Raw genomic sequence first — 72,089 nt, 5'->3', positions numbered from 1 at the left:
GCTGTCAGAGTTGTCACTGGAAGCTCAGATGACTTACAGAGAGGATGTGTCCTCATCAGCCCAACCAGCAGGAATGGTTGTGTTGGGCACAAGTGGAGGTGGGAAATCACCTAGAATACTGAGATGATTGGCACAGCTGAGTAATTAGAAAAGTCCAAGAGCAGGGAAGAGAAGTGGAAATTTAGCTACCATGTTTGAAGACACACAAAGATGGTAGATCCCAAACACTTTGCAGACTGAAACAGGAAGCCTGCCCACAAATTGCTTATGATGCTACACCAACAGACCCCCCACCATGTGGTCCCTGGACCTGTCCAGTAATTCACATGCCTCAATCTCTCTCCCCATTTCCTATGCCAATTGGTGCCCCCACAAATAGTGAGTGAAGACCTTTGCAGATGGGTCATAAGCACACATGGAAAGACAGCCTGACTCTGAAGGATTGGAAGCAGGCACACAAACTTGAGCATTATAGGACACCACCATAGGGAAAATACATGAGTTTTCAGCACCTTGTCAGGCTTTGCAGGGTGGATAAGAGGTATATAATTTTTAAAATTCCACCACAAAAGGGAACAATACATGTGGAGCAGATATACCCATAGAAAAGACCTGAAAAAACCTCAGAATCACCATTTGGGTTGACTGGTGTAAAATCTTCTCTCCCAAAGCCAAAAACAAAGACAGAAGTACTAGAGCCAGTCAGCAAAGATAGAAACAAAAGACTTCAAAGAACATGAAAACTCAAAGAAGGGGATCATTAGAGTTCATTTAGTACTGTCTAAAATGACACTACTAAAGGAAAACAATAACTTTACAGTAACTAACCCTAAAGGAGGTAGATATAAAAATTGCCTTTGGGCTGGTGATGTGAATCAGTAGTAGAGTGCTTCATAGTATGCATGGGTCCCTGGCTTCAATCCATAGCAACACACACACACACACACACACACACACACACACAAATTGTCTTAGTTTTTAAAGTAGCACTGCAAGCTACAAGAAAACACAAATAGACAAATCAAAAGTACTGTATCAAGAAAATAATACATAAAGAAAAATTAAAGGTTAAATAAAGATACAACAATCATAAAGTGCCAAACAGAAATTAGGAACTAAATTCAATGAATGGAATAAAACATTCAATAAACAGCATTAACAGCAAACCTGATCAGTCAGAAGAAAGAGTATGTGAACTCAAAAACAGGTCATTTGAAATTATCTAATCAGATTGGGAAAAAGAAGACAAAGTTTAAAAAAATGAAGAAAGCTACTATGCTTTGAATATTAGTGTGTCCCCCAAAGGTTCACATGATGGATCTGATCCTCAGCATGCCTGTGTTGAGAGGTGATGTAACTTTTAAAAGTTGGGACCAACCAAAGGTTATTAGGTCAGTGGGGAGTACTATCTTTGGAAAGGATTAATGTAGTTCTCATGGGACTCTGGTTAGTTCCTATGAGACTATGCTAATATAAAAAGGTCAAGCCTGGCCACCAAATTCCTCTGGATTCCCATTTTTCTATGTGATTCCTCTCTCACAATGTTCTCATCATTAAAATGTCATCCATTCTTAGGCCCACATCAGAGGACAAATGGATGAGGCCTCCTGATCTTGGACTTTCAGCTTCCAAAACTTTGATCTAAATAAACATCTATTCTTTATAAAAGACCCACCCTCAGGTATTTTGGTATAGCAATAGAAAATAGACTAATGCATAAGCTTATTTTAAGAAATAATGATGGAAAAATTTTCAAACCTGGAGAGAGATATAGGCATCCAGGTATATTAAGCTTAAAGGCTCTCCAACATATTTAATCCAAGGAGGACTTGACTGACATGTCATAACAAAAATGTCAAAAATCAAAGATAGAAAATTTTGAAAACACATGAGAAATGAGGCTTATCACATACAAGAGAGTATTAACTAGGCTATCCATAGTTTCTCAGCAGAAATCTATAGGCCAAGAGAGTTTGGATTATATATCCAAACTGATGTAAGGAAAAAAAACTAACAGCAAAGAATATTTTACCCAGTAAAGATATCCTTCAGAAATGAAAGACAGAGGAAGAGTTTCTAGGACAAAAAAACCCCGAACGAGTTCATCTAGACTTATCTTACAAGAAATGTTAAAGAGTGTTTTTCAAGCTAAATTAAAGGACTCTAAATTAGATACACAAAGACATATAAAAGCATAACACACATTAGTAAATGTCACTACAGTTGACCTTCCTTATTTGTAGATTCAAACAATTGCAGATAGAAAGTATTTAACCTAGGGAGCCTGTTAATAGAAAAGAAGTATGAAGTTTTACCATGGGCCAGCATCTACAGAAATAAACTAACCAATATTAAACTCCAAAACATGTACAGGCCCTGTAATAAGTCTATTTTCATGAAGAAAAACAATCTTCCTAACCTATTCCATATCAAGGAGCTGACATTATGATTATTCTCATTTTATACATGCTAAAACTGAAGCCTAGTAAGATTAACTACTTTATTCAAAGTCACAGAAGTAGACGACCCAGGGAGATGCATTAAGTGGACCATAACTCATACTCCTAACCGTGTAACTATGTGTACCTGATACACAAAGTCCAGGACTGGGACAGAGACAGACTTAGACATTATAATGAGAATCTGAGATAGGAAACTTTAGCCATAGCCCTCGGTGGACCCTCCCATTGCCATACCTCTGGCTACCTTGCTCTGTGTTCTATTTCTAACCTGGCCTTGGCCATAGGACTCTTCTCAGACCCATATGGTATAATTGTATCATTAACATCAAAATGTCATCTCAGGGAACTGAACACAGAGCATTGAAAGGGTTTGAGGGTTTCAATTGTGAGGGGTGAGGGGGAGAGAACTTTTCATTAAATTATGTTTATAACTAATTGGTCCCATGAACTCAGTCATGAGTTTTAGCATTTGCCAGTTGCTGAATTATTCACAGATGAAAATTGGCTTGTGTACATGCAAGCAACAGTCTTTGAAGGAATTCTGAGCCTAGTCACTTAGTTTGAAAAGTGCATACAACAGTATTAATTTTCACACTGGCCAACAGCTGGGAACAATCCCAAGCCTAGTTTTTTAAGTGCTGAGATGAATCATCATGGCCCCAACTCTCTGGACAGCAGGTGCCAAACTGACCTAAACCTGGCTTGGAGGTGAGGCAGGGGAAACTGACCATGAAATCTTCCACTGTCCATCCCTATGAGCTTCTGTAGACACAACTGGCTTACATTTCCAACAGTTTTTATGAAGTGTGAATCCCAATGGCTCCACAGAGTCTGCTATATGATTTCAACTTATTTAATGAAAGAAAAATGGAGGCCAAGAGAAAAATCAATGAGTCCACAATGCTCACCAAGGCATAGTTCAGTGGACACACCCACATTTGGCTCCACAAGTACTGAGACTTGGGTTTATACAGCTCCTGAGAAACCCAACACCATGTAAAAGGACTCCAGGGACAATTCCAGGCCATAAACTTTGTGATAGTCATCAAACTTCCAAAAAGGGAATGAATGATGCTGGGGGTGTGATATGAGTATTTCTTTAAAAATATGCTCTGACTTTATGTCATCTTGTAAACTGGAAAATTGGGTCTTTGAGAGCTGAGCAGAGAAAACAGTTGGGGTGGTATTTTTCAAGCAAAAGAATTTCACAAAGTCACAATGATATGGTTCATGATCTGACTTGTGACTGTCCAGATGCTGAAAAATCTCATGGGAAATAAATAAGAATTTAGTAGGAAAAAAGAATTCTCAAACTTTTCATGTGATCAAATCAGTGGATGATTTGGCTTCTGCCAAATATTTGATGAATGCCTCATTAATACAAAAAAAGTCTACTCAATGTCCACCTAGATTAAAAAAACCTAACTATAAGGAACATCTGACAAGCTTTCACCCAACTTCAGAACCAGTAAAAACCAGCCCATTGTCAATATTTTTAAAATAACCTATATTTTTCTTCTTGATTGGGTGGTTTGTGATAAGAAAAAATTTAAAATTTGTGCTTATGATTCCTTATTTTTAAAAAAGTTTATGTGTGTCTCTTTAAGCAATACCATCTCAGTCCATTTTCTGCTGCTACAACAGAGTATCACAAACTTGATAATTTATAAAGAAAAAATTATTTCTCATAGTTCTTGTGGGTGAGAAGTCTAATATCAAGATGTCAACATCTGGTGAGGGCTTTCATGCTGTGTCATAACACATGATGACAACCAGGAGCCAGGTAAACATGGGTCTTCCTCTTTTTTTACAAAGTCACTAATTCCATAACTCACTTTAATTACTTCATCTAACTCTAATTACTTCCCACTTCCAAATACCATCAAGATATGAATTTGATAATTAACTTTTCAACATGTAAACTTTTGGACACATTCAAATAAAAACAAATACATTGCTTGGTTTTGAGCTTTAAAAATTGATATAATGAATGGAATCTTCTGTAACTTGTTACATGTTGCTATAATTTCTTCATATTTCTAGGTATGTAACATTCTATTGCATGTGAACAAAATATGTTTATTTTCCCATATTTTGACAGTGAATACTTGGGTTGTTTCCATTTTTTTTTTCTTTTATGAGAAACACCATTAAGAATTTACTTATGCCTCTTTTCCAGTTTATGATAACAGTTTCTTTAGGGTTCACATATATGTATCCCTGTAATTACTGGCTTGGAAATTTATCATGTTCTCAACTTTACAAAGTAATACTAACTTGTTTTTCAAAGTTATTATACCTATTTACATTCTTAAATATACACAGTATTTAAGTTTCTTCTCCAATAGTTGATATTTTCAAAGGTACTAATTTTTTTATATCACTCAGTCAAAATCTATCTCACCTGTTCTTAGTTTATATTTCCTTGATTATAAATAATGCTGACCATATTTTATAGGTGAATTAACCATTTATGTATCCTTTTCTATGAAATACTCATGCCTGACTTATGTAGTTATTGATTTATTTTTCTTTTGTCAATTTATAATTTTTAATATATGAAGAGTAATAATCTTTTGTTGCCCATGCATATTAAGAATAGATTGGAATATGGTTCATTTCTTTTTGGAATTATTTTGATGTACAGAAATCCTTTATCTCGATGTGGCTGAATATATCATTGTTTTATACTTAAGTATTTTATTTTTTAAAAACTTCCCTACTCCAAAGTCTTAAAGGTATTCTCCAATATTTTTAATAAAGTTTCAGTGTTTTGCTTCTCATACTTAAATCTTAAATCACTTGGAACTGATTTTTGTGTATGATGTAAAGTTGGGATCCAACTCCATTCTTTCTCATATAGATAATAAATGGTTCCATGAGCATTTATGGAATGTTTCCTTCTATTCTAGTAATCTGCACTGCCACCTCCAATCATATTTTAATTAAAACAAAACCCGCAAAAACATGTGAAACTCTTTTCTAGCTCTCAGTTCTATTCCATCAACCAGTTTGTCTTGCATCGAGCTAATAACATACTGCTTTACTTACCTTGACTTTAAAATGTACATACACATTAGGATAAGTTTCTCTACTTTATTTTCCTTTTCTGTTAGTGTGCTAGAATATTCTAGCTTATTTGTCTTCCATTCAAGTTGTACAAAAACATTGTCATGTTCCTTGAAAAATTACTGGAAATTTGAAGCAATTGACTTCTTTACTGAATAGTTTTGTTACCCAAAAGTACTATGCTCTCCATTTGTATAGGTCTTTGATGTCTTTTAATCATATTTAAAATGTTTCTTCATATAGGTTTGCGCATCTCAGATATATTTCTAGTACTTCATTGGGGTTGTAACAGCTATCTTCTTTTTATTATATTTTATGAAGTGTTTATTGTTGACATATATAAAGGCAATTGATTTTTACATTGATCTTAAATTTAGTAACCTTGTAAAACAACCCTTAATTTTAATGAATTTTCTGTAGATTTTTTGAAGTTTTTACTGTAGGCTGAACAATATCATTTGGAAGTAATGACGGTTTTATTTTTTTTCTTTCTTATCAAGATGTAATTTTATTATCACAGAAATGATGATCATGGTATTCTTGTTTTATTTCTGAATTTAAAATTAATGATTCTAGCATTTTAAAATTGAAATGGTCTTGGCTATTTTTTTGGTAAAGAACATTCATTACATTTTAAGGAAGTTCCATTCCTTAATGCAGATTATGTATATGTAATGTGTAAGTGTGTAAACCATCCTTGCACTACTGATATAAACCTTGGTCTGTTTTCTCTTTTATTACAGTGCTATCTTTAGTTTGCTAATACTTTATGAGATTTGCATCTATGTTCATGGGTGAGATTGTCTTAACACTCATTTATACAGACCTTGTCTGGCTTTAGTCTTAAGGTTAAAAGTGTCTCTTAAAATGCATTGGAGAGTCTTCCCTTTTGTATATTATCTGAATGTGTTTGTATAATATTGGATAAAATGTTATTTAAAAGTTTATTAAAACTCACTTGTGAAGCCATCTGGGTCTCTGTGGAAGCTTTGATTCACGATTATTTTGATTTATGCTTTTTAATTATAATAGAATTATCAAAGCTTTTTATTCCTCCTTGAGTACATTTCAATGTTATCATTACCTAGAAATTAATAATTTCATCTAGATTTTCCTGTCTATTGTATAATACGGTTTATATTATTCTTTCTTAATGTATTTGATATTTCTGTATTTGTGGCTTTTCATTCTTAGTTGTTTTTTAAGCAGTGGCAAAGCGTATTTGAAAAAGTAAAAGTGAAGAGTAAGAGAGAAACTGGCTCTGCAAAGAGATCTTGGGCCGAGTAAAAGGAAAAAGCAAGATAAAAGAACACCCTGGAGAAAGCAGGATGGGCTATTGTGAGGAAAACCACAACAGCTAGTGTTTTGTATTTTTACCTTCTCTATATTTTTCTTGACCAATCTTAGCAAAAATTTGCCTGTTTTATTTATCTCTTTAAAGAACCATCTTTGATTTTGACATTATTGTTTTTTAAAATAAATTTTATTTTATCCTATTCCTTTCCTCAAGCCCCCTCCCCTCCCTATGTACAAAAGCTTTGTTTTCATTTTTTCCTTCTGTTTTCACTTTTTTCTTGTCCCTTTCTCCCTTTCTGCCTCTCTTCTCCTTTTTCCCCTTCCCATTTGAACACTTTCTTCCCATTTCCCAACATTCATTATACATCTCTTATTTCCACATTCAGTTTCTCACACCAGAATAACAGTGCAGTATTTAAATATATGTGTCCAATTTATTTCACCTAAGAGTATGTCAAGGTCCATCCATTTAGTTATAAATGTCTGAAGCTCATTCTTCTTTATGGCAGAGTAGTACTTCATTGTATATAAGAAAACACATCTTACTTATCCACTTGTCAATTGATGGGCATTTGGGCTGTTTCCAAGATTTAGCTATTACAAACTGTGCTGCTATAAACATGGGTGTGCATATATTGCTGTGGTAGGATACTTTTAATTCTTTCAGGAAAATACCAAAAAGAGCTGGGTTAAATGGAACCTCTAGTTTTAGTTTTTTGAGAAGTAAAGATAAATAGAAAAAAAACCCTGCCATTATTTTTTAATTTATCTTTACTTCTTTTTTTATTTATTTTTGCTCATTCCTCCTTTAGGCTTTTTCCCCCTGGATTTAACTCTTTCTAACTTCTTAAATTGTGTATTCAGCTCCTCAAGTTTATGGCTTTCTTTCTTTCTAATGTAAGCTTTTAAGTTATAAATGTATACATTAATAATTCTGCTTTAGTAGTATCCTATGAATTTTGACATATATTCATTTTTATTATTATAAACTTTCATTAATTTAAACATGGCTTTTTGTGTTAAACATTATTCAAAAGTATAGTTTAAAATGTTCAAATGTTTAAATGTGTAGGTTTTTAAACTTGTACTTTTGTTATTAATTTCAATTTAATTACAGAAAGCTCAAATAACACATTATTAATGATTCCAGTTCTTTTAATGTATTAATATCTAACTTATGGCTTAGTATAAAGTATAAATTATTAAAATGTTTTACAAGTATACAATGTAGAGAGTATTGTATATTCTCTAATATCTGATTCTGTAACTGTCCACTAAATCTAATTACTTGATTTTTTCAGTTTTTCTATATTTTTATATCTATTTTCATTTACTTGACCTACCAATAACTGAGAAAAGTATGACAAATTTGTCATTTTCTCCAAATCTATGACATTTTGAGGCCATTTTATCAAATTCATAAAATTTACAAGATATATTATATATTATGTAATGACCATCCATGGCACTAATAATTTTCTGCCTTAAAATCTTTCTGTTTGATGTTAATAGTTACCAGTTTTTGTTTTCTTTTGATATTTGCCTAGCATATAACTTTTCAGTTTTTTCTTCCATCTTTCCATTTCTTTAAATTTTAATTTTATCTATAGCATATACGGAACTTGTTTTTGTGCTTATTGTTATCCTATTGCTTATCTGTTCCTTAACTCCATCTACATTTATTGTAATTACTGTTACATAGAGTTGCTCTCTTTCTCTCTCCTTTGTGCTTTCTTCTTGTCTCAACTTTGCTATACTTTTTTAAAAAATATTTTTACTGTATGAAATTGAGACTTTTTTTGGTCCTATGTTCCCTAATATATTTTCTCACTTCTAGAAGGTTTCAAGTCATACTTTATTTTTTCTTTTAAAGGCTGCATTGTGAAAATAATATTAACAATAACAATAGTAAAACATATATGTGAATAAATATATGAATATATAAATATAACCATATATGGCAAACAAATGTCATGTGACTAACTGTGGTGTGCCTTACATACTTCAGTTTACTTAATCTCAACAGGAACCCTGCAAAATAGGAGGTATTAGCAAAGTGAATGGTTCCTATTTTATCTCCCTCCAAACAATAATAGGACATAAGGATACATTAACTCCATTCTCTTCTCCAGTAATGGACTATGTTTTTTTGTACCTAATTATCGTGTGCACAGGGAGAACCCTTGTGTGGCTTCAATTCAGGTAAGGCAGATTTTAGAATTTCATTTCTACAGCTCAGAGTGAACCAAACCCTTAAAGGACTTCAGCATGGCACTTCACATGATATGAGCATGACCATCCTCTCTAAGACATTTGTTCAACAAATGGAGTTATCTTGTTGCTCCAAAAATGAAGACCAGGGAAATTATAAGCTATGATATTTGATAAAAGGACAAGCTGTTTTCTGAACGGTGGAACAAGCAGTACATGGGGAAAGAAGGCAAGAAGCCAAGGAAGATTAGGGGAAATATTTGTAATGCTCTATTTAAACCAAAGCAGACATCCCCCGATATGCTGATCATGAGGTTTTGGAAGCTGGGGTGGAAGAAATGATAGAAGCCACAAGCCATCATTGTAAGGCTCTCATTGAGGGTGGAGAAGGACAGGAACTTGGAAAGGAACTTTAGGAGAAAAAGACAACTCTGGAAATTTTATTTAATTCACACTTGCGTTGTTCACAGTATGAAGCGCTAGCAGCATTTGAGGGGCTGGGTATCCCTTCAGTCTTATCTGTAGTCTTTCAATTCTGAGTACAAGAATGGAGCCCTAGTTCCACTGTTCTCTCCCCAGCTCCAGAGTGCTTAAGATATGTGGATGCTCAGTCAATGTATGGTGACCCCAGAACCTCCTGGAAGGTAAACACTGATCAGCAGGAAAGGGAGTGTAGATTGAAACCAGTGGGGAAACCTCTGGAAATCCAGACCTGGAAGTTACCAGGAGTCTTGTGCTGATTGTTAAGCCTTCTGCTGACTCATGTGCTGGTGTCCTGATGATAAGCCTCAGGAGCAGTGAAAGACCCCTTCGGTTAAAGATATAATTTCTACTTCTTATTTAATTTTATTTCTGGATTAACATATCATAAAATGAAAATTCACCAGGAATGAGAACTTCAATGGTACACTTTGTTCTCCTAACACTGACTACATGTTCCGTTCTCTATCACCTGCAGGCAGAAATGTGCTTGGAATGAGATCTAAACATATGTCTCTGTGACTTAAAAGAAGTCAGAAAACAAAGATATAAACTACCTCTGCTGGATCTTAGGGAAATATGTCTTACACACTGATATAATAACAGTACCATTTTGATAATCAAGGTTATACATAATAAACACATTTGCTAAGGTGGTTTTTCTAAACATGGATCCTTAGCAACTGAGATTTATTGTAGAAGTTGCTACAGAGAAATTTTAATACAACTTTTAGGCTTTCAAGGCTTTTAAAATTCATTATAATTGCAATGAAATAAAATCTTTTACCATCATGAAACAATCTTACATTAAAACATTCCCGAAATGGCCATACAACCCTAAATATGAGAAGAATGCTCTTGTTCATTTAATGGTTTTGGATGGTTCCATGATGCTGAGTCCATGGAATCCTCCTTGTAAATTAAAGGAGCAGATGGCAGTGTAGAGTGGCTCACACGTGCACCTGAAGGAGCAGAGGGTATGGGGAAAGTGGTGATGCCTGAGACTGGAAAATTGGCCTTGTAAACTACATCAGGACCATGTCTTAAAATCAGTGAGGCTCGCTGTTTTAAGCAAAGGTGTAGTATGGGAGGCAGGCTGTAATATAGTCCCAATGGTCCCTACTGCCTCTGATATTGACTCCTGTGTGTAATACACTTCTTTAGAGTGTGGGCTGAATTTTATCACTTCTAATGAATAGATGGTGGCAGAAGTAATGACATATCACTTCTGATATTAGGTTACAAAAAGACTACTGCTTCTATCATGGAGTGCCCTCCCATTGTATGTCATTAACCACCCTATGGAAAGATGCATGTGGCAAGAGACTGATGTCTCCAGCCAGCAGCCAGCTGGTCCTGGGGCTGTTCAAAGCTCCATGAGTGAGTGGGAGCCCTACAGTGACCACAGCTCTGGTCAACACATTGTAGGCTCAGGAGAGATCCTGCACCAAAACCACTCAGCTAAGTCACTCAGAGATTTCTGACCCTTAGGAGCTGTGAGACAATCAATGTTTGTTGTTTTCAGCTGCTGAGTTTTAGAGTAATTTGTGATGAATCAACAGGTAACAAGCATACATAGCCTGTTATTTGCATGTTAGAAAAAGGTGGTCCTGGCACATCATGGAGAATAGAAGCTATGGGGATGGTGGCCTGGCTTAAGCTGGTGATGATTAGTATAGCAAAGAGAAGGCAATCTGGAGATAGTTAGAAGGAAGGGCAAAACTAGAGATTGTGAGGATAAGGTAGGGAGAAAAGCCAAAGGAGATGCCTTGAGCATACTAGTGGACAGATAAGCCACTCACTGAGATAGGGAAACTGTCTTCTACAAAACAGCAGGAGTCCAAGGAGAGAGGAAGAGTTCAGGTTGGGAAAGATTGAAGATGCCTTTTGAACATCCAGGTGGGGAAATGGTAGGTAGTGAGAGAGGGACGTATGAACTTCTAGAGAGAATCTAGAGCCAGAGCTCCAGACTTGGCAGTTGGGGGCACACAGGCAGGAAGAAACAGGAGGGAAATACACAGGCTCCAGCTAGGTGGAGAGTTGCCACATGTGGCTCAGTTCCCCAGTCTGAAAACAAGAGATTTTTTGAGCACATAAATTAGCCATCATGTAAAGTAACTAGAACTGGACCTTGCACATAGTAAATACTCCAGACTGGTTATTATTATTTAATATTATTATTTAGAGAAGGAAGGAATATTTCCAATAGCAGGAAGGCCCAGAAATTGAATATATATCAGTTTTCATCACATTGTTTTTGGGTTTTATCTTCTATAACACAGTGGTCCACTTGTCAAGTGTGTACGAAAGAAAAAAAAAAAACCTGAGTTCTGTTTCTGAAAGGACAATATAATGTATAGCTTTAGATTGAAGACAAATTCAGTAGGAAAAACAAAACCTCAAAATACTTTTTATACCAGAAATAAAAGCCTATTTTTCTAAGGAGTTGTGGGTAAAGAGCAGGTAGAGACTTTAACTTCCCTTGAGGCTATCACAGCCCAGAATAAGAAACCCTCACATGGTCATGTCAGGACTAGAATATCGCCAGGATGGAGCCTGCCTGCCTTCTTTTGTTCTTATTTAAAATGTGTGAAGTGAGAGCAGTAGAGGTGCCATGCCTTTCTCCACCCATTTGTAAAGATTTTAAGATGACACCAAACAAAATCCAGACTGTACTACTTGACCTTCCTGGGCTTCTTTAGCTTCAGGCTAAGCTGATGGACAATATAACAGCTTAGTTACTGAGCTTCGAGTTTCATCAGAACTGTAGGCTTTGCTAACTGTGAATGGTTGCCTTAATGCTGGGACAAAGGATAAACAAAGGATGCCAGGTAATGGTGAATACTAGGAATAATACTGCCTGAAGCCATTCAGACCATCCACAGGATGCATAATAGGATACTAGGCAATGACCACTTTAAAATCATTCTGCATCCTTGTCCAGTATTTAAATCCTCCTTTCTTCATACAATTAATAATTCTATCTCATTCATCTGTGAAGGTATTTACAGAGTACTATTTAGGTTAGGTCTTGTGTCGGGAGCAAAAGTTAAACACAACTGCTACCCTCAAGGGGCTCAGTTTAGCAGGGAAAAATGTACCTGTCCACAGATTAAATAACAGAAAAGAGCAAAACTGAAGTTAAAATAGAATAATAAAATAAATGTAACACATATATGCTGACAGAAATAGAACTAAAGTAATCAGATCAGAGGGATGTGAGAGTGTTGTGGTAGCCCAGAAAAAAGGCAATTCCCACTCAGAAGAGTCAGTGTTCCCAGAGAAACAGAGCAATAGAATGTGTATGTGCATATGTAGATTCAGAGAGAAAGAGATTCATTGTAAGACGCCTGCAATTGTGGTGCATGAATCTGCAGGGCAGACCAGCTAGCAGGAGAGTCAGGTGAGTCTTGGTTGTGAATTCTGAAGGGGAGCAGTCTGGAAGGTCAGAGAGGGTTTCATGTTACAGTCTTGAGGCAGAATGGCTTCTTCCGGAACTTCAGTCTCTGCTCTTCAGGCTTTAGTTTGTTGGATGAGGCCCACCCTCTTCCACATTGTGGAGGTCTTCTGCTTTGCTCAGAGTCTACTTGAGGCAGAAGGTAAGGAGGAAAAATTCTTGGAAGGAGGAGACCTGAAGGGCAGAGGGAAAAAGAGGAAGCTAGCTTTCCAAAAATGGCACATAGTGACTGGTTCTGATAGCTAGATCATAGCCAGTGAAAACAAGAGAGTACATGTGCTATAGGCTCTTGGAGGGCCCGAGATAAGCTCTAGAAACCAGAGTGCCCACCTCTAAGGACTAAGCCATGCCTGGGGATGCACAGGCTAGAAAATATCTTAGACAACTGAAATTGTCTCCAACTCAATTGTAATTAATTATAGTCTCATTTACATTGTGGTTTTGACGCTTCCCACACTGGGGACTTTGGGTGCCATGACAGTTCTTCAAAAGTCCATATAAGGACAAAAACTCCCCCATTCAACAGAAAGAAGGAGACTTCCTTGATGGGAGTAAATTGCTTCCCAGATGAAAGAGTTATGCCCTCCCTGTAAAAACCACACATAGGCTCTGATGCTCAGCTTCCTCAGGAGTGTGAGCTCTTTTCACTGGCTCATTCCTACTCTAAGAGTATATGTTTGCTAATAAATCTGTGTTTTCACTTCTACTTGCTCAATTCTTTGCTTGGGATGCCAAGAACCTAGGACAGTCACACACCCATCCCCCCACAACACACTGACTTGAATGTTAGTCACATGTATTTAATGCCTCACAGTGACATTTTCCCCACTCGTTGGCCAGTATATGGGCACTGTAGCCCAGCCAGGTAAACATACCACCAACCACTGAGCTCCACAGTTCAGACAGGGGAGCCTTCTTGGGGGATCATTGTATCTTAGTGTCGCTGGTTTATGTGAGAGAGGATCCACTCAGGAAGCACAAAGGAAGTAGGAGAAAAGCTAGTGAGAGAATCTAGGAAGTTGTATGCTCATGAATAAGTTGTCACTGTAGGCAACATGGACCCAGTCCTGATGGGGACAGTCTATGGCCTTGGGGCATTGGATTACAGCAAATCAGTGGGATGGAGCTTGTGCAGCAAATATGGCCAGGCAATTTGAGGCTTTGTCTTACTTGTGAAAAGACTTGTAAACTCTATCTAAAGAGCACTGTTTCTGTACTGTGCAAGTGGAGAAGACTCAGCCCCTGTGTTCCTGCCTTTGCCTGTAACTCTGGTGACATCACCAGATGGTGGCCTCTCAGTCATCCCAATCTGCTGAAGATCTTGTGTGGGGCTGAGCTGGTTCTTGATGGCTGATGGAAACCTCAGGCATAGAAGTAGAAGGCCCTAGACAGGAGCATGCCTGGGGTGCAGGACCCATTCACAGTGGGCTAAGGAGACAGGTGAAGTATGAGCATCCTCTGCCAACAACTCTCAGCTCTGCCATTTAGTGTAGAGCTTTGGGTGCACTAACTTCTGAAGTCTCATTGTCCTTATCCGTAAGTGGGTAGATTTGAAAATTAAAGTGATAAGCTCAGAATGTGCTGAGAACAAGGCTGAATTTCCAGCCAGCACCCCTCCTCACCCCCAGCTAAATGCAGCAGTGTGCATTTACTCCCATTCCTAAGGTGGCCAGGCTCTACTTTCTTTTATTGTCCACAGCCTTTGAAGTATTCTGGCAGAGGAAGGTAGAGGCCCAGGGGTCACAGTGACACAGCTGTCCTAGCACCAGACTTTCTCTTGTTCATGACTCACTTTCTTAAAAAGATAAGCAGAGAGGACACAGGAGGAGGGAGATTTCTTCTACTCTCTGGAGCTAAGCTCAGTTTTGATGGAAATGTCTCCTATCCCCATATACACATGGCCGGCACCCCTATGCAATCTTATCACCCAAGGACTCACACCATAGGTCAGAAAGTGAGCTGATATTTTTACAGTAACCTTTTCATAACCTCCATTTAAGTTCTGCCTCCTCCCTGGACAATGTAGACATGTTTATGAACAGGAGGAGGTGATTCCTCACATCTCACAGGACTGCTACATTTTTTCATGGCATAATCCTGATAGGACTAGAAGAACTGGGACTAGAAGTGCGAGAAGGAGATGCTGTATGACAGAACTGATGTGAAGACTATGTATCAGCCAGGGCTCTTTAGAGGAATAGAAAGAACCAAGAGAATGTGTACATAATTATAAAGGAGTTTATTAGATTGTTTTACACAATTGGAGTCTGGGTAGTCCCACAATTGACAATTGGGAAAACTAGTAGCTGCTCAGTTCAAGAAGATAGAAGCCTCAGAACAAGAGGAACCAATGGTGCAACCCCAGGCCAAGGCTGAAAGCCTGGAAGTTCCAGGAAAACTTGCTTGGTACAAGTCCATATTCAAAGGCTGAAGAATCTGGAGACTGATGTCTATAAGTGATGGCAGAAGCAGCAAACAAACAAACAAACAAAAAACCCAGCCACAAACAAAGTAGCTCACTAAGAATTAAGCATGTGTGAGTAGCTTCACCCTGATGTTTTTTGTTCCATCTGTGCCCCAGCCTATTGGACAGTGCCACCCACATTCAGGGCAAGTCTTCCTCCCTCCATTCAATGGCCTGTGTCAGTTTTCTCTCAAACACCCTCACAGACACCTCCAGAAATGTGCCTTACCAATTTTCTAGACATCTCCCAATCCAGTCAAGTTGACAACCAAGATTACCCATCACAAACTGAGATTGCCGTCTTTCCTCACCGCTGCTCTTTGAGGAGAAAGAAATTGGCCTCTCCTGAAGCAGTGCAGATTGCAAACATGAGGGCAAGACCCTCTGAGAGTCTATTGGAAAGTGCATTACCAGCCTCCCAGCTACTACATTGCCAGCTTAATTCTGCAGCCCATTTCCGAATCTGGGGCCATATTTTTCTCTTGAGATGTCCCAAACCAGGACAGATGGAGTCCTCCAGACTTCTGAATTACTTACTAAAAATAAAAATACTGATGACCACAAACTTAGCATAAGGAAGTCCTGCAAAGTTACAACTTGCTCCTGATCACTACTATACTTTAAAAAATTCCTTTAAAATTTTTCTTTCACTATGCCTGTTTTTCAGTACTCAAAGCATCTTAGTGCATCTAAGTTCAGATTCACTTTTCAGACATTTAACACTGCTTGTAGATTCATTATGAATTTTCCTTTTTAATGTTGGGCAGCCATCTTGGTTTTGGTTTCATATCCTGACCCTCACACAAGTTGCTCCATTGTGTCTGAATTCACACTTTTTTTGTAGTGTGGGTCTTTATGCTGAGTCCTTGCAGAGAGTAACCATTTGTGATGAATTTTAAAGGCTTTAGGTTAAGTTCTATATGTTTACTGTCAGTCTTGATGTTTTTAGTCGAATGTAAATCTTTCAAAAATGTGTTTTTCTTAAGATGTATTCAGTGAGAGTGTTTAATTATAGCTTCCTCGAAGTTGAGAAAAACCATGTAAACAGGAAAACATTCCAAATGGTAAATACTATGAATTGAGGTCTTTAAAACCTCATATGGCAATGGAGGAAGTACAATCAACATTATATTGCACACATGGGGGATTTCTCTTGTATTTAAGGGAAAGCACAGTCAAAGTCATGACCATAATTTCCTCATGAGCAAGTTTGCTGGTGCCATGAAAACTACTGTTGTATTTTCTCCAAAGCATCTATCTGAGTAACATCTGATCCTCTAGCTACAGAGCAGTGTCCCACTGCTTACTCTGCCCATAGCAGCACAACTGCCCCATTTCAAAGGGATACATTCAATTACCATGTCTGAAGGAGTTTCCCAGAACTACCAAAACAAATTAGCACAAACTAGGTGGCATAAAACAACAGAAATTTATTGTCTTACATTTCTAGAAGCCATGAGTCTGAAATCAAGGTGTAGGCAGCCCCACGCTGTCTTCAAAGGCTGTAGGGGAAGAACTGTTCAGTGACTTTCTCTTATCCTTTAGTGGCTTCTGGCAATCCTTGGCCTGTAGACACATCATGCTAACCTCCCCCAACATAACATACAGGATTCTCCTGATTTTCCTCACATTTTTTCTGCTTTGTGTGTCTGTGTTCTTATATGGATACCAGTCATAACCAGATTAGGGCACATCCTAATGACTTCATCTTAACTTGCTTTTGCCTTGCAGTAAATCTACTTTAAAATAAATTTAGAGGCTAGAATTTCAATAAATCTTTTAGGGGAACAAAATTCAACCCATGATAATTTCCAAATAAACTTCATAAACTCCCTCCCTTATCCCCCAATTCTTAGTTGGAGCAGATCTACTTGCCACTGACTCAGGTTTAGCTTTCAGAGGATCTCTCAAACCCTCTGGTTAGCTAAGGTTCAATGGCATGATTCTCAGTCTCTTACTAATGAGCTTCTTTTCCTTCCCAGTCACTACCTTCCATTCTCCAATGCCCTCCTCTGATGTCACCTTCTCTGAAGCTAATGCCAGGAGGGATTCCATAAATCTTGGAGGTCTCTGCCTCACTTCTGAGTCACACATTACTGTTTTCTATATTTAATTTTTGTTGGGAAAGGTATTCTCATATGTGCAGCCTTGGATCCTTGCACAGCCACAAGGAGTGGCCTTGGCTGGCAACATTTCTTTGCAGGGAATTAGAAGCCCTTCCAGCCTGTGTTGGGAAGATCTCTTTGGGAATATCTTTCTCTGTTTGGACCCTGTGTATATACCCTTTTTCTATGTAAGCAGGTGAGCCAATGGCCCTCAAGGTCACCCCCAGGAAAAGGATTGGCTGGCCTTTACATGCACACAGGAAGGTTATGTACAGACCATCTCTCTGGCCTCTGAAACCTTAGGTGGGAGATGCTTTGTCTTCTCACAGAAGGTGCACAAGGATGTTGAACAAATAAATCTTTTCACTGTGTGGCAGTCTAAAGAATTTGATTTGGTGATTTCATCAAATTGACCAAACTTTTTGGGCACCTTAAACTCAATCGTTCTAAACTTCAGTATATAAAATAGGTCCCTCAGAGTACCCATACACTTAACATCACTGAGTCTACTCCTAAGAGTCTGGGGCAGTATGGAGGGGTGAAACCCAGGAAATTCCCTTTCAACAAGACATTCCCCTGAGTGATATAATCATGGTCTATGGTGAGCATATTTTGAATTTGTGACTACACACACACATGCACACACACTTGTCCAGTTATTTATTTATTTATTTTGGTACTGGGGATCGAACTCAGGTCCTTGCACTTGCGTAGCAGGCGGTGAAACCACTGAGCTAAATCCCCGGCCCTTGTTCAGTTAATTTTGATCAAGTTGATTGGCCAATTTTACTTTTAAAATGTTGTATCATATATTATAATTAGTTACTTTTGTCCTATGTCCAGACTAATGTGGTGGTGTTTCATTTCTAGAACAGTATTTGGACATGCACATCCTCATCACTACTCTAATGTTGGAAGTTGCCCTTGAGCCCACAGGGAAATCAGTTGCTCCAATTAATAGCAAAAAGGGTAAAGCAGGATGTGGGGGAAATAGAGCTAGAGAAAAAGACTCATTTGAAGATCTGGCCTCAGAGGCAGATGCTAACCACTAAATCCTCAGAGGCAGGTGAGGACAGACAATTGATTTGGGTTCAACTGATATCTAAAGGTGGGCAGTGACCAGAGAATGTCTATTACGGTTTAAATTTAAAATGACTTCCAAAAGTCTCTTGTGCAGAGGTGGGGCTTTCAAAAGGTGATTGGGTTGTAGAGACATTGAATTCATCAATAAATCCACTGATGAGTTCATAGCTGAATGAGTTGTTATGAGGTAGAGCTTGGTTGGAGATGGGTCACTGGGGATATGACCTAAGGGTGTATTCTGAGCTCCTCCCTTTTCTCTCTGCTTTCTGGCTGCCACAGAGTGAGCAGCTTTCCTCTGTCAGGCTCTTCCACCATACTGTTTTTGCCTTGGAGCCAGCCAACCATAGACTGAACTCACTGGAACTACAAGACAAGTAAATTTCTCCTTTAAACTGTGGGTATTGGGTATTTTGTCCCAACAATGGGAAAGCAACTAATACAATGTCCCAGCAGCAGTACTTAGCCTGTGCTGTGTGATACATAGATTCTGGTGTCCAGCGTGCTGGGAAAGACCTAATTTACCCTTTTGATTTTTATTTCTTCTTTTTTCTTAATCCTAGAAGATGTGAGTCTATTCAGAAAAGAACAAGATGGAGAGAGATTGTGAGAAGCCCACAAACAGCACAAAATACTCAATAGCAATATATATATATATATATATATATATATATATATATATATATATATATATATGTTATTTACATATACAGAGTAAAACTGAAATCGTTTACTGGCATGAAGAGCAATCATCCTTCCATGTCTTCTCAGTCTACCAGCTACCTCTCTTTCATCTGTTTTTGAACTGCTGTGTTCATTTTTATCCCTTGACTAGGGAGGTGAGCATTGCAATTTGAATTGCTTCTTATTGTGTCTTTTTTCCCCTTCTGGGCAGATTTCCTGAATAAAGGATCTCTCTCAAAGTTCACTTCCAGGCTCTTGTTTTTCTTTAAAAAAGAAAAGCCCACAGATTTTTCTTTGCAGACTTAACGTCTGAAACACACCCAGTTCCCGCTCTCAAATAGTTTCCTCTGTATGTTTCTCCATGTGGGTTTTATTCTAAATGGAGCCAGGGTTGCCATGGGCCAGACAGGGCCTTTCTGAGCCCATCCTAGAAACTATGTTGTTTCTACAGGTTACAAACACAGATTGAAAAGGTGCTTTCCCACCTCCAAACCCTTCCAGAACTCTCTAGTTTAGACGAGTGATATTTTTAAGGTTTCCCATATACCAAAGACAAGCTTAGATTCTCTGGCCCTGCAGTGAAAATATCTGTACACACCACAGCCTACAGTCACATAAAGCTCTCAACCCAGAGAGTGTGACCACTTCATGCTGGGCAGTGTCAGACTTCTGTTACCTTAGAAAAACCATAATGCTCACTGTTAGCAATAAAATGACCCCCGAGTATGGAATCGATTAAGTTTAAGATGGGAGGTGGGAAGGAGTGAGTGCACTTTATTTGCTTAAAGCAACATAGTTGCACCTGACATTAATAAATGAAATGAAGGGTGATCATTTTTTAAAACAACCATACAAATTGGAACATGCTCATAGTCAACAGAACGTGAAGAAAAATCCAGAAGTTGCCAATAAACTGCTGAAACTCAGTCATTTCTATTGTTTAAATAAGAAATTCATGGAAATCAGATTTTTGGAGAATCTCCATAAATTTTACTTCTTCTTTTTCTTTTTTTTTTTTATACCAGGGATTGAACTCCAGTCCTTGTGCTTGTGCAGCAGGCAGTGAAACAACTGAGCTAAATCCCCAGCCCTTAAATTTTACTTCTTGCAATGAACTTATACTCCCTTTGTGTTGTCACAGAAAGTTTATGTGGAGCCTCAGGCAGCATCTGCAAACTCAGTGGAGTCTGATGCAAATTTTGGATCTTGCTAAACTTTTTGAGATGCTCAAAATTGTAGGTAAATATCACATTCATTAAAATACCAACAGTATTGTTTAGTATGTTCCAGATAGTGGGCTGAGTGCTTTACATACATTATTTCATTTAAACCTCACAAACCCCATATATATTATAATTTTTACTTTGCTTATGGCTAAACTGAGACCCAGAAAGGACGAGAAACTTACAGAAGGTTAACTTAACGAGAAGGTTACACATCCAGTTGGCGAGACATGAATTAGATACCTGTTTGGCAGCTGACCCTGCAGTCTGTTTTAATTCCTAACATTATTAAGTAAAGCTAAGTTATCCAGGAGTTGATCATTTGGTATTACCATCTATCATAGGAGTAGCTTATACCAATATTTTGCACAAGGCAGGGGCAGTGAAATCAGCCAGTGTTACATTTTGTATGAAAAACACAAAAGTAATACAGAAGGAGAAATTGATAATCAATCCACTGGTAGACACAAGACTAATAACTAAATAGAGTTACAATTCAAGTTAGCAAATATCCTTTATTGAAGTCACCATATTTTATTAAAGCTCAGATTATTCTTTCAAAAACACCCATGTGAATGGCAGCACCTCTCAGCACCCAAATGTTCCTCTTGATGAGGTCAGTGTGGCTAATGCATAGAAACTTCTATTTCAGCATCTCAGAATCTTTGGAATTCTGAGATAAAGAAGGGAGCTAATTGAAGGGAGGCAGGTATAGAAGGAAGGAAAGTCTGAGGCTAGGGAAAAGTTCCTAGCCACCCCTAACTTCCTGGTGGTCATGCTCCCAAACCTTGGACGCCTTTGTCATCTCATCTCTGCTTTCCTTGCATAAGGAGAGGTGGGAAAGAAGAGGATGAATAAAGAGAAAGAAGCGAAAAGAGTATTTTTTAAAACATGAAAGAAAATTGGAGACAGGTGAGACTGGGGGGTTCTGGAGCACGTTTTTGAATTTGTAAAGTCCATGAGGTACCTTGTGGAGTTCAACCTGTGGCTGGAGCCAGCTACTCAGAGTTTCAGGGAAATATTCTTTTAAAATGGTTTTATTCAGTCCTGCTGCTCCTGGCCCAGAGGAAGGGGCTTCCTGGCCACCATCCATCCCACAACTCCTGGCCCAGAGGAAAGAGCTTTTGGGCCACCATTCATCTCACCACTCCCGGCCTAGAGGAAGGGGCTTCTGAGCTGCTGTCTCACCTCTCCCAGCTCAGAACAGGTGAGCAGTGTGGGAGTCAACAGCACCATGCCACACTGGGTCAAAATGAGAAGACATGTAAATAAGTCTCAAAACCAGACTTCCAGATCACCTACAGCAACCCCAAAGGGAAATGAGATGGAACACTCTGATACACAAACACCTGGACCCACTGAACTGGCAACAAAAGAGGACCTGGAAAAAATGTAATCAGAAATAATTTCTCACATAACAGCAGAGATTGTGCTCATAGTGCAAGACATGATTAATAAATCTAGAGAGGAGCTCAGGAACATGATGGAATCCCAACATAAGAAACAAATGGAATCCATAAAACAGATGCAAATAGATTTCCAGGACATGAAAAACTCCATTGAAAGTCTACACAGCAGAATGAGCCAATATGAGGAAAGAATTTCAGATATAGAAGATAAGATTGCAATTAATGACCAGGAAAAGAAAAATTGCTTCAAAATTGTAAGGGAACAGGAGAAATCAATCCAGCAGATGCTAGATGATGCAAAGAAGAATAACATAAGACTGATTGGGCTCAATGAAGAAACAGGAGAGAGTACAGATGACATAAAAAAAACTCTTCACAGAAGTGATGGCAGAAAACTTCCCAAGCATGAGAAAAGAACTTGACCTACAGATAAGTGAGGAATATAGGACACAAAATAGCCTTGATCAAAAAAAATCTACACATAGGCATATAATTGTTAAGATTCCAGAAACTCAACAGAAGAACAAAGTTCTCCAAGCAGTCAGAGAAAAGAAACAAATCACATACAAAGGAAAGCCCATCAGAATCACAGCAGACTTCTCAACACAAATCATCAAGGCAAGAAGATCTTGGAGTGACATATTCCAAGCCCTAAAAGAAAACAGCCTCCAACCCAGATTGATGGACCCTGCAAAACTATCTTTCAAAATGGATGGAGAAATAAGATACTTTCATGACAAAGAGCACCTTAGGAACTTCACGAATACCTAACCAGCACTTCCAAAAATTTTACACAATATCCTAGGAATAGACATGGAGGATCAAAACCCCAGGAAGCAAAGCAGAATGACCTCATCAGGCATGACAAGAAATTAAATGTAAAGGGAGAGAACCCAACAAAAAAAAAGTCATGGCAATGACAAGTCAATACATTTCAGTTATAACCATCAATGTTAATGGTCTCAATTCACCAATCAAAAGAAATAGACTGGCAGAATGGGTCAAGAAGCAAAATCCAACAATATGCTGCATACAAGAAACACACTTAATTCAAAAGGAAACTCATAGAATGAAAGTGAAAGGGTGGAAAACAATACTCCATGCAACGGGAACCCCCAAAAAAGCAAGAGTAGCTATCCTCTTGGCAGATCAAGTAGATTTCAAACCAACACTGATTAAGAGAGACAAAGAAGGACACTAAATCCTTTTACAGGGAACAGTCCAACAAGAAGAGATGACAATCATAAATATCTATGCATCAAATACTACTGTGCCCAGATATCTAAAACAAATACTAATGGAACTGAAAAGTCATATATGCATTAATACAATTGTAGTGGGGGACATCAACACCCCACTGTCACAAATAGATAGATCAACTAGACTAAAAATAAGTAGTGAAATACTAGAACTCAATCAAATTCTTGAACAAATAAACTTAACAGATGTTTACAGAGTCTTCCACCCCACAAAATCAGAATACATATTCTTCTCAGCTGTACATGGGTCATTTTCCAAAATAGACCACATACTTACACATAGAACATGTTTAAGTAAGTGCAAAGGAATTGAAGTTATCCCCTGTATATTATCAGACCATAGTGCAATGAAATTAGAGATCCATAGCAAAAGAAATTGGAAAAATTTCATAAACACATGGAAATTGAACAACACACTTCTGAATAATCAATGGGTCACAGAGGAAATTAAAGAAGAAATCAGACAATTTCTTCAATTAAGTGACAATGACAATACAACATATCGGAATCTATGGGACACAATGAAAGCAGTCTTATGAGGGAAATTCATAGCAGTGAATATGCATATTAGGAAAACAGAATGAGCCCAATTAAACAACCTGATGCTGAACCTCAAGCTTCTAGAAAAAGAAGAGCAGAACAACCCCAGAGCTCATACAAGGGAGGAAATTATAAAGATCAGAGGAGAAATCAATGCAATGGAGACGAAGAGAACGATACAAAAAAATCAATGAAGCCAAGAGTTGGTTCTTCAAAAGAATCAACAAAATTGACAAACCCTTAGCCAACTTTATCAGAAAAAGGAAAGAAAAGGCCCAAATCCATGCAATTAGGAATGAAAAGGGTGAAATGACAACAGACCCAGCAGAAATCCAGAAGATCATCAATACCTACTTCCAGAACCTATATGTCAATAAGGTGGAAAACACAGAAGAAATGGAAAGATTCCTAGATACATATGAATTACCAAAGGTGAAAGAAGAAGACCTAAAAACTCTGAACAACACAATATCAACCAATGAAATTGAAAATGTAATTAAAAACTTATCAACTAAGAAAAGCCCAGGCCCTGATGGCTTCACTGCTGAATTCTACAAGACATTTAGAGAAGAATTACTGCCACTACTGTTTAAACTCTTCAGTGAAATTGAAAGGGAAGCAATACTCCCAAATTCATTCCTGGAAGCAAGCATCACCTTGATCCCCAAAGCAGAGAAAGATCCAACCCAAAAAGAGAACTATAGTCCAATCTCTCTAATGAACATAGATGCAAAAATCCTTAATAAGATACTGGCAAACAGAATGCAGAAGATCATCAAGAAGATCATCCACCCTGATCAAGTGGGATTCATCCCAGTGATGGAGGGATGCTTCAATATACACAAATCAATCCATGTAATACACTATATCAATAGAGCCAAGGACAAAAACCATATGATTATCTCCATGGATGCAGAAAAAGCATTTGACAAAATCCAACATGCATTGATGATAAAAATCCTACAAAAAATTGGAATAGATGGTCTCTACCTCAAACTGATAAAAGCCATCTATGAAAAACCAACAGCCAATATCATACTAAATGGTCAAAAACTGAAATCCTTCACACTAAAATCAGGAACAAGACAAGGATGTCCACTATCACCACTCTTGTTCAATACACTTTTGGAAACATTAGCCATGGCAAGTAGACAAGAGAAAAAAATAAAAGGAATAAAGATAGGAAATGAAGAAGTCAAATTGTCATTATTTGCAGATGACATGATACTCTATATAGAAGACCCCAAGAACTCCACCAAAAGACTTCTAGACTTAATAACCTAGTTCAGTCGAGTAGCTGGTGACAAGGTCAGCACACAAAAATCAATAGCTTTCTTCTACAGGAATAAGAGACTCACTGAGAGAGAAATAGGACAAATAATTCTTTTCACAATAGCATCCAAAAAACTGAAATACCTAGGAATCAACCTAATGAAAGAAATCAAAGACCTCTTCTCTGAAAACTATAGCACTCTGAAAAGAGAGATTGAAGATGATATCAGAAAATGGACAGACATCCCCTGCTCCTGGGTAGGAAGGATTAATAGAGTGACAATGGCCATACTTCCAAAACTGCTATATAGATTCAATGCAATTCCAATTAAGATCCCAGCAGCATATTTCACGAACTTTGATAAAACAATCCAAAAATTCATTTGGAACAAGAAGAGACCCAGAAAAGCAAAAGCAATTCTAGTAACAAAGACATTGCAGGGGGTATCACAGTCCACCACCTGCAACTATACTACAAAGCTACTGTGATAAAAACACCATGGTACTGGCAAGGAAACAGACCTGAGGACCAGTGGAATAGATTAGAAGATGCAGAAACAACGCCAGACCCACTCAGCCATCTTGTCTTTGATAAAGGAGCCAAATACCCTCACTGGAGGAAAGATAGCCTCTTTAATAAATGGTGCTGGAAAAATTGGGTTTCAACTTGCCAAAGATTAAAAGTAGACCTATATCTCTCACCATGCACTAAACTAAAATCAAAATGGATTAAACATCTAAATATTAAAATAGAAACGCTGAACTGGCTGGAACAGAGGTTAGAGAGAACTCTTGAAAACATTGGTGTCGGAAAGGATTTTATGAACAAAACCTCAGTTGCCTGGGAACTAGCACAAACAATCAACAAGTGGGATCTCTTCTTATTCAAAAGTTTCTGCACAGCAAGAGAAACCACCAGCAATGTGAAGAGATAACCCACAATGTGGGAAAATATCTTCACCTCCCTTTCCTCAGACAAAGGTCTACTATCTAGAATCTATAAAGAACTTAAAAAGATCAGACCTCCCAAATTTAAAGACCCAATCTGAAAATGGGCATCTGAAATGAACAGACATTTCTCAGACAAGGAAGTCGAAATAGCAAATAAATACATGAAAAAATGTTCAACATCACTGGTAATTCAAAAGATACAAATGAAAACAATGCTGAGATTCCTCCTCACACCAGAAAGAAAGGCTGCTATCATGAAATCAACCAATAACAAATGCTGGCGGGGCTGTTGGGAAAGAGGAACCCTGCTCCACTGCTGGTGGGAGTGTAGACTGGTGCAAGCACTGTGGAAATCAGTATGGAGATACCTCAAAGAACTAGGACTGGAAGTCCCATTTGACCCCGCTATTCCCCTGCTGGGGATCTTCCCAAAGAATTAAAAGAATCATACCACAGTGATATAGGTGCGCCCATGTTCATAGCAGCACAGTTTGTTATAGCTAAAACTTGGAAACAGCCCAAATGCCCATCAACTGGACACTGGATAAAGAAAATGTGTTTTTTAAATAAAATGGAATACTACTCAGCCATAAAAAATGAGAAATTAGAGACATTTATAGCTAAGTGGATGCACATTGAGGCAATACTCTTAAGTGAAATAAATAAGACACACATGTGTAAATACCAAATAGTTTCTCTGGTGTGAGAAACTGAAAGTGTAAATAAGGACTAAAACATATAATAGATAATGTGAAGTAGGAAGAAAAGGGACAAAGGGGAAGGGGAAGGGGAACTAGGAGGGGTAGGGGAAAGGAAAGAAGGGAATGGAATTAATATGAGAAAATGGAAACAAAATCTTTGTAAATAGGGAGGGATGAAGGGGTTGAAGAGAGGTCTGGGCAAGGGTGAAAAATAAGAACCAAGGGAGATTATGTAAAGGTGTAAATTTCCAATGATGAATGTCATTATATTGTATACCTAAAATGTACCAATGATTAGAATGAATAATTGATAATGCAAAATAGGAAGAAAAGGTCCAAAGAGGTAGGGTTCATGGGCGGGGCAGGGGAAAGGAAAGAAAGGAAAGCAAAAACCATGAGAAATGGAAAAAAATGGAAACAAAGTCTTTGTAAATAGGGAAGGGTGGAGTGGGTGAAGGGAGGGCTAGGAATGGGGAAAAAATAAGAACCAAGATACATCATGTAAAGGTACAAGTTCCCAATGAGAAATGTAAATGTGTTGTATACTACAATGTACCAATAATAGAATTTAAGTTAAAAAAATGAAAGAAAATTGAAAGGAAGAGGTTTTAAAGGCTTTTTATCTTACTCTGAAAGTGAGAAGATAAAAAAAAAAACAAAAAAAACCAAAGAACTCCTTGACTCTTAGCAATATCCAGCGATGGCTGTATTGTAATAGTTGTTTATTTGGAGAAGACAAAACAGGTAGAGGGAAATGAAGGAACAGTATAAGGGGGTTATGTAATGGCACAATACAATGAGGGTTCATGTGCTTTCTGATGATTCAATTGTTTGCAAGGTTAATCCATTCAGTCTCTCATTGTCCCTGATGGAGATTCACAGCATGGGATCTGTGAACCTCAGAGGGATCAGTAAATCTGAAAAATTTTCCAATTGTGAAGTTGCTGTGATTTTTATGAGAAGGTCTCTGGAGCTTCCCTCTGCATCTCAGTGGAGTTTCCCAAGCCTGCAAAGATTAAGAGCTGCAGATGAAAGCAAATCTGTTTTAGAAATTCTAGCTTTAAAGTTCTGACCCAGTAGCCAACTGTCGCTCTTTCTTTGTGGTGCTTCCCTTCCTATTAAAGGACAAGATGTGACTTTATCAAATGTTCCAGGAGCCCAGATATTGCAGAGTCCTTTCTAGGCAAACGTCCATATAGTATAGTCATTTCTGTTGAGATAAAGTTTAGTTTTCCCACCACACTCAGTTGCTTCTAAGTGAGTTCTGTCTGTCGGTCTCTTCTAAGCATATGGCATTCATAAAGGGAAAATTGTCACCCAGGAGAAGCCCAACCACCATGGAGAAAGGAGGCACTCTGAGCCCTGTTTTGGACACTATGCTTCTGTTGATTCAACCTAAGATCACAAGGATACATAACCCTTTTTGTTTCACATACAGTATTTTTGACAAGTAGGACTGCTAAATCTTTCCATTGTTAACTTTCAATTCATTCACTTTTTTGGGTCTTATATACCTATAGTTGATTTTGAGAAGGGTAGCACTTTATGTATATCCCCACCTTTTTGAGGGGTACCAGGAATCAAACTCAGGATCTTGCGCTTGCCAGGCAGGCACCATGCCACTGAGCTAAATCTCTGGCCCTTGTATATCCCTTTTAAATTTTATCTTGTTTTATTGGCAATTTTTTAGTATATTGAAATACTTGGGAATCCTGAGGTTTTATGCAACATCAGTTATCCTTCCCAAGTCGAGGCTATTTGTGGGTATATTTATCATGATTTCAATGGTCTTTCCAGGTCACTGGGTTCAATATTCATCAGGAAGAGGAGACCAAGGACTGTCACCTTTTCCTGTTGTATGCAGATTTAAGTTGATCAGTCAATGCACTTGAGATACAAAGTGTACAACTAGTTGTCAATCCAGCTGACTAGAAGAGACTTCAGTTCACATTTCTCCATTTTGGCAATTTAAATAATTAGATTCATCCTTAATGAGCTTGTTGAATAGATACCCCTCTTATATATTGTATTAGATATTTTCCATTCCATCACATGAAAATTATTGCAGAGAGGCAGATTTCAACCCAGCAATTAAAGCTGCTTAGAGATGGAATGGGGTGCTCCAGGCAGTGATTAGGTCCCAAACATTGAAGGTTTCAAGCATCTGGTTGGTCACAGATTGGAAGTAATATAGGAAGGATTTGGGGATCAAATAAAGCATGGAATTCGAGGTCTTTATGGTGACTTGCATCTCTCTCTCTCTCATATATATGTTTTGTGTGTGTGTGTGTGTGTGTGTGTGTGTGTGTAAATGACTCCTGATGATTCCTGATGATGGATAGTAGCTTCAGGTACAAATTGTTCCAGGGCTCACTGATGCCATCATGATCCCTCTCTTCTTTGTGTCCTTTTTGTGTTGCTTTCACTCCCAGGTTGCCTCCCCTTGCTGTGGACAAATGGTTCCAGCCTTGTGTCCTGAGCCTTGTGTCCACATTCCCAGAGGTGAAGAGAATATCTGTGCTCTAACTTTCTCACCAAATCTCTTGAGGCTGGCCCTGATTAGGCTGGATTAGGTCATGTGTCCATCCTGCTGTAAGAGATAAGAGATACTATTCTGGTTATCTAATGCTGGATGACAAGTCTCTCAAAACTTATGGCCTAAAACAACAATCAACTCATTATTTCTCATGGTTTCTGAGGGTTAGAAATTTGAGTGAGCTCAGCTGGTGACTCTGGTTTGGGGCTCCTCCTGGATTTGAAGTCAGATAGTGGCCAGTGCAGGAGCAGCAGTGGGGAGGAGGATGTTTGGGGCTAAGGGCTGGCTGGGCATCTTTCCACATAGTAATGGGGCTTCTCCATGTGGTTTCTCCACCTGTGCCAGTCTGGGCTTCCCCACAGCATGGAGGTGTCAGGAAACTCAGACTCCCTACAGGGAAACAACCCAATCTAAGCATTTGGAATTGTTATGATTGAGACCCAGAAATCACATAATATCACTTCCATTCCGTAAAACAGTCACAAAAGCCTATGCAGTTTTAAGGGACTGTACTTAGACTCTACCTCTTGGTGGAAGAGTGACAAAGTTCTGGAAGAACAGACATCCTTGGAAAATGTAATCTGCAAATGTATTGATGAGTTTAATCCATTCAGAACTCTGTCCAGAGCTGAGCACACATGGTAGAAGAAAATCTCCACTGAACACCTGGGGTCACTAATGGGGAAAGGTGGCTGGAGCAATAGAGGCAATCCTTATACCTGCTTGAGCTCAATGCAGAAGGAGGGAGGTCAGTGTTCTACCTATTTTAATTTTGATTGTATATTTCTATAATTTCTTTATTGTATAATTTGACTTTGAAGAAAATTTACATTTTTTGACAAAGCTAAGCACAATTTGATTTTCAAAGAAAGATAATTGCCAGGTGTGATAGATAGCTTGTGCCTATAATCCTAGCACTCTCAAAGGCTGAGGCAAGAGGATTACAATTTTGAGCTCAGACTGGACTACTTAGTGACTTAGCAAGACTCTGTCTCAAAACAAAAATAAAACAAGGGCTGATGATGTAGCTCAGCATGAAGGCCTTGGCTCTAATCCCTGGTACCCCCCACCCCAATTAATCAAATTCAACATGAAAGTTTTAAAAATAAAAATAAAAACAAGGTGTTATTGAGGTACCCCATTACCTAAGATTTATTAATCAGAAATAAATTTTGGGCTTAGGTTTATTTTATGCTGGCTATAAACAGATTAATGGCATTAACAAAGGTGAGGGCAATTAACTCTTTTTAAGGGTGTGGGCAACTGGTGTCAATTTGTTGAAAAGAAAGTTTGCTAATTATAAATACTTCTGAGTAACTTTTTATTAAGCACTTTTGAGATTATAAAAGTTCCTTTCTACCCTCATCATGATATTATTATTATTATTATTATTATTATTATTATTATTATTATTTGGTACCGGGGATCAAACTCGGGTCCTTAGCTTGCGAGGCAGGCAGTGGAACCACTGAGCTAAATCCCTGGCCCATCATGATATTATTAAATTCAAGTAAGATTTGGTAAATATAGGCAACATGCCATAAAATAAATCTTTATTTCTCTGAGTCCTCAAAAATTCAGCATTTTTATGCTTTTCACAAAGTGACATTGGGCTCCTCCTAACCAGAATCAAGCTTTCTATGGTTATATCATTGGGGATGCATCTACCAAAAGAAATATGAGATTTATTATTATACATTCACAATCAAAATATAAAAAATTACTGTTGGTCCTTATAATTGTTGTTTTAAAGATTTATTTTCATTCCTCCCATGTTGGCTGACAGCTTAATTACAACATTCCTATTGTGAACTTTTTTTCTATTTCTAAATGGATGCAATGGAAAGCTTATTGAAACCCCGCCCCTTTCCGATGGCCAGTGTCACCTAAGTACCTGTTGACCAACCTGATGGCACTGGGTGTTTCCCCTGTGAATGTGTCACTCTCCTTGGGAGTGGCTGAGAGGTGTCCCTTCTTCCTTGGCCCACTGACACTCACAACCTGGCTGTCTCTTAATCCCCTCTACTCTGGCAATTGCTCTGTGAGATTTTTGAGTAAATTTCTTCTCTTGGATGCATTCTGTGCCCACAAATCCAGTGAAGGGACCAGCTAAAAAACTGAGTGTTCAGACAATGATCAATCATGCGACCTGTCTGAAATTAAACAACAGATTTACTTAAGTTGTTAAAAAACCAGTTTGCCTAAATTGGCCTATTATTTTACCATTATGTAGTTTTTGGTCATAAAAACCTATGTCCCTTTTTACGTTGCTTAGTGCATATGCTTGAGCATGTGACTTCATTGCCAATGAGCAGTATTTTGCCAGGTTTTACCAATCCAGCTTGTAAAGGACAAAGAAATGCATGGCCTGAAGTTCTGTTCAGTATCACCAGAAAGTCTGGTTTTGTGCCCTATCTCATAAACAGAACTCCCAAGCTGCCAAAAGGATGCCCCAACCCATAAGACTTTTTTCTTTCCCATCCTCTGATTTCCCCAACTATCTCTGAGTTTCTATCTCCCCCTCCTCCCCTCAGATAATGTGTCTGTCTTCATGGTGACCACTTGGACACAACTCTCACCTTCTCACCAGAAGCAACCCTGATAACCACTTCCTGGGCTTGGAAGCCCTAATCCTTTGTACAGGCCAAACATTGTTACTTCCAAAGGGCTTTCACGTTCATGGTTAAGTTTGAACTTCACCATGATTCTGTGGGACTGGCAGGATTAGTATGACCCTTCCATCTTACAGGTGAAAAAAACCTTCAGTTCAGAGAGGTTAAGAGATTTTGTCTCAAGGTACCTAGCTAGGAAATGGCAGGGATGGACTTCAAACTCACAGGTTTGATTCATGCAATATGTTCTTCATTATGTTAGAGCTTTCTGAGGGTCCAAGTGGTACATGGTTGTTTAATCCTATTCTTCACCTTTGCTCCTCAGAAAGGTGGACAGAGATGGGATCTCACAATTGTTAACCTCAGAGCAATTTCAAAGTTAACTTTCCCTCATAACATAGAGGAGAGGACTGAAGAGAGCAAGAGAGGAAGGACATGGTGGAGCCAAGTGTGCTGGGTGGACCCATTCACAGGCTCGATGGAGACCCAACCTATACTCCTGTGGGGATTGCATTAAGAGATGGAGCAGAATACCCAGTGGAATGCATATATTTCAAAAAATTACCATACAGATATGTTTTTATAAGGAAATTTCAAATCCTACACTACACTTACATTTGAATTTTTTCAAAGTGAGCCCCTTTGTGTAAGATGTCACTATTTTTGAAACATCAGGGTTATTATTTAACAAAAGTTTAGCAAAAACAGAAAACAGCATAAATGTAATCAAAGTTCTCTCCCTGATCTACAACAGTAATATACTCCATTTTTCCAAAGATGAACTGGATTCAGAGGCCCATAATCCATTAAACTTCTCCAAATGGGGTCTTGTACTGCTGAGAAGACAGGGTTTAAACCTGGAAGTGAGATGAAGGCATGTGATTTGCCCAATTTCTGCTGTACAACTTCACTTTTCTCTCATAGAGGAGGTGGAGCAGTGGGAAGTGGGGCCCAAGATATTCATTCATTGCACTCCCAATCCATGAGCAAAACAGCTCCAAAGGGTTCATGGATCCATTAAAATATTAACTTTCTTCCAACTTCCTTTTTGCAAATACAAGTGTGAATTATTCAGGGGTATTAATTGAATCTGCCTCACATAGACCGTGTCTTAAAATCAGTGTGAAAAAATTTTGACTGATTAACATACAAAAATTAGAGTCAAGTATGTGGAAGACTAAGGCCTTTATATCTCTCATGGACAGGATACTTACATCATCATTTCCTCAATCCTGCTGATTTTCAGTAAGTCTTCTGAATGTCTCAACAGCAACACTTTCTTATTTTTTCAAAAGTTGTTAGAGATCACCAGGGTTGGACGGTATTAACAGGAAAGTATGGAGGGTGTTTAATAGACATGTAGCCTCTTCCAGCTGAATGCAGAGCCAGCCAGGTGCAAGTTACACTCAGTCTCAACTTCTACCCAGACATAAACCACTGCAGAAGTCACTGGAGAGAAGAAGAGGGATCCCCCCAGAGGGCCAGGCAGGAACGTGGTTAAGGGAATATGACAGAGACTCTTGCAGATGGGCTGAGCCACAAAAACCAAGCAGAGCATAGCCTCTAGCATCTATGTCAGTGTGGGAAGCTGCAGGGGGACCCTGAGTTAATGGAATTAACAAGGTCTGGTAAGGTCAAGTCTGCAAGTAATCCCTGAGTGAGGTTAGAATTAGCCCCCAGCATGGAGCCAGTGCATCTGTTGAGGGTCCTCCATACTCTATCCTGTTGAGACCACACATCCAGCCCCAGCAATTTCTAGCAACTTTGAAAAATAAGAGCAATTGTGATCCACCAGGCAGATACCAAGTTGAAGCCTTTGGAAAAAGGATATCAACTATGGCCCTATCCAGAAAAGAATGTCCTGAAGATAGGAATTCTTAAATTAATTTTCCTAAAATTGAGCATTACATGAGGTTAAATGAAAAATGGCTTATAGGAAAGAAAAAATGTTGGTGGGATAGAGGTCACAAGTTGCATCTCCTCTGTATTCCAGCTGGCTGAACACAGTTTTGGCTGATTATTTCTGGAACAGGCTTCCCCAGCAGTAGGGTTAATTCAAAGATATGATGGGAAATGAGGCTGTAACAGTCCCACTAGTGGTGACTGACACCATGTCATCCTCATCCCACACCTCTTTTCAATCCAACATCAGTTTGATTCTGACAGTCAAACCTCCACAGTTAGAAATCTAATCCTTTGACTTCAAGTTTTAGCCCCCATCAAAAACTAATGACCATAACATTGGTAATTGTAGTGTGTAGCTGAGTGGACATGGGCTCCTAAGAGACTTTCCAGAGAAGATATTCTAGTAGTGAGAAAGAAGCAGAGGGTAAACATGTTGGGAACCTGGTATGGCTCCAACAGGATTGCTGGGGAGATGTCTAGGATCTGGGGACAAGGCTCACTAACCCAGATGTCTCATAAGATCTTCCTCATTCCATGTCTCATTTGATTTAAAGATAAAGCTAGTGAGCTCATATGGAACACAGACAGAGATTCTTTTCCAAGATGTTTGCTTTTCCCCCCTCAACTCTGTCCAGAAGCACATTTAAAAATTGTTTTTGGCAAGAAATGAATGACTCTGTATCACCAATCATCTGATCTGGAAAGATAACTCAGAGGACAATGCCTGCTGAGGGGTTTCAACTTCAAAGTTAAAATGAGATGGGTGGGAGGGGTTTCCCAGTCCCCTGGGGAAGGTGGGAGGGGAGACAAACTTCAGGGTACTGTCTGGGGTCATGGGACCAAGCACCCAGGCTGGACTTGAAAGGAGAGGTGGCTTTAAAAAAAAAAGGCAAGGCAAAAGTTAATTTTAGCCCAAGAAATATGTGGGTCTAGAAAATGGAGGAAGCAACAAGGAGACAGAGAGATTGCCCTGGTCCAAGGAGTAATGAAAGCTGCCATTCATCAGGCGCCTACGGCAGGAGCACTGAGCCCAGAACTACCTACCAGGCAATCTTCTGGGTGCCTTAGGAGTATGCTTAATTAAATTAGCAAACCACCCCAGGAAGGGATAATTATTACCATTTTGATATTACAGATAAGAAATCCAAGGGTGAAAGGTGAAAGGATTTGCCCCAGGCCACGCTGCTAGTTAGTGAATAGTTGAGACATTGTTCCTAAACTAGAAGAGAAAGATTTTATATAAATGAGAACACACAGTTTATTGCTCTCTGAAAACTTCCTCTTGGTGCTGAGTGGATGTTAGGAAAATATTATCAAAGGATTATGATTCCTTCTTTTCCAGAGATTGAAAATTCTTGCTCTCTAGCCAACCTATAAAGCATTCCATTTGAGCCTGCAAATCTGGAAAAATCTTAACCTGGGTAATCCATTCACAGAAAACACAAAGGACCAGGGATTTTCCTATGTGGATGTTAGTTTCCCCTCATCATCAGTGGGCAGCTTGAGGAGGGACATTAGATGGCAGAAGTGTCCACAGCACTTGTCACTTGGACCATCATCCCCATAAGAGTACATCGTCTGCTCCTTCTAGAAGTTTAGAAAGGGCTTAGTTTCTGGGTCATACTGGCAAACAAAAAAGTTTCTCCAGACATTAGAATAATGTTAATCAAATAATCTAATGAAAAGGAAATATAGAAAAGTAAAAACAATGCTCCTTTCTTCCATAATTTTAAGAAAAATAGAAACTATTCTACCTTCAAGACTTGAACATTAATAACTACTATTTATTGACAATTTACCTGATGTCTGATATTGAAATAAATTTTCAAATTTCACTAGGGATGAGTTGGCAGGAAGCAACAGACTCCTATGCATAGAAGCTTGGTAAAAGAGGTCATCAGGGAGCTCCTGAACTATAGGCAGAAAATTGAGCTGCTTGCTCCCGACGGAATGTGGAAGTCATGAATAGATACTCCATTCCCAGTGTCTGATTGGGCCACTGGCCTCTACCTGGGCTTCTTTTACATACCTGCTCTTTACACCAAATTCCTGGCTGGCTCAGAGTCCCACTCCCTCTTAGCTGCGACACGTGTGACTTGCGCTCTTTGTGCCTCTGATACTGGCCTTAACTCTACATGACCTAAAGGCTGCAGGGCTCAACTTTAACATCACTTCCTGCCTTCTCAGTTCATCATATCAAGTGAGACTCAAACAGCTCTTCAGGCTTGTGGATGAGTCCCTTGTGGTCAGGTGGCTACTCTGGTTCCATCAGCTATGGAAGAGAGGAAAGATAGGGCTAACTGGTACACTCACAGCCAGCTCGGTCCACTGTAACTGGGTTGTGGACAAGTCTGAGGCAGGGAGGAGATGGCTGGCAAGGTACTCCAGAGCACACCTAGTACTGCTTTTATTAGGTGGCTATTATGATTTTCCTTTTATATATGAGGGAAGAGACTGAAAAATATTTACTGCCACACTAATAGCAGCTACAGGACTGGACTTTGAAATTAAGTCAGTTTGTACTTGTTATCTATTGTAGCAATACAGATTAACCCAAAACTTGGTGACTTAAAACAAAAATCTGTTTGCCTATGATTCTGAGTGTTAGTTGGATCAGCTGAGGTATGGTTTCTGCCCACCCATCCCAGTCCCATGTTGCTTGGTTCTGTCAGGAGGGTGTGATTTTTTTCACCTGAAATGGCCCTACCTATATGTTGGCCCTCAGCTAGAGCTGTTTGGGGCCTTCCATAGCCCAGGCCTCTCTTGTTTGTGGAGTCTCATTCTTGGGGACATCTCTTCATATGGTTTCTCCAGCAGGGTAGAGAGTACCTTCACATGACCTCTCAGGAGTTCCAGAGAGTGAAAGGAATCTCCAGGGTGACTGCAACATAGCTCTGGAAGTGAAATGGCATCTCTTCTACTTCCTCTAGTGAAAGTAAACCAAAGCCATCTGGTTCCAGGGCAAGGGCCATAGACTCCACCACTGGGTAGAAAGATAGATGAAGCCCCAATCCTAAAGAGTCAGAACTGCCAGAAGTTTGGTGGCCCTCTTTAGAAACAACCTTCCACAGAATTCAAAACCCATGCATGTGTATCATGCCAAATGCCCTAGAGCTTCTACCACTGCAGTGCCCTTTAGATGTCATCTGGACCTCTCAATGACATTCCAACCTGAAATCAAGCCAGCTGAAGGGAAAATTTAGCTCAAGGGCTGAAGAGAAATTATTTAGCAAGCTTGAGGTCCTTAGTCAGATAAATGAATTTGTGAGTCACCTGTGGCCCTTCCTGCCCAGAGATGGAAATCTCCTGAGGGAAGGACCAGTGTATGCATCAATTAAGTCATGTTTAGACTGATTTGGAGGACAATGCAAACCTTTCAAAGCAGAAGTCACAGAGTTGTCAATTAATCTGGGTCTATTAAGTATTTTTCTAAGTAGCCTATCAGAATTTGTGACTCAGAGTCCTAAGAAAATAGAACTTTAAATTGGGAGGTTATTAACTGCATCATTTTTTAAAATGCAAAGTAATTTTAAAAAGAAAAAGAGAACACCTTCTCTACCTCATAAGCTGGAGTCTTAGCTAGTAACAAAGGAAATAAGGAGCCAGCAGCACCAAATGACTCCATTTTCAATGGCAGATGCCAAAAGCCCAAATACAAGGAGACCCAACAGTGATCCATCCTGCTCTGATATGGCCGGCCCTGTTGACTCTAGTCCAATTGTGATGACCTCAATGAGGAATAGACATGCACACACCTCAGGAAGGCACAGCTCACTGCTGTGCTCCATCCCTCCCCTAGAGGCCTGGTCTAAGTGAGAATGGGTCTTCCTCCAGCCCTCCTACTCAACACTGACCATAGGGCCCCAGCATGTAAACTTTTTCTGCCACTGGAGTAATCTTTTCCATGAAAGCTCATTTGTTTTCCTCAATCTACCTGCTCCTATGTTGTGAGACCAAAGCGACTCCATTTTGCTAAAATCCACCATTCCCCTAGCCTCTCAAATTAATGGTCAAAATGTGTTTGCTCTGGGACAGAAGATACAATCTGTAACAAACCAAAGTTCCTAAGTTAATTACTCAGCCATCTGTTTGCCCAGGAAATGAACATTCTGGGCCCCCTATCCATAGAACAATCTGTAGATGTGCTGACTGTCAGTACATAATGGTCGTGACTAATAGTCAGTGTGTCTGCTGACCATCAGTACGTGACAGTCGACCACCAACCTTTGCCCCTCATTTCCCTCATAAAACCTACATGTAGCCACCCCTCAACCCCCGATGTACCTAGCCAATCAGAAATGTATACTTCATGCTCGCTAATTGTCAACCAATCATGTAACTGCTAAGTGAAAAATCTCCAAACCTTGCTGTAACCTCCATAAAAACCCTGCTAATTTGAAATTTGGGGCTCTCAATTCTGATCCACTGCTTCAGTGATGGTTGAGAGCCCCTGCTTGAGCTTGAATAAATGATCCTCATGTGCTTGCATTGGGAACAGCTTCCTGGTGGTCTTTGGGACTTCACAATCTGGGCACAACATTTGGGGGCTCTTCTGGGATCCCCAAGACCCTCAGGATCCCCGTACCAGAGGGTCGATGCCGGCTGGTGAGTGTTTTTGTGTCTGTAAGGTGTCTGTAAGGGCTGGGGCCCATTTTCTGGTAAGATCGGCAAACGGTCTAGGCAGACTTGCTGCAAGGGCCACCGACCCGGGATCCTGGAAGACGTTCCAGATCCTTCTGGAGGGGACGGAGTGCCCCATGAGTATGAGTCTGTGAGACTCCTAGGGGGATGGTGTGGGTTGCTCCAACAGTACGGCGTGAGGCTGTCCTCCCATTTTCAGTATTGCCTCCGATTGGGCGGAGGATGGTTTTGTCTTGCTTTTTGTTTTTCTGTTGTGTTTGTTTGTCTGTTTATTGTGGTAACTTGGACTGAGACAATGGGACAGACTTCGACCACCCCCCTATCCCTCATGATGGACCATTTTAGAGAGGTTAGAGAGCGCACTCATAGTCTAAGCTTAGAAATAAAAAAATCTAGATTTGTCCTTCTGTGTAGTTCAGAATGGCCTTCCTTTGGAAAGGGATGATCCCCTGAGGGAACTTTTGATTTACAGGTTATATGCAGGGTCCGTGGAGCTGTTTTCCATCCCTACACCGGACATCCTGATCAGGTTCCCTACATTGTCACTTGGGAGAGTCTAATCTGCAACCCACCCCCATAGGTCAAGCCCTTTTTGCCTCCACAGAAACAGCAGCTGGAGGAAATCCTGACAGCCTGTGAGAAGACTCCCAAAAAGCACGAAGAAAAGAGGCAAACCAAGACCAAGCCGACCACGCCGCTTTACCCAGTTCTTCAAGGAGGAACTGATGAAGATCTCCTCTTTCCCCCTCCCTACCACCCACATCCCGCTCCTCCACTCCCACCTCCACCAGCGGGGGCGGAGGAAAGAGTGCCGATGGCGGCCGAGACAGAGGCGCCTGCCCCAGCGGGCACCACTAGAGGAGACGGTCCCACCCAAAAAACCCGTAATCAATGCACGGCCTCACCAGTGGGCTGGCAGATTGCACTGTCCTCCCGTTAAGGGCTGCTGGACCCCCTGATGAACATGGCAACCAACCTCATCATTATTGGCCCTTTGCCACTAGTGACCTCTATAACTGGCGTACTCAGCACGCCAAATTCTCTGATAACCCTAGGGATTTGATTAACCTGTTAGAAACTGTCTTGTTCACCCATCAGCCCACCTGGGATGATTGTCAACAACTTCTTCAAGCCCTTTTTTTACCTCCGAGGAAAGAGAAAGGATCTGAGGGCAAGCCATAAAGTCAGTGTTAGGGGGAACAGAGGGCCCCCTTGATGAACAACAGCGGGCCCGTGTTGAGGCACAACTTCTGTCCACCCGTCCCCCATAGCAAGTTAATTCCTGGGGCGGGAGAGAAGCTCTCCAAAATTACCATCAGCATCTCCTAGCCGGCTTAAGGGGAGCCACTGGAAACCCTACCAATTTGAGCAAGGTAAGTGAGGTCCTTCAAGGACCTGAGGAATCCCCTTCTGCCTTTCTGGAGTGTCTGTTGGAAGCATACCATACGTATACTCCAATTGACCCAGATGCCCCTGCAAATCCACAGGCAATTAATTTGGCTTTTGTCACTCAGTTGGCCCCAGATATTAGAAAAAAAAAAACTGCAGCAGATAGAAGGACTCGAGGAAGAGAATAGGAAAAAGTTGATGAGTGTGGCAATGAAGGTGTTTAACGATAGGGATCCTTTTGAGGATAGAATGGCTAAAAAGATAGGAAAGGTGAACATGACAGCCTTGGCAGATGGAGGTTTTATCTAAAAGGAATACAGAAAAAATTAAAAAAAGATAAAAGTAAAGTATGGCCCTTGTTAGAGAAGGATCAATGTGCATATTGCAAAAAAAAAAGGGCCATTACAAGAGGGATTGTGAAAAGTTGAAAAGAAAGAGAGAGCAGGAGACTAAGGAAGAAAGAGACAGAGTTCTTCTAGTAGATAAAAAAAGATTGGCGAGGCCAAGGTGGGGATCTCCAAACACATCCACTGACTCCAGAAAGCCGGCATCTCGATCCCTTGCCGGACAGCCTGGAATACACCACTGCTTTCCGTGAAAAAGCTCGACAACTCAGACTTCAGACCGGTACAGGATTTATGGGAAGTAAACAGCCGGGTGGAGACCGTTCACCCAACAGTACCAAACCCCTATACTCTGTTGAGTCTCACCCCTCCCAGTCATGTGTGGTACTCAGTATTAGACCTTAAGGATGCATTTTTCAGCCTGCCTCTAGCACCTGTGAGCCAGCCCCTCTTTGTCTTCAAATGGACTGACCTAGACACCAGAACAACCAGACAGCTGACATGGACCCAGCTGCCGCAGAGATTCAAAAACTCCCCCACTCTGTTTGGGGAAGCTCTCAGCAAAGATCTGCAAGAGGTAAGAAAAGTGTTTCCCCAGGTGACTATTCTTCAGTATGTTGATGACCTCCTGGTGGCGACTTCAACCAATAAAGAATGCATTGCAGCCACCGAGGGCCTCCTGAAAGCCCTCCAGGAACTAGGATATTGGGTGTCCTGAAAGAAAGCTCAACTCTGCCGGACCAAGGTAACCTACTTGGGCTATATTCTTGAAAAGGGAAAGAGGAGGCTGGCAGAATCGAGAGTATCTGCAATTCTCCAGATTCTGAAGGCAGGCTCAAAGAAACAGGTGCGAGAGTTCCTAGGGGCAGTTGGCTATTGCAGGATTTGGATTCCTGGCTTTGCTGAGATTGCTAAACCCCTGCATGAGGCCACCGTGGGAGGAAATACACCCCTCAAATGGACTGAGGCTTGCCAGCAGGCATTTCAATTGCTTAAGACTGCACTTGCATTGGCACCAGCCCTGACATTGCCAGACTTAAACAAGCCCTTTACCTTGTATGTGACAGAGAAAAATGGGGTGACTAAGGGAGTGATTACTCAGCTTTGGGGGCCATGGAAGTGGCCTGTGGCATACCTCTCAAAGAAGCTCAACCCAGTGACCCGAGGGTGGCCTAATTGTTTGAGGACAATAGGAGCAGCAGCTGCTTTAACCCGAGAGGCTGACAAATTGACCTTTGGACAGGATTTAACTTTGATTACTCCCCATGCCATTGAACCCTTGTTGAATAGCTCACCTAGCAAATGGCTGTCTAATGCCAGACTGTTACAATATCAAAGACTCTTATTAGAACAGCCATGCATTAAGTTTGCCACCACTGCTGGTCTCAATCCAGCTACTCTACTCCCAGAATCTGACTAACAAATGCCCATCCATGATTGCCTCGAGACTCTTGAAAACTAGAGGGGAGGACATCCGGACTTGATGGACCAGGTCCTCCCCCATGCAGAGATACTGTTCTATACTGATGGGTGCAGTTTCGTTCGTGATGGTGTGTGGTATGCTGGAGCGGCGGTGGTCAACCAGGACCAACAGGTGGAATGGGAGCAGGGGCTACCTCAAGGGACATCAGCACAGAAGGCTGAGCTGATTGCTTTAACTAAGGCTCTGGAATTGGGAAAAGGAAAAAGGATAAATATATTCACCGATAGCCATTATGCTTTTGCCACCGCCCACGTACATGGGGAAATTTATCAAAATAGAGGACTGTTGACCTCTGAAGGAAAAAAAAATCAAAAATAAGACTGAGATATTGGCATTGCTACAAACAATCTGGTTGCCTCGAGAGGTCGCCATCATTCATTGCCGCGGGCACCAGAAGGGGCTTAGCCCCGAGATGATTGGTAATAATGCTGCTGACCAGGTGGCAAAACAAGCTGCCCAAAAACCAGTGGGGAAACAAATGGTTCTGCTTCCCACATGGGTACTCCCAGAAAAACCTGAATATACAGACAAGGAGATAATGGAAATGAACAGGAGATGCTGGACTCAAGGAAGATATGGGTGGTGGACGACTAAGGAGGGAAATGTGGTGCTCCCAGCTGCTGTAGCAGACACATTACTGCGAGAACTACATGAGTCTACCCACCTCGGTGAGAAAAGGATGATGGCTGCCTTACAACCCCATTTTGTCAGCCAAGGATTAGCCCAAAAGGTCCAGGACATGGTGAGACAATGCCCCACCTGCCTCAAGGTAAATGCTAATCAGGTAACCGGGCCCCCTGGGGTCTGACACAGAGGACTAACTCTAGGAGAACACTGGGAGTTGGACTTTACTAAAATAAAGCCTTGCATGTATGGGTACAAATACCTGCTAGTTTTTGTGGATACATTTTCAAGATGGGTAGAAGCATACCCCACCAAGAGGGAGACAGCAGAAGTAACAGTTAAAAGGCTCCTGACAAAAATAGTTCCCCATTTCAGTTTGCCCTTAGCTCTGGGGTCCGACAATGGTCCAGCCTTTATGGCTAAGATAACTAAGTTAATTAGTAATGTCCTTGAAATAAAGTGGAATCTACACTGTGCCTATAGGCCTCAAAGTTCAGGACAGATAGAAAGAACAAATCGAACTTTAAAAGAGATTCTGACTAAATTATGCTTGGAGACTGAGCTAGGTTGGGTAGAGTTTCTCCCTTTTGCCCTCCTCCGAATGAGGTACACTCCCAAGCCTCCCCTCAATCTGTCCCCCTTCCAGATTGTTTATGGGCGATCTCCCCCAATCATTCCATTAATAGATGTAGAATTGAAGGAAAAATTTTCCCACCTTCTACTCCTTAAATCCTTAAAAACAGTTCATCAGCTTTAGTCAGAGATACATGAGACATTACAAAAGAAAATGACGAGTCCAAATGAAAAACCTTTACAACCTTTACCCTATATGCCGGGAGATTTGGTTTTATTCACAGGTTTGATTCCAAGACCCTGGAACCTCGTTGGAAGGGACTGGTTTCTGCTGTCCTGTCAACTCCCTTGATGGTGAAGGTGGCTAGACATTCTGCCTGGATACATTGCAACCATCTGAAAGCAGGACCCCCTGTGGACGTCAAAAAGGACAAATGGAAGGTTATCAGCCAACTAGGTGACCAAAAGCTAAGATTGGAGCGGGTTGGAGGTGTTTCATCTTCATGATAATATTCTCTGGGACACTGGCATTATTGCCCCCAAAAGGACTAGATCACACAAAAAATGTATGGATTCAATTGGCAAACTCGCTTAACTTGTCTAAATTCTGCTTAAATGTTGATGTAGATTTCCATTATGTGCTGGGAAGCTGTCTCATTCCAGTATGCACCTCTTTAGAATTAATACGACCCTATACCCTATTTAAGGACATCCCAGGAAAAAATCTTACTTACCTGGATAGATATAATTGGGGGCATGACACCTGCCATAAACCTAAAAATGCTGTCAAATTATATACACCCAAGGTAATTATGTCAAACAAAACTGAATGTGCTATGTATGAAAATTGTACAACCAAATGTCTGAGGATAAAAACAGTCAGAAGGGATGTCCTGCCATATAAAACAAAGAAATTGTGTTTAACAATTGCCATATCTCCCTTCCCACAAGATGGTTTTATACCTGTGAAAGGATAACCTTTAATTATATTCCAGCAAATTTAACTAAGACCCGTTGCTGTTTGAGTCGTCTAGCTGTAGTGTTGCCAGTCTCGTTCATCAGAGAACGCATTAACACTGTACAGCTGATGGTACTCAGGTCCCAATACCAGCCAGTCTCTACAGACCTAATAAAATTAACCCCCAGAGGCCCATGATTGGTCCTCTATAGCATCATGAGAAGGGGGGAATGTGAGACCAAAGCGACTCCATTTTGCTAAAATCCACCATTCCCCTAGCCTCTCAAATTAATGGTCAAAATGTGTTTGCTCTGGGACAGAAGATACAATCTGTAACAAACCAAAGTTCCTAAGTTAATTACTCAGCCATCTGTTTGCCCAGGAAATGAACATTCTGGGCCCCCTATCCATAGAACAATCTGTAGATGTGCTGACTGTCAGTACATAATGGTCGTGACTAATAGTCAGTGTGTCTGCTGACCATCAGTACGTGACAGTCGACCACCAACCTTTGCCCCTCATTTCCGTCATAAAACCTACATGTAGCCACCCCTCAACCCCCGATGTACCTAGCCAATCAGAAATGTATACTTCATGCTCGCTAATTGTCAACCAATCATGTAACTGCTAAGTGAAAAATCTCCAAACCTTGCTGTAACCTCTATAAAAACCCCGCTAATTTGAAATTTGGGGCTCTCAATTCTGATCCACTGTGTCGGTGATGGTTGAGAGCCCCTGCTTGAGCTTGAATAAATGACCCTCGTGTGCTTGCATCGGGAACGGCTTCCTGGTGGTCTTTGGGACTTCACTATCTGGGCACAACAATGTCAGAGCACACCCCAAGATGCATCCATAGCTTGCTATTTACCCTCACCTATGACCTGGACCCACCAAATGCCAAGCACAGAGCTAGTCTAGAGACACCAAAATACAGAGCTATTTCAACCTGGAAGCTCAGTGGTCAGGAATATAAATTTCTATTTGGAAACCAAGAGCATCTATAAGTTTACCATTTATCAACCACTCTTTTCTGGTTGAAAGATTTGAGTCTTGATTTTTTTCCATTTCTGTATGTGAAGTTAGTGTGTTTTCAGAAGGTTTTGTAAGTGGTAAATCATAGCAGGAGATTCAGGAGCTGAGTTACTTACAAAAATGCCTGCAGGCCTGATCTCTGGCTACAGTCAAAAACTACAGTAAATAAATAACACTCAGATTTCCAGATGTGTGAAAACCAGCAAAGTGTAAAGATGAGAGATCTCCTAGCCCCAAGGGTTTGAAAGTTTTATCTGATGCTCATGGCTTTTACCAAAGTGCTCCATAATTTGCAATGGGAATACTTTATATTAACAAGATGGCATTGCCAAAGCTTCACATTATCCAAATCTGGATGTGCTTGGAAGAGGTGAACCTGGGAATGCAATGAGGCTTAGGAGGAGTTATTTTAAAGCTCTGAGTGAATTTCTATAAGGGCTACCTGCTATCAACATGGCTGTAATTATTGCTTTCACTTGCACAGATCAGAATGGAACCCATTACTCACCATGAGTAAGCTATTGGACAGCATTTTCTTGTGTGATTTACCAGAGGAAATGCATTTTCTCTAACGTGCTTTTCATTCTGCCCATGTTCTCCTCAGACTCTTTCTCCTTCTCCCTTTATATGCTATTTCTTCACTCACTCTCCAGATTTTATATTCTTCTTTTATCTTGGATTAGTCTCAATATATAAATGGACTCTTTAAGAGGTAACATAGAAAGGTGTTTCTTCATGCAACTTCAGACCTGTGCTTATTGAGTCTCTTACTGAAAGTTCTGCAAGGTGGTAAGGGCCCATTCAGACCTGAGAGCAGCCTGAGGCATAACCTAGACTATTCTTCCTAGGATATTTTCCAGCACAAAAATCAACACCATCTCTGGGGAGACTCAGGTTGCAATTCTGACTAATAAGGAGAGATTCCATCTAAGTCACGCTGCTCCCACTGAGGACATTCCTGGACCCAATCTACCTTCTAATGGGAAACATGCTTTTCCAGTGGCTGATGTATCTGACCAGATGGCCAAACAGAGCTGGTAAATCTTAGAGGACTAAAAAATTATTTGAATTTTAAAAAGGCAGCCCAAAATAATAGCCTCAAAGTTTTCTTCTCTAGTTCCTTAGCAGTCATTGTTGTCCATGATGCAAGGATGATAAAGTTTATCTCTAAGGCATTTATAGTAATGTTCATGGTGTGAAATCAGTTTATAATGCACTTCACAAATGCACATCACAATCTCCACAATCATTGAAATAAAAGGTCCAACAACCATAAGCTTCAAACTCCACCCTGTGTGACTTTGAAGACAAATCCCTTTTCCAGCCAACTTCAATCCATGGGCATGTTGGGTCCCCTTAAGCCCACCCCAGAGAAAAGTTCTCTGTGGCTCTTATTCCTGAGTTAGGGAGAAATCAAGGGAAGCAAAAAGAGATTTTTGTAGAAAGTTTCCAACTAAAATCCATTGCAGCACTCAGGTTCACATTTGTGTCTGGTAGATAATGTGAATGTGTGTGTCCAGCTCCAGAGCAGCTCTCAGGTGGCTCTGCTGACTGATTCATCCAGTGTTCTTGAAGCTACTCCTATGTGAAAGTGAAGGGGACAAAGAAGCTTTTAGAACTCAGGAATAGTGCTTTGGATTTAATTTTTAAAAATCTCCATCTTCCTTCTTAGTCTGTAACTTTCTTTTATTTTTTTGTAGCTAATGCTAATGGATCTGTCTCTGATCTCCAAAGAGACTCTTCATTCAGATTGGACTTGTAACTACCCTAAAGCATGCCATAAAATCTTTTGGCTCTCTTTCCATCAAAGGTGAGGGCTTCTCTCTCTCCTTGATTGGGCATAGGGGGAGGGCTGTGATTACTTTGATTTGTGAAGCATCATGGAAGTGATACTCTGTGGCCTCCATGGCTGGATATAAAAACTCACGTTTACAAAAACACTTGTTCTTGGAGCTCTGAAGTCTGCCCACCCTGGAGGAAGCCCAGGCTGTTCTCCAAGACCACATGTAGGTTCTCTAGTGGAGAATCTCAAGCTTAAACTCATGTTATTCCCCATTTAAACACACTTTTGGGGAACCCCTAAATGTAAAACTAGTGCTATCCAAGCCCAAGCACCAGACATGTGAGTGCAGATGTCCCAAATGATTCCAACCCATCAACTAGAGTCACCTTCAGACAGTCTACTCTTCCCAGATGACACCCCAGACTTTATGGAACGGAGATAAGCCATTTATGGTGTTTTATGTTTAAATTTCTGTCCCCAGAATTCATTAGCATATGACATCTTATTGTTTCAGGCCTCCAGGTCTTGGAGTCCCACAGCACCATATAGTCAGGGTACACTCTAAGCTGCTTCTCTCTTTCCAGCCCTCACAGAAAGCCCACATACTCATGAGGTTCAACCAACAGCAGGCAATAGTATGTGCCTTTCATGTGCTGAGCCCTGATGTGTGTGAAGTGAGGAGAAAGAGACTGGAGTTTCCAGTGCCAGCCTCCAAGGTTCTTGAGCTAAAGAGACACAGGTTCATAACCATGTGCTCCCTCCCACACTTAAACAAATAGAAGCCATATTAAAGGAGCAAGTCTCATGCCCCAGGTGGGTATGGAGGGGACATCTTTACACTTTGTCCAGATCACACACCAGCAAGGCGCTAGGCATTTCCCACTCTGAGGAGCTATGCTCCAAGGCAGGAAAACTCACACAGGATATAGTTGATTTGTGGCCCTGAAGTTGAAAGCTCTGTCCCTGGCAAGTGCCACAAAGAGGCTGGAGTCTTCCAAAATCTCTTTAAGAGAGTGTTCTAGTCATAATGGAAAGTACACAGTGCTTTCCCAAGTGGCCAAGACTAATCACAGGGAACAGACAAAAGAAGTTTAAAAAGACAGGAGAAAGACCCACAGCAGGCACCTTGGCCAACACATGGAACAAATGAAGGCCACGTTTGTAAATCATGATATCACTACAGAAAATCCTGGAAGATGCTTCCTCATAGCCCCAGGTCTACCCATAATCTTGTCCCCAAACCTGCCTGTTTGGAGGTGAGCCCTAGTCCACTGAGGACACAAAAAGTTCAGATAAGCACTGTTCATGCAGGAGTTAAAGTTCAAACTCCAAGGACTGAGTTTCTCTGGCCAACAATGACTTCACATTCTTGTGAATAAACTATTGACCAGATGCAGGAAGAGAAGATTCATGTGCAAAAACAAGCACAGAGACAAAGATGAGGCTCTGATGTGGAAAATTTTCACAGACAAATCTACCTTGTGGGAGTTGGTAGCTCTGAAGTCCCAGTTTCCCCAAAGCAGATTAGGGTTGCACCTGCCTAATGGGGAAGCTTTGGATTCAGCCCAAAGACAGTGTGTCCTCAGCAGATGACTGCCAGCAAGGTAGGACCCTCAGGCTGCACTGGCTTGGAAGTGTAGCTCAAATATGAGCACTGTCTGGAAAACTAGCTTTTTGGCCCTGGCAAAAATCTTCTCTATCTGTTTTGAATTTAAAAGAAGTAAATGTCATGGGATGATCAGAAAATGTAATTCCACATTCCTTTCCATGTGTCATTGTTTCACAGCAAACCTGGAACATTTGGTTCCTTAGCTTGCATTGACAGCTGATATCTACAAAGAAGGAACTGAGGCAGCAATCGTTACAATCAGTTACAAGGAAAACAAATTACAAGATTACAAATTACAGGAAGATGCTACCCAGCCAGCCCCAGACCCGCTGCCCTCCGCGGGCTCCTCCCACGCCACGTGGGCTGGTGCTATCCTTAGTCCCAGCCCAGTGAAGAGCTGCTGGGGCTGGGTAGTCAGGGGGGAGGCCGGTAGAGAGGAGTATAAAATCCAGTCTTTTGATGCAGAGACCCAGCAGCTGCTGAAAACAGCACTCAAAGATCCAGGTGCTGTGGATTTGGAGAAAGTGGCCAATGTGATTGTGGACCATTCTCTGCAGGACCATGTGTTCAGCAAGGAAGCAGGATGCATGTGCTATGCCATCATCCAGGCAGAGAGTAAGCAAGCAGACCAGAGTGTCTTCCGGTGTGGACTCCTCAACTGGCTGCAGCAAGAGTACCAGACCCGGGAACAGCTGAGAGCACGGTCCATGCAGGGCTGGGTCTGCTACGTCACCTTTATCTGCAACATCTTTGACTACCTGAGGGTGAATAACATGCCCATGATGGCCCTGGTGAACCCGGTCTATGACTGCCTCTTCTGGCTAGCCCAGCCAGGCAGTCTGAATGAGGAGGAGGAGGTAGACTGCTTGGTGCTGCAGCTGCACTGCGTTGGGGAGCAGCTGGAGAAGATGAACGGACAGTGCATGGATGAGCTGTTTGTCCTGATCCGGGATGGCTTCCTGCTCCTGACAGGCCTCAGCTCCCTGGCCCAGCTACTGCTGCTAGAGATTATTGAGTTCCGGGCTGCTGGCTGGAAGACCACCCCTGCTGCCCACAAGTATTACTATAGTGAGGTTTCTGACTAGTTCCGGCTTGGGATTTGCTCCCTGCAGCACTGGCCTCTCCTCAGCCCTCCTTCCAAGCTGGCAGGGAAGTCTCTGCCTCTCCCAAAGGCTTTGCCCTGCGAGATTTACCCACCTTCCCAGTTGCACTGTGATCCTGCCCTGTTCCCTTTCCCCAGCTAGAAGTTGGGGAAATACCAAAGACTTGCTCTCAGCCTCAAGTCTGTCCCCTTTTCCCCCGAAGTCCTATCAGCCTTCTATCACTTCCCACCAAGACCACGGAGAGGAGGGCAATGCCTACTGACCACTGCACTGTATCACCACTGCTGCAACAGGACCTTGTTGCCTCAACTTCCCATCTATAAAATGGGTACCCATAGCCATGGCTACCTTGAGATGCTTCAGGGTGTCAAGGTACAGAGGGAAAACACAAGTTATCCCAGTAACTGCCTTTTCTACATTTTTTAAAGGACCACTGTGGAAATAAGGCTATTTCCTCCAATGAGTTTTAATCAACGATACTTCTGTATCAGGGAGAGGATTTTCTAATAAAGGGCAAGTATCTTCTGATGCTACAGCTTCTTCCTTTCGCATCCAAAGGTCTGCCTGAGCTGAGGAAAGGGGAGACTAGGCCCTGAGTTTCTTAGAGGAAATTTCCAAGTCAGTGTTTCCTCTTTTTTTTTTTTTTTTTTTTTTTGGTACCAGGGATCGAACTCAGGACCTTGCACTTGGGAGGCAGATGCCAGAACCACTGAGCTAAATCCCCGGCCCAGTGTTTCATCCTTATAAGAAGATGGGGCACAGAAAGCCAGTTCCAGCCACACTGAAAAAGGGTCAATGGACAATAAACAGGCCGCTCCCTCCTCAAAAAAGAACTACAAAACAAAACAAAACAAAAAGATTACAAATTACAAGCAAATCAAATCACACAGAAAGGGAACTTTCAGCAGTGTGTTCCTTGGGGGCAGGAACTATTTCTTGTCCCTTTCATTGGTGGCATTATGATACTTTTGCTGAGCAGGGATTCCAATAAGGAGGTGTCGAATGAATGATATGTGCACACATACACAGGTGAGATCACCGTTGATATCACCTTCTTTCTTCAGGATCTGAATTTCAGACCCTTGCCATCTCTTTAACACTAAACCCAAGTCCATCAACATTTCACTTCCCGATCCAGCTCCTTGCCCCTTCAGAGTGCCTATTTCCTGTTGAAAGCTCTACCTTCATGAATAATTACTAGTCAGAAATCTGGATCCCCTCTCCGTCCCCTGAACTGCTTCCTTAGTCTCTCCAAATGTCTCCTGTCTCTGTCCTTCCCTTCTCATGCTCTCTGTCCCTGTCCTACCTTTGGCATTGGGTAGGTGTCCTACCTCCCAGGGTAGGTGTCATGGCTCTACCTCAGAGCTTTGTGGCTGGAACTCCTTTCTTCAACAAGTTCCATTTCCAAGGAATAATATCCAAGTTTTAGCCACGTAGTCAATATCCTTCAAAGCTCCATGCCTACTGAGCTTTCTGCCCCATACCCTGTCCTTATGCCCTCTTTGTGTCTTTCCTATTTCACCCATCTCACTGATAAGAGGCTCCATTCCCATTTCCTATATCTTGACATGAAATCTGTGCTTGAAAATTCAGTTCAATCCCTGCATCCCTCACAGAGTCTCTCAGGACTGCTTCATTGGAAGAGATTATTCCTGTGAGGAACGTGATCCCTCAGTATCTTCCTCTATAGGCCTGTTGTGGTGCTGTTGGCTGGCATTCACATGCTGCTCCATTTTGAGCCTCTGGCCCTTTGTGTTCATGATGTTGGTATTGGCTGGTCAGTCCTAGTGTAGGGCTTATCTCCCCTGAGATGCTGGCACCAGCCACATCATGGGTATCTGTCTCTAATCAATTATTATCTCACCATGCTAAATGTCCCAGTTGTCATATTCCTCAAGGGTGTGCCACTTATTATATCACGTAAGACCCTGCAGTAATCCCCTTCTTTGACTTCTCCAAAGGTTTAGAAGCTTATAGCACACAATGATTCTTTCTTGTTCATGCTTTATCATCAAAATCTAGCACAATGCTTTGCACATAGTAGATGCTCAATATATGTCTCCTGAACTGAGGAAATGACTTTGTAAAATAATAACCATGATGATAAAGACAGGAATCATTTATTGTGTTCTTGTTACCTTTTGTGAGCAGTGTGCCCACTAATCCTCCTAGCAGCCTTCAGGGTTGGGTGTTATTATTTCATGTTACCAGGTATGGAAATTGAGAATTTAAATATTAGGACCCAAGTGGGGGTAACATCTGAGATTCAAGCCCAACTGCATTTGTAGTCCCTGCACATTCTTCCAAATTCCCTTGTTTTTCACATGTGCATCCACAGAGACCTCAGAGGTACAACATTCTGTCTATGTGGGTAACAGAGGCATCCACTAGGGAATACAATTTGAAGGAAAGGGTGAAATAAAGGCTTAGAAACCATCATTCTGTTATTTGTGGACTTTTACTTGACAAAAAGGTGTTGTCTCATATGGAAGGATGATATTACTGGTTAACAATTGGCAGGGACTTATTTGGTGTCTTTAATGTTTATAGTCATCTAGTGATAGCAACAGAAGATAGAAAGATGGTAATCAGGATAAATGTCAGCCCCTTTAAAGTTGACATAAGGGTTAAATGTATGCCCAGATAGATGTATAAATATATCAAATTATTAATCTACAGGCATTCCCATCTTCCATTATATTAGATACTTTGTTTACAGGTGAATTTGTAGGGGAAATATTCAGCTGGCTTCAACTATGTCTGGTGTACAAAATCCGAAATCAGAGTGCCTGAAAAATAAAGTCAAGGCTAATAAATATGAAGGAAATTGATATAAATATTAGTCTGAGCTGGGCACGATGGTGCACATCTATAGTGCCAGCATTCTGTAAGGCACCGGCAGGAGGATGATAAGTTCAAGCCCAGTCTGGGCAAATAAGTGACTTAGTGAGATCCTGCCTCCAAAAACAAAACAAAACAAAATAAAACAGGTTGACTTACAGTTCAGTATAAAGGATCTGGATTCAATCTCCAGTAACTAATACACATACACACACACACACGATCTGAAGAAAAGCTTTGATTTAAACAATCACGATATATTTTTCTGACAATTGTCTGTCTCAAAACAGCAGAATGGCCTCTCAACAAACAGAAAAAGAAAAAGTTAAAAAAAAATTTAGTGCTTGTATACATTTTGCCCTCTTGGTAGTCTAAAATTTACTCAAGAAAAATGTGGTTTATTTTACTGCATTAAGCTTATCAAGCAAATGAATTAATAATGTTTAGAAAACAATTGCTTAAAAACCTCTCTCTTTCCACCAGGTTTTTGGCATATTGTATTTGCTGTTGCCAGAAGTTTTGTAGAAGATTCAAATGCAACCAGAAGTGACAGAGCCTTTGCTTTTATGTATGTACACAACAGACCTCAAAGGTCACTGGCATGAATGAAGTAATGAAGCAAATGTAAGACAGACTGGATGAGTCCATGGACACAATGTTTAATCATAAAGAGACACTAGATTACAAATATAATTTTACCTTTTTTGGTGGGAGGGGGTACCAGGGATCAAACTTGGGTCCTTGCGCTTGCTCAGCAGGCAGCGAAACCACTGAGCTAAATCCCCAGCCCTACAAATATAATTTTAAAAAATACTCAGTTCTTCCCTTTATGCTATGAGCTATTCAGAATGCAGGCTCCTGATCCTTAAACCTCCCACCTTAATCTCAATCAAGTTTCACTTTGTGCCCACTGTGGGTGCCCCCAGATAAAGGTCACATTTTCACCCCTGAAAGACATTCAGATCTTGAAAGTGTTCAGGACTCAATGAGTGGATTCTGTGTGATGCCAGATAGATGTGAGCGCTGGCTGAAGCACTAGAAGGAAAACCTGCAATGTTCCTGCTGACTTAGAAGTGCTGTGCTTCATCCATCTGTAGCTCCTCAGCCTGCAAATGGGAACAATATGAACCCTTACTTGCTGTGAACTGGCATTTTTGTAGCAGGTGTGGCTCTAAATCCCACATGCTTGTCTAGAAGCTTGCATGTTTCTAAAAAAATTTTCATTAGTATATGTTAGCAGTATATAATGAATATATTCATCATGGCCATCGGTACATATACATATCCTGTCCTGGTCCTTTCTACTTCCCCTTCCCCCGTTATCCCTCCTATCTCCAAAAAGCCTGTGTCCTTGTTTCCTGTCTCCTTTCTTTTACTTTGCTCTTTAAATTGTTTATTCTTTAATTTTCTTGTATAAGAGAAACCATATGATATTGAACCTTCTGTGGCTGATTTATTTCACTTAGCGTTATGGCCTCAAGGTGCATCCATTTTCATAAGCATGCATGTTTTAAAAGCATTCCTGGATTTGGTGCTAGTGGAAATAAAATACAATAATTGGTACCTAAGCCTTAGAGATAGGTGGGCCTAGCTTATCCAGACTCTGCAACCAGAAAAAGATGCCAATATCTTGGATGAGCCCTAAAGGTGGCACAAAGAAGGGCAGTTTTCAGACTTGGGGGAAAAAAAGAAGCAGAAGGAGAACTTCAAGCATCTTCAAGATTAAATTCTAAGGATCAGAGTAGTTGCAAGCGGATTTTTCTCTTTGCTCATCAAGGAGGCAGTGACAAGGAAGAAATAAGGTTTTGCCCAAGATTACAGGTTGTATCGACAGGAAGACATCCTTTCCAAACATGCAAGGACAATCCCTTTCTGCTCTGGCACCTCTGCCCCACCTCTTTCATTGCTCCTGGCTGTGCCTGAGTGGGTCTGTGAGGCCACAGTAGACTGAGGAGGGAAAGCCACTTGGGCCACCAGGGGTGGATGTATATTTTGCTTGTAAACTTCTAAACCTCTGAGCAGAAGATATCATGGGGGAATCTTTAAAATGATCCTAGAAAAAAAGTTAGTAAACAGATCTGCAGGAAAGAGCCAGCTGCCTCTGCATTCCAAGCTGCCTGCCCATGAGTTGCCCGTGGTGATTTCTCCCAAGGCCGGAAACTGTGGCTGTGTTTACAATGCACTATGTGCTGTGTTCAGTCAAGTCCATGAAATTCGCTGCTGAGGCCCCCAGTGTGAGGTTCTTGGGCCTAACATATTGACGCTATTGTGTGATTCAATCAGTACGGGCTCCTGAGAAGAGGAAACCATTTTTATTGGGGTATAGTTTGAACATAGACAAGAGTAGAGAAAAATGATAGTGAACCTTCACTCATTATCTAGTTTTAACAATCATCCCAGGGTTTTGCTGATCTTTGTTCTCTCCCTCTTTCTGTCTCTGTCTCTCTCTGTCTCCCTCTCTCTGTCTCTCTCTCTCACACACACACACACACACACACACACACTTTTTTCTGAATGTTTTTGTAGCACTGGGGATTGCATTCAGGGCCTTCACACCGAACTACATCCCCAGCCATGCTGTTACAAATAGCATGATCTTATCTATCTATCTATCTATCTATCTATCTATCTATCTATCTATCTATCTATCTATCTATCTATCTTAGTACAGTACTAGGGATTGAACCCAGGAGAGTATTAAGTTGAATCTCCAGCTCTTTTTTTTGTTTGTTTTATAATTTTGAGACAAGATCTCACTAAGTTGCTAAGTTGCTCAGGCTGGGCCCCAACTTGGGTACTCCTGACTCAGCCCCCAATAGTGCTGGAATAACAGGTGTATGCTGCTACTGTGCCTACCCCTTCTGGACTTTTTTTAAAAGCATATTTCCAATGTCATATCATTTTTAAGCACACAGTTCACAACAGTACATCCTTTATCTACATCATCATCATAACAGTCAAATGTGGTGGCTTCATGTTCAGAGGAAGGAGGTTGTATCATATGTTGGGGTCTTACTGTGAGTTTATAGATGAGGCTGTTATGTAACAAAGCAATTTATATTGGAAATTCCACTAATAACCCCCAATAGAAGCAAGAAGCAGGTGGGCATGGGGAGCAAGGATAGGATCTCAGGCACTCCTGGATCTTTGCCCTCCTTCCCCCAGCCCACAGAGACCAGGTTCTCTTGACAAAGTGCCAAAGCAGATTACAGAAGTAGAAGTGGTGACTGTGATAACCATCCTGCCTCCATCTTGAGCCTCACCACCATTTGTGGTGGACAAAGCACCTGGAACCCACACCCTGTTTGGCAGAAAACTTGCTGCAGTTGCAAGGTGTTTTTATTGTAGCTCACCTAGTATGTGAAACTTCCTCTTACTCCCCACTAACCTGGCATGGTTCTGCTTCTGTAAAATTCTGCTTGCTCTCCCCTCGAGCCCTCCCCAAATGAAAGGTTTAAAAGGAGAAACAAACCCGCTTCTCGGGGCTGAGAGTTCTTTCTGGGCACTAGCCCCTCTCTGTCACGGGCTTTAAATAAATGGACTCAAATCTGATTCAGAGTGTGTTTCCTCTCTATAGTTTCAACTCAATTGGTTACAACAGTGACCTTGGAGCAACACACATCACTGCCAAGAAGAGAGTGGCCACTTCTCTCACATGACAGACAGGCACGTGATGTGCTGGTCCATCTGGCCAAGCAGTGAGGAAAATCTGTGCCCTTCCCCAGAGCCTTGAAGTCAGGGTCACAAGACCTAGGAGTTGCATGGAAAGGATTCACTCTGTGTTGAGACCCACTTGAGTACAATTGTTAAAATAACCCCGGGATCTGTTTACTGTTTGTTCACTTGTTTTATCTTTAAAAGAAGTCTTTCATCAGAGCTCCCATATGGTCTCAGGCTCAGGCCTAAGTGAGCTCTTCTTGCACAAGCACCTGGCAGAATCTTGACCTCCACCACTGTCTGCATGTGACCCACCTCTCTGGTCCACATTGCCACACTGACCTGTGGTCACATTCACTGCCACCTTGTACTCATATCATACACCTCCTCCCTTCCATAAGGCCAGTAAGTCACTAAAGAACTCATCACAAGAGATTTTCAGATGTCTTTCAACAGGTCAGACTGGTGTAGAATCTACTTCTGAAAGTGTGTGTTAACAAGTGAATTTGTTTCAAACTCAGCCAGTTACAAAAGGACACACACTGTAGGATTCCATTAGATGAAATGTCTAACATAGTAGTTGAAATTGCAGAAATAGAGTGGAACAGAGCTGACCAGTGGCTGAGGGGAGGAGGAGAAGGAAATTCATGTTGAGCAGGTTCTGGGGTTATAATTTTGTAAGATGAAAAAATTCTGGAGATTGTTTGTACAACAATGCAGATATACTAAGTACTGCAGAACTGTACACTGAAAATTGGTTAAGGTGGAAAATTTAATAATTTGTGCCATTTATCACAACAATAATAAATAAATAAAGCATTTTAATCAATCCTACCATCTGATTTGGCCCTGATCTATAAATAATTTCTCTAGTTTTGCAGTTTTAATTTTTTCCCTTTGATATTTTTTTTCAATTTTATTTTTTATTAGTATATGTTTGTAGTATGTAATAATTACATACATTCCTTGTGGGAAGCTGATATATGTACATCAAATATCTTAATTTCTTTTTTATCCCCTTCCCTTTCTGTCTCTCCCATCCTCCCTCCATCTCTTGGCCCATAGTTTTTTGTGGGTTTTTTTGCAAAATATCTCCCTTTTTCCTATTATCTATCTTTTATTATTCTCTTTGTTTATTTTGGATTTCTCATATAAGAGAAACCATGCAGTATTTAAGCTTGTGTTTCTGGTTTATTTCACTTAACATTATGGTGTGAAGATGCATCTGTTTTCCTACAAATGACTCAAGTTTATCCTTTTTTAATGACACAGTAGAATTCCACTGTGTATAAATATCACATTTTATTTATCCCATTAATGGGCATATAGGCCACTTCCAAGGTATAGCTATTATGAATTGTGCTGCTCTAAATAGGGTATGCATGTGTCACTGGAATATAATATCTTTAACTCTTTCAGGAAGACGCTTAGAAGGAAAATAACTGGGTTGAATGGAATTTCTATTTTTAGTTTTTTGAGGAATCTCTTGCTACACCACTGAATATGGTTATTACTTCTATGAGTCTTTGGGTTGAATTTTTTGGGTTTTCTATGTAGAGGATTATGTTTTTGGTAAATAATGATAATTTAACTTTTTCCTTTCATATACATACTCCTAATATTTTTTCTCTTGCCTGACTGCTCTGATTAATATTTAAACATGAATGGTGATAGTGGAGATTTTTGTCTTGTTCCTGATTTCAAAAGGAAAGTTTTTAGCTTTTAATATGATGTTGGGAGTAGAATTATCATAAATGGCTTTCATTAGGCTGAGATAAGGTCCTTCTATACCTATTTTCTTCAGTGTTTTTGTCATGAATGGATGTTGGATTTTGTCAAAGGCTTTTTCTGCATCTACTGAAATGATCACGTGATTTTTGTCTTTGTTTCTCTTTATGGACTATATTATATTTATTAATTTGCATATGTTGTACCATCCTTGCCTTCTTGTGAGGAAGCCTACTTGGTCAGGATACATGAACTTTTTGATGATTTGTTACATCATGTTTGCAGTATCTTGTTGAGGATTTGTTTGTTTGTTTATTTGTTTTGAGACAGGGTCTTGCTATGTAGTCCAGGCTGGCCTTGAACTCACTATGTAGCCCAGGCTGGTCTCAAACTCACAAATCTTCCTGCTTCAGCCTCCCAAGTGCTGGGATAACAGGTGTGCCCTACCATGCTTGGCTCATTTTGAGGACTTTTGTATCTATGTTCATTAACGAGAGTGGCCTGTAGTTCTAAATTTTAGTCACATCCTTGTCTAGTTTTGGGATCACAATAATGGTAACTTGTAGGAATGACTTTGGGGGTGCTCTTTCCTTTTCAATTTTGTTAAAGAATTTGAGGAGTATTGATAATAATTGTTCCTGAAATTCTTGTAGAATTCAGCAGTGAATCCATCAGGTCCTGGGCTTTTCTTAGTTTATAGATTGTTTTATTACTGCTTTAATTTCATTGCCTTTTATTGTATTATTTAAGGTTTTCATGTTCCTGGTTCAGTTTGGTAATTCATATGTATCTAAACATTTATCCAGTACTTCAAAATTCTGGAATTTATTTGAGTGCAAGTTTTGAAGTAGTTTATAATCTTCTGGATTTTTGCAGTGTCCATATATATTTCATCTTTTTCATTGATATTTGCATTGATTTGGATCTTTGCTTTTTTGGTAAGATTGGCTAAAGGTTTGTCTATTTTGTTTATTACTTTGAAGAAGAAGCTCTTTAATTCATTGATTATATTGTTTCTTCAGCCTCAATTTTATTTATTTTGTTCTGATCTTTGTAATTTCTTTCTACTAGCTTTGGATTTGGAATGCTATTTTTTCTAGGAATTTGAGGTGTATCTTTAGGTTATTTATCTGGACTCACTCTGTTTTTCTGATATGGGCATTCACAGCTAAAAACTTCCCTCTTAGGGCTGCTTTTATTATTTCATATAGGTTCTGTTATGTGGTGTTGACATTTTCTTTTGATTCTAGGAACTATCTAATTTCTTCTGTGACCCATTAATTACTCCAGGAAGTATTATTTAGTTCCCATATGTTTGAATAATTTCTGTGGGTTTTTTGGCCATTGATTTCTTGTTTTGTTGCTCTGTGATTTGATAATATGCATGGGATAATTTCAATTCTCTTGCACTTACTAATCATACTTTATGGGCTATTAAGTGATCTATTTTGGATAAAGTTCCATGTGTTCCTAAGAAGGACATGTAGTCTGTTATTATTGGGTAGAATAATCTGTGAATATCTATTAAGTTCATTTTTTGAAAGTTAGGATCAACTCATATTTTTTGTTGATTTTTTGTCTAGTTGATCTATTTGTGACAGGGAGGTATTGTTTTTCCCTACTATAATTGTTTATGTTTATTCGATCTTTTATGTTCAGTAGTGTTTGTTTTATAAAGTTAAGTGCGATGGTGTTCCGTGCATATATGTTTATAATTGTTACCTATCCCTGTTGAATTGTTTTCTTAACCAATGTGTAGTGACCTTCTTTGCCTCTTCTGATCAGCTTTGGCTTGAAGTCCACTTTGTCTGAAAATAGGATATGGGTTCTTGTTGCATGGAGTATTGTTTTCCCTCCTTTGATTTTTAATCCATGAATTTCTTTTTGGACTAAATGTGTTTCTTGTATACAGCATATCATTTGATTTTGTTTCTTGATCTATCTGCAATTCTGTGTCTTTTGATTAGGAAATTGAGACAATTCACACAGAGTTATTACTAAAAGTTATTGACTTATTCTTGTCATTGCATTATTTTTCTATTGTTTATTCCCTGTTTACCTGTATGCTTAACTGCTCACTGTGCCTAGTGTGTTCATGTTAGTAAACCTTTTAGCATTGTTAGCTTTGTTATCTCTTTCTAAGGTATCTCTGAGAATTTTTTGGAGTGCTGGTTTGGCGGTCATGAATTTCTTTAGGTATTTTTTGTCATGGAAAGACCTTATTTCTCCATCAATTTTAAGACCTAGCTTTAAGGCCTGTGGCTGTGTAAGCTTCTCCCCATCCAGAGGCCTCTCTGTCTGTACTCCATAGAGAGTGGCAACTATCAAAGCAGAGGGATATCCTTGTTCATATTGGTAGATGGGGCAAGCAAGCAGACCACTGGTCTCTGCTTGGTTTAGGCAGCAAGGTGGGAGTTCAAGCAGTCCACTGGGCTTAATGCTAACACATTTAGATCCAACCATGTCTGAAACCCACACTTGCCAGTCCTAGCTTATCACCTCAGAGGGCTAAACCCCATGTCCTTTCTGGCCTGAGGTTCAGCTTCTCAGGGAGTCTATTTCTAGCCCACACCCTCTCCATGGCTGTCTCTTGTGGCTGTCTCTCACCTAGTCACTGTAATAGAGTAACACTGAAGACCCTGAAGTTAAGTTGTTCTATAGTTTATCTGTGGCTTTGACTTAAACAGTTAACCTCTTCCGAGAATAATTCCTGATTAAACCCTCTCCAATATGGCAGGTGATGCAGTGGGTTTCTTCTCCATCTCTAGGCTGCTGTAAAGGAGTCACTTTTGTGCTAAAACCCCACACTGACTTTGTAGTTTACTATAGCTATGGATTTTTGGGGGGCTAGCACTGCTGGCATGGTGTGTTATTTATTTCTCCTTGGCCCTGCTGATTCTCCAGGGCTTACTTTTTGTCCTAAGGGATTGGCCTCATTCTCTGCCAGTCAATTGGTTGGTCAGCACCTCTGCTGCCCCATGATGAGGGAAAACAAAACTCAGAGTTAGAGTTGGTAAATGGGCACAGCCAGGGCATGGAATCCACAGGCACAGAGTTTGCCAGGGGCAAATGTGGCTCTACCTGCTGGGGCAATTTCTGTCTGTGATCCACCAGGGTGGCGTGTAGAGTTTTCAGTTTTATACTGCTACAACTTTTGTTTTTATACTTGAAAACTGAAAATTTCACCATTCTGAGCATCTATGTCACCAAAGCTAGGTGACAATTTTGGTATGATTAGGTTTTGAAAAGTTTGTATTTCACTGAAGCTTTGAGAATTTCCCTTTGGGGATATAAACAAAACTTCTTGTATATAGTCATTAGTTATTATTTTTCAGATATTTTCACTTTATTAATTCAGAGTGCAGGCATTAGATTTTTTACCATTTACCAACTTCTATCTCTAAAAGAAAATCCAGTTTTGGAATCTTCAGTAATTTCTTATAGACAGGACTCATGGTATCCTGAGCCAGAATTACTTTTCAAATTTTCCACTTGCTTTCTGAGTGTTGACCAGGTGTCCATTAATCCATAGTCATCTCCAAATGGCTGCCTGTTGGTTTAGGAAATGAGTATAGGAAATGACCACTTGGTAGTGGGGACAGAACCTGTATCTCATTCTGAGGATTCTTATAAAATCAAGACAAGACCAAGACCAAGAATAGGTGTAGCAAGGGGGGTCCTTTGAACAGGCAGATGGGGTTAGCAGGCAGATAAGAATATCACTTGGCTGCAGCTGACTAGCTAGTGCAGGTCAAGAGACAGTCTACTGAGTGGTCCTCAGCTTTTACTAGAATCAAGTGTCAGAACTGCCCAGACAGTTTTGGAGAAGTGGGCAGCCAGCACCCACTGATCAAAGCTTCTGTGAGCCAGAACCCAGGTGTGTGATGGTGCTTTTAGAAAACACACTGTGCAATCCTCATGTCCACTGCACTAGAACTCCAGCTGTAGCACTTGGTAAGCCTCCTAATGAGGTGACAAAGCAACATCCTCTCTTCCCTGGAAACCTAGGAAGGCTTTTTGGTGTTCCTCATCTTTTCTGCCCAGAATGGGGGCCTCACCCTGCAGTAAGGCATCTCCTGTAGCTGGAACGAGGTGCAGAATCTTGTCATCCTTTACTGAAGGATATCTGCATTTCAACAAGATCCTCAGATGATTCTTGTGCACATTAAGTTTGAGAGAAACTGCATTATATCAGTTTTAGATCACTTTAATATTGGCAGTTTCTTTATTTGAGACTTTCTAAATATAAAATACACTATTCAAAATATGGTTGCCTGTTTTAGTTAAACCCAGAAAGACTGGTGATCCTAGATAAAAGTCATTTGCATTCATATATCCTATTGTCACATTCACAAAGTGATAAAGTTAAGGAAAGTGGTATTCTCCAAAGCTAAACATTTGTTACTTGCCTGGATGATCCTCTAGACCTCTGAGCTATTTCTCAAAAAGAAACTCCACCCTAATACCATCCCAGAGCCAAGAAGGGATAGCTACTTGTCTGTGGAAATGTTGAAAGCATTATCCCAACTCCTTTGAAATTTTTATTGTCCTTTCAGATATAGCCCAGGAAATAATTTATTTTGAAAAATTTTAAAGTTTTCAATTAAAAAATCTTGGAAAGGAGTTGACCTATATTTACTGTAACCATATTTTCCAAATAAATTTCCAACACATGGTCTGATAAATATGTGTGCACTCACCACACTATTTAAAAATACAGTGCATTGCTTTTTTCCCCCTGCTTACAAAAGAATTTCTATTCATTTTAGAGGCTTAAGAAAGGTCAGAGAATGAACTAAAAACATCTGCAGTCCCACCACCCAGAAATAATCATTATTAATATTTTGACTTACATTTTTCTTCAGTTTTTATCTGTAACAGATGATAATTTTTATCAAGTTGACTATCACATGACATCTGTAATTTTGCATCCTAAACTTTCCAATTAAAGCTATGCCACAAGTATTTCCCACATCACTGATGATTCTTATTTTAATGGCTGCACACGATTCTATTTTTGTATATTACCATAATTATTTTTACTCACAACACATATCTTGGAACAAATTGCCATTCCTGTTTTGCTATTTTTAAAAACACTGTGCTGAACATTCTTGTACATATATCTTTGTTCACATCTCTGAAAATTTCTACAGTATGGCCATGAAGCAGAAATATTGTATAATGAGATGGAAGCTTTTAAAATCTTGAGATATAGACCTCCAAAAATTCTGTAGAAACATTGCACCATTTTCTACTTCACATGTCTCTCAAGGTACCCATTCTATTCTGGAAAATTCAGATCCTAAAGATGTATCTGTTGAGCAACTGTTATGTGCCACATACTCTGCTACTTGATGTACACTTGCCATTTACTCCTCACAGAAAGCACAAGGAGCCCTGACTCCCGTGTGCACATCGAGGAGAGGTAGGGAACTGGCCCAAGGTTATATGGCTCATTTTTGGTAAAGCTGAAAGGTAACAGCAAATGGGGCTAGTGCAGGCTTTTATGTTTCTAACTCCAGTAATCGTACTCTGTCCCCTCCACTCTGGGCTGCTCTGCAGCAGAGGTCTCAGCTGACAGCCTGTGATGAGGTCAGTGACCCACAGGAGAGCCTGTGTATCATGGTGCTGCACTGGAACAGATAGCTGACCCTGGAGCCAAGATCCCTATGCATAGGGGCATGGGGCACCTTGGTTGCTGCCTTACTCTTGTAATACTGATGAGCTTTGGGAGTGGAAAAAAACCAAAAGGATGCCTAGGGGAGTGAGAGGACTGTTTTGGCTTGTTTACAAACATGTGAGGCATCCAGGAGTCCCTGGTCCAGAAGCATGAGATTCCATGGAAGGACAACAGGAGGTGGGGCTGCAGACATTGGCCTTGGGGCACCAAGGTCATTGAAATCTTATTGAATCGCAGGTCCCACTGTGGCCTAGGGAAATATGACTTCCAACTTTGCTTCTTAGGTGGGTCTGAGAACTCCCTAAGTGTTGATCAACATGTACGGTGAATGTTTAAGTAAGAAATGCATTACAGTGAAAGACTGACACAGTACTATTAATCCCCCTCAACACACTCCCTCTACTTCCATCCTATCATTCTTGTCACTTTCTGAAGCAGTCCTGGAAATCTTCTTTAGTGAGTGCCTTTATGAGGTGTGATTAAAACAAATACAGTGAATGCTGTAGCCAAGGGCCATCCAATGGAAAGGCAGGCTTGTAAAAGCATAAAAGCTTGTAAAGCAGAATCTCATCCACCTTATTCACCAGAACCAGCACAGTGCACCCTCTGGCTCTTCCCCAAAGTCAAAATGACCATAAAATGTAAACATTTTGAATTGAATGAAACCGGTAAATGAGTGAACTGTAGATTTAGTTTACAATAAAAAATTTGAAGTTTGAGTGATAAAGTGACTTTGCCCCAAGATCACTTGTAGGTTTTCCTTCCCTTAAGCATCCTAACTTTCATTGCTGGCCCAGAGTTCTTCAGTTTAATCCCAACCTAGTTGTGCTCCACCAAGGCCAATCTCAGGGAAAGATCTGGTAAACGCTATGAATGATGATTATGCATAACTCTTCTAAGAGTAAACTTTGAGACAAATCTTCACTTCAGGGAAAACCTCACAGTTTCTTTCTTAGCAACAAGTAGGTTTATTTTCTTTCCCTTGCCCTGCCTTCTAAGAGGAACCATCCATCCACAAAGCCAACAGGAAGCTGAGCCCCTAGCATCCCCATTGCTAACAGCTCAGATCCCTCCCTGGCCCATCCCCTCCTCTCCTCTGCAAATGGCTCAACACTTGAAGAGATCTTTCAAAGCCAAGGGACAAAGTAAAATGCTTCAGGGGATTCTCAAAACCACAGCCTATTGTAAATGTCAATATTGTAAACACTTCTCTAAAATATTTCCCCTTCCCTCATCAAGCATTTGCACAGAACAAACACAGACAACACATATTTTTCGAGCAGATCTACTTTTTCCCCCGTGATATTTGCTCTCTTTTAACAAGCAATTTGTTGTATATGTTAGCTAAAATAAAATCAGATCTTGGCAGTGATTGTCAAAATTGAGAACTCCAAATGTAAAAACAAAATCTTAATACGCAGTACTATTCTCGACTTTCTCTTGAAGTACATAAACCCTTAAGAGATCCTTGCATGGAATTCAGTGGTCTTTGAAGTCCCTAAAATCAGATGCACACTTTTGTGAATATATGAATATGAATGCATTGTTTGGTATTTCTAGATTCTCCAAGGGATGTTTCCCCCTCAAAGTACAGATGCTCTTTGACTTACAGTAGGATTACAACCCGATAAATCCATCAAAAATTGAAACTGTCCTAAGCTGAAAATGCAGTGGGGTACTCCAATCTTGCCAAACACCATAGCTTACCCTATCTTGAATGAACCCTTTCCATTAGCTTACATTTGGGAAAAATCATCTAACACAAAACCCATTGTATAATAAAGTGCTGAGTATCTCATGTATGAGGATCTTGTATGTATCACTGATGGGCATCTTGTGGCCATAATGGGATGCAAAAAAACTGAGCACAATATTAAGAAAAAAAGAAGGTCAGCAACACAGTGTGAGACCAAAGGGACTCCATTTTGCTAAAATCCACCACTCCCCTAGCCTCTCAAATTAATGGTTAAAATGTGCATGCTCTGGGACAAAAGACACAATCTGTACCGAAGCAAAGTTCCTAAGTCAATTACTCAACCATCTGTTTGCCCAGGAAATGAACGTTCTGGGTCCACTATCTATAGAACAATCTGTCAATGTGTTGACCATCAGTACATGACAGTCGACCACTAACCTTTGTCCCTCATTTCCCTCATAAAACCTACATGTAGCCACCCCTCAACCCCCAATGTACCTAGCCAATCAGAAATGTACACTTCATGCTCACTAATTGTCAACCAATCATGTAACTGCTAAGTGAAAAATCTCCAAACCTTGCTGTAACAACTATAAAAATCCCGCTAATTTGAAATTTGGGGCTCTCAATTCTGATCCGCTGCATCGGTGATGGTTGAGAGCCCCTGCTCGAGCTTGAATAAACGACCCTCATGTGCTTGCATTGGGAATGGCTTCCTGGTGGTCTTTGGGACTTCACAACCTGGGCACAACATTTGGGGGCTCCTCTGGGATCCCCAAGACCCTCAGGATCCCCGTACCAGAGGGTTGACACTGGCTGGTGAGTGTTTTTGTGTCTGTAAGGTGTCTGTAAGGTCTGGGGCCCATTTCCTGGGAAGGTTGGCAAACGGTCTAGGTGGACATGCTGCAAGAGCCACCGACCCAGGATCCTGGAAGACATTCCAGATCCTTCTGGAGGGGACAGAGTGCCCCACGGGGATGGAGTGCCCCATGAGTATGAGTCTGTGAGACTCCTAGGGGCCAGTGCATGTCGCTCCAGCGATATGGCATGAAGCCGTCGTCCCATTTTCAGTATTGCCTCCAATCGGGCTGAGGACAGTTTTGTCTTACTTTTTGTTTTTCTGTTGCATTTGTTTGTCTGTTTATTGTGTTGACTTGGACTGAGACGATGGGACAGACTGTGACTACCCCTCTTTCTCTCATGAAGGACCATTTCAAAAAAAGTTAGGGAGCGAGCTCATAACCTAAGTTTAGAAATTAAAAGGACTAAATTCATCACCCTCTGTAGCTCAGAGTGGCCCACCTTTGGGGTAGGATGGCCACCCGAGGGGACTTTTGATCTAGAGACCACAAAGAGAGTTCAGGAAGTCATCTTCCGTCCCTATACCAGACATTCTGATCAGGTTCCCTACATTGTCACTTGGGAGAGTCTAATCTGTGACCCACCCCCATTGGTCAAGCCCTTTTTGCCTCCACAGAAACAGCAGCCAGAGGTAATCCTGACAGCCTGTGAAAAGACTCCCAGAGGGAGCGACAACAAAAGGCAAACCAAAACCAAGCCAACCGTGCCGCTTTACCCGGTCCTCCAAGGAGAGACCAAAGAAGATCTCATTCCCCCCCCCTTACTCTCTCTCTTCTCCCCCACGACAACAGGCAGGAAGAGAAGACCCGGTCCCCGCCGGAATTGGGGAGGGAGAGTCTGCTCCGGGTGCCGACAACCGTGATGGCCCTGCCCAAAACACTTGCCACCAGTGTGCTGCCTCTCCAGTAGGCCCGGCAAACTTGACTGTTTGTCCACTGAGAACAATAGGGCCCCCTGATGAGCATGGTAACCAGCCTCATCATTACTGGTCCTTTGCCACCAGTGACCTTTATAACTGGCGTACTCAGCACGCCAAATTCTCTGATAACCCTAGGGATTTGATTAACCTGTTAGAAACTGTCTTGTTAACCCATCAGCCCACCTGGGATGATTGTCAACAACTTCTCCAAGCCCTTTTCACCTCCGAGGGGAGAGAGGATCCAAGGGCAAGCCATAAAATCAGTGTTGGGAGGAACAGAGGGCCCACTTGATGAGCAACACTGGGCCCATGTTGAGGCACAACTTCTGTCCACCCGTCCCCCATGGCAAGTTAATTCCTGGGGCGGGAGAGAAGCTCTCCAAAACTACCATCAGCATCTCCTGGCCGGCTTGAGGGGAGTCGCTCAAAAGCCTACCAATTTGAGCAAGGTAAGCGAGGTCCTTCAAGGACCTGAGGAATCCCCTTCTGCCTTTCTGGAGCATCTGTTGGAAGCATACTGTACATATACTCCAATTGACCCAGATGCCCCTGCAAATCCACAGGCAATTAATTTGGCTTTTGTCACTCAGTCGGCCCCAGATATTAGAAAGAAACTGCAGCAGATAGAAGGATTTGAGGGAGAGAATAGGAAAAAGTTGATGAGTGTGGCAATGAAGGTGTTTAACAATAGGGATCCTTTTGAGGATAGAATGGCTAAAAAGATAGGAAAGGCTAACATTACAGCCTTGGCAGATGGAGGTTTTATCTGAAAGGAATACAGAGAAAATAAAAAAGAGGATAAAAGTAAAGTACGGCCCTTGTTAGAGAAGGATCAATGTACATATTGCAAAAAAAAGGGCCATTACAAGAGGGATTGTGAAAAGTTGAAAAGACAGAGAAGGAGACTAAGAAAGAAAGGGACAGGGTTCTTCTAGTAGATAAAAAAGATTGACGAGGCCAAGGTGGGGATCTCCAAACACATCCACTGACTCCAGAAAGCCGGCATCTTGATCCCTTGCCAGACAGCCTGGAATACACCCCTCTTCCCTTGAAAAAGCCCGACACCTCAGACTTCAGACCAGTACAGGATTTATGGGAAGTAAACAGCCGGGTGGAGACCGTTCACCCAACAGTACCAAACCTCTATACTCTGTTGAGTCTCACCCCTCCCAGTCATGTGTGGTACTCAGTATTAGACCTTAAAGATGCATTTTTCAGCCTGCCTCTAGCACCTGTGAGCCAGCCTCTCTTTGTCTTCAAATGGACTGACCCAGACACTGGAAAACAACCAGACAGCAGACATGGACCCGGCTGCTGCAGTGATTCAAAAACTACCCCACTCTGTTCAGGGAAGCTCTCAGCAAAGATCTGCAAGAGGTAAGAAAAGTGTTTCCCCAGGTGAGAATTCTTCAGTATGTTGATGACCTCCTGGTGGCGACTTCAACCAATAAAGAATGCATTGCAGCCACCGAGGGCCTCCTGAAAGCCCTCCAGGAACTGGGATATCGGGTGTCCTGGAAGAAAGCTCAACTCTGCTGGACCAAGGTAACCTACTTGGGCTATATTCTTGAAAAGGGAAAGAGGAGGCTGGCAGAATTGAGAGTATCTGTAATTCTCCAGATTCCGAAGGCAGGCTCAAAGAAACAGGTGCAAGAGTTCCTAGGGGCAGTTGGCTATTGCAGGATTTGGATTCCTGGCTTTGCTGAGATTGCTAAACCCCTGCATGAGGCCACCGTGGGAGGAAATACACCCCTCAAATGGACTGAGGCTTGCCAGCAGGCATTTCAATTGCTTAAGACTGCACTTGCATTGGCACCAGCCCTGGCATTGCCAGACTTAAGCCCTTTACCTTGTATGTGACAGAGAAAAATGGGGTGACTAAGGGAGTGATTACTCAGCTTTGGGGGCCATGGAAGTGGCCTGTGGCATACCTCTCAAAGAAGCTCAACCCAGTGACCCGAGGGTGGCCTAATTGTTTGAGGACAATAGCAGCAGCAGCAGCTTTAACCCGAGAGGCTGACAAATTGACCTTTGGACAGGATTTAACTTTGATCACTCCCCATGCCATTGAGCCCTTGTTGAATGGCTCACCTGGCAAATGGCTGTCTAAAGCCATACTGTTACAATATCAAGGAATCTTATTAGAACAGCCACACATTAAGTTTGCCACCACCGCTGGTCTCAATCCGGCTACTCTACTCCCAGAATCTGACTAACAAATACCCATCCATGATTGCGTTGAGACTCTTGAAAACTCGAGGGGAGGACGTCCGGACTTGGTGGACCAGGCCCTCCCCCGCACAGAGATACCGCTCTATACTGATGGGTGCAGTTTCGTTCGTGATGGTGTGTGGTATGCTGGAGCAGTGGTGGTCAACCAGGACCAACAGGTGGAATGGGAGCAGGGGCTACCTCAAGGGACATCAGCACAGAAGGCTGAGCTGATTGCTTTAACTAAGGCTCTGGAATTGGGAAAAGGAAAAAGGATAAATATATTCACTGAGAGCCATTATGCTTTTGCCACTGCCCATGTACATTGGGAGATTTATCAGACTAGAGGGCTGTTAACCTCCAAAGGGAAGGAAATTAAAAATAAGACTGAGATATTGGCACTGCTACAAGCCATCTGGTTGCCCCAAGAGGTCGCCATCATCCATTGCCATGGGCACCAGAGGGGGTTTAGCCCCGAGATGATTGGTAATAATGCTGCTGACCAGGTGGCAAAACAAGCTGCCCCAAAATCAGTGGGGAAACAAATGGTTCTGCTTCCCACATGGGTACTCCCAGAAAAACCTGAATACACAGATAAAGCAGTGGAAATGAACAGGAGACGCTGGACTTGAGGAAACCATGGATGGTGGACGACTAAGGAGGGAAATGTGGTGCTCCCAGCCACTGTAGCAGACACATTGCTGCGAGAACTACATAAGTCCACCCACCTCGGTGAGAAAAGGATGATGGCTGCCTTACAACCCCATTTCGTCAGCCAGGGATTAGCCCAAAAGGCCCAGGACATGGTGAGACGATGCCCCACCTGCCTCAAGGTAAATGCTAATCAGGTAACCGGGCCCCCTGGGGTCTGACACAGAGGACTAACTCCAGGAGAACATTGGGAGTTGGACTTTACTGAAATAAAGACTGGTATGTATGGGTACAAATACCTGCTAGTTTTTGTGGATACATTTTCAGGATGGGTAGAAGCATACCCCACTAAGCAGGAGACAGCAGAAGTAACAGTTAAAAGGCTCCTGACAAAAATAGTTCCCCATTTCGGTTTGCCCTTAGCTCTGGGGTCCGACAATGGTCCAGCCTTTATGGCTAAGATAACTAAGTTAATTAGTAATGTCCTTGAAATAAAGTGGAATCTACACTGTGCCTATAGGCCTCAAAGTTCAGGACAGATAGAAAGAACAAATCGAACTTTAAAAGAGATTCTGACTAAATTATGCTTGGAGACTGAACTAGGCTGGGTAGAGTTTCTCCCTTTTGCCCTCCTCCGAATGAGGTGCACTCCCAAGCCCCCCCTCAATCTGTCCCCCTTCCAGATTGTTTATGGACGATCTCCCCCAATCATTCCATTAATAGATGTAGAATTGAAGGAAAAATTTTCCCACCTTCTACTCCTTAAATCCTTAAAAACAGTTCATCAGCTTTAGTCAGAGATACATGAGACATTACAAAAGAAAATGACGAGTCCAAATGAAAAACCTTTACAACCTTTACCCTATATGCCGGGAGATTTGGTTTTATTCACAGGTTTGATTCCAAGACCCTGGAACCTCGTTGGAAGGGACTGGTTCCTGCTGTCCTGTCAACTCCCTTGGTGGTGAAGGTGGCTGGACATTCTGCCTGGATACATTGCAACCATCTGAAAGCAGGACCCCCCGTAGACATCAAAAAGGGCAAATGGAAGGTTATCAGCCAACCAGGCGACCAAAAACTAAGACTGGAACGGGTTGGAGATGTTTCATCTTCATGATAATATTCTCTGGGACACTGGCATTATTGCCCCCAAAAGGACTAGATCACACAAAAAATGTATGGATTCAATTGGCAAACTCGCTTAACTTGTCTGAATTCTTCTTAAACATTGATGTAAATTTCCATTATGTGCTGGGAAGCTGTCTCATTCCGGTATACACCTCTTTAGAATTAATACGACCCTATACCCTATTTAAGGACATCCCAGGAAAAAATCTTACTTACCTGGATAGTTATAATTGGGGGCATGACACCTGCCGTAAACCTAAAAATGCTGTCAAATTATATACACCCAAGGTAATTATGTCAAACAAAACTGAATGTGCTATGTATGAAAATTGTACAACCAAACGTCTGAAGAGAAAATGGTCAGAAGAGATGTCCTGCCATATAAAACAAAAATTGTGTGTAACAATTGCCATATCTCCCTGCCCACAAGATGGTTTTATACCTGTGAAAGAATAACCTTTAATTATATTCCAGCAAATTTAACCAAGACCCATTGCTGTTTGAGTCATCTAGCTGTAGTGTTGCCAGAGTCTCGTTCATCAGAGAATGCATTAACACTGTACAGCTGATGATACTCAGGTCCCAATACCAGCCAGTCTCTACAGACCTAATAAAATTAACCCCCAGAGGCCCATGATTGGTCCTCTATAGCATCATGAGAAGGGGGGAATGTGAGACCAAAGCGACTCCATTTTGCTAAAATCCACCATTCCCCTAGCCTCTCAAATTAATGGTTAAAATGTGCATGCTCTGGGACAAAAGACACAACCTGTACCGAAGCAAAGTTCCTAAGTTAATTACTCAGCCATCTGTTTGCCCAGGAAATGAACGTTCTGGGTCCACTATCTATAGAACAATCTGTCAATGTGCTGACCATCAGTACATGACAGTCGACCACTAACCTTTGTCCCTCATTTCCCTCATAAAACCTACATGTAGCCATCTCTCAACCCCCAATGTACCTAGCCAATCAGAAATGTACACTTCATGCTCACTAATTGTCAACCAATCATGTAACTGCTAAGTGAAAAATCTCCAAACCTTGCTGTAATCTCTATAAAAACCCTGCTAATTTGAAATATGGGGCTCTCAATTCTGATCTGCTGCATTGGTGACAGTTGAGAGCCCCTGCTTGAGCTTGAATAAATGACCCTCATGTGCTTGTATCGGGAACGGCTTCCTGGTGGTCTTTGGGACTTCACAATCTGGGCACAACACACAGCACACTCTGAAGTCAATTATTTCCTGTGATGATTTTTTTGACTGGCTGGGAGCTGAGACTCACTATCACTGCCTGGTATTTTGAGAGAGGATCATAGCACATATCATCAAATGGGGAATGATCAAACTCCAAAATTCTACATACAGTTTCTACTGAGTCTGTGTCATTTTTGCACCATCCTACAGTCAAAAAATCATTGAGTCAAATGATTATAAGTGAATGTCTGTCTGTATTGAG

The 72,089-nt window shown here is 40.9% G+C and overlaps 1 pseudogene; it reads left to right on the top strand.

Moving 5' to 3' along the window:
* Positions 1 to 39,321: 39,321 nt before the first annotated feature.
* On the top strand, positions 39,322 to 49,568 carry LOC101726551 (MIF4G domain-containing protein pseudogene; annotated as a pseudogene).
* The last annotated feature ends 22,521 nt before the right edge of the window (positions 49,569 to 72,089 follow it).

The sequence above is a fragment of the Heterocephalus glaber genome, unplaced genomic scaffold (assembly GCF_053883595.1).
Source record: "Heterocephalus glaber isolate CG9 unplaced genomic scaffold, H.glaber_assembly_v1.0 deba00001523, whole genome shotgun sequence".
In the NCBI taxonomy this organism is placed as follows: Eukaryota; Metazoa; Chordata; class Mammalia; order Rodentia; family Bathyergidae; genus Heterocephalus; species Heterocephalus glaber.
This window is presented reverse-complemented; position numbering and strand designations above follow the sequence as displayed.